Genomic DNA, 64515 nt, shown 5'->3' with positions numbered 1-64515 from the left:
CAATTAGAGGGGAAAAATGGCAAGGCATGTCATATGGTATGAAGAACGAAAGTGTGTATTACACGTAAAAACTTAGTAGCAAGCTAGACCTAATAGTTAATATTGATCTCATAGTTTTTGTTAGATTTTATTGTTTATATTTATTACTTCTGAGATTCAAAAGGAGAATCTGCTATTCACTGAATCAACATACACCATAATAGGCCTATATTAAAAATATTTTCATTTCCTACATATTTACCCACTTCTAAATTGAATATCCTTCTAGAAACTCATCGCAGTGCAGTTATCATGAAGCAGCTACAATTGAGTTGAAAGGGGGTGGGTTAGGAGGAGAATAACTAAAATACCAGATTTAAATACTGTGTATTGCGTATCAGCAACTGGACCATCTGGTTTTTAATTATTGCTGAGGAATAAAGAAAAATTAGAATGAAAACACATCCAAGTAAAGGAACTGAGAAAGAGTGATCACTGTAATTTGTCACTTCAAACAGGTGGGTTCAATGCTTTTTCCCAGACTTGAAGAATGAGGAGGACAGAAATAACTCTGATTAAGAACAAAAAACGAGAGAGATTAATTGCATGAGTAATCCAACATAAATACAGTGGATAATATCTGTCCCGAAGTGTGATTTGAGAGCAGTATTTCATTTGAACAAAATACATCCTTGAATATATGCTCTCAAATAAGTTCATCAAAGTCGATATATTAAAATTCAGAGATTTTTCAATAGCAGGTCTACTATAATAATATGGTGATTAAAGTGTGATCTAATTTGTTGCTAAGAGTCTGTGAAACAGGACTTCCCAATAACTGTTAAAGGAACTGTCATAAGTTTCTACACAACATAATATGGTTCCTTTAACAATTACAGGATGTATAGCCAACTCGGTTGCACAAAATTGTCAAATTGACCATGGTTTCAACTGCACTAAGGCAGTTTTCATCAGAATATTTTTCTTGAAATACAATATACCTTGTATTTCATAGCAGCCTTGGATACCTTGGCAGGTAGGAATCGTGAAATTTTAAATATTTTTATTGGCTGAGGTCAGCCTGCTAAAGAGATGTAGCGGCATAAGGAGGGCACATTTGGTCACAACAAACCAACCTCTGTGTCATAGCCTCACACTAGCTCCCTTTAAACAGTCCAGCCCTCCAACTCTTGTCTTAAGTTGGTCATTGGGATCGATAGCAGTCACAACAATAACACTCAATTCCGCGATTAAGATACTGCAGTGATCTATATCCTAGATGCTCCAGCACAGTCTATGAACTAGCTGAAGATGTACTCAAGATGATGCTCTTCACCTGATGAAATTCATGCTGCTTGCTGCCTAGTGTCTACTGACGGAGAAACTGACTCATCTGACAACACCACATTGCAGAGTGCTGCCAATACTGCACTTCAATGTGGAAGCCAGTTCAATGCTCAGGTGCTAAAACCTACCAGTGGCAGAGAGATCAACAGACCACACGACTGCCAACACAAAGTACAGTGGTTGGGGCATCAAAGGTCATCACAGAATTCAGAGTCAGACTGAGTACTCCGCAGGCAGTGTGAGAACCCCTTCGTGCTGGGCAGCCGCTGCCCCACCAGTGTCACTGACATCACAGCCTGAATGTTCAAATATGGAGCAGTTTCCAAAATGCTCATGCTGAGCCTCTGGGCCATCACAATTCACCTGCAGCACAAACTCAGATTGTGCACCTTCCTCATTCTACACAAAGACAGCATGCTACTGATACTACCTGCACCGTGCACGTGTGAGTAGCAGTCATTCCTTTGTCAGGTGGCACTGTTATTGCCTGGATTGGTTTATATCAATAGGTTGGTGGTCACAATGTTCTGGCTGAACGGTGTAAGTGATTAGCATTTCAGTACAACCACACAAACTAAGTGGAAGTAATGTTTTCATTCTGTGTATAAGGAAACAATTATACAATGGGTTTTCAATCAGGAACCCGATTTGAATGTTGTGCATCTGTGAGAAGACCAGGCGATGCCTTGGAGAAGAAGAAAAGTCTACCAACATGGTTCGGTACTGGACAGTGGCAGGATCGTGGCCTATCGAGACTGTACATTACTGTTCTGTGATATGGCCGCTCATGTTGGTCGATATCTCATGACTGTCATGCGAACATAAAACTGATGTGGCCATACCATAGGCGACGCCATGCAGGATTTCAATGGTCCCACATGGTTAGCTCTCAGGACGACAGTCATATTGTTCATTGTGCTGTGCAGGTACATACAGTCATGTCACACACCCTGAATCAGGAAGTGAGCTTCTATATAGCAACAAAAGTACCCACAAGGACAGTGCAACAACGTCTAGAGGAAGGAAGGAAGATTAGAGTATAATATACCATTGACAATGAGGTCATAAGCTCCGATTAGGAAACGATGGGGATGGAAATCAACCACCAAGTACTACTCCTGGCACTAGCCTGAAGCGATTTGGGGTAATCATGGAATACTGAAATCTGGATGACCAGAAGGGGATTGGAACTGTTGTCCTCCCAAATCCAAGTCCAGTATGCCAATCACTGCATCACCTCACTGAGTGAACAGGCCTGGAGCACCACTGACTCTCAGCACACTGGTCACTGTTGTGAATTTCACCGAAGGGACAACAAAGAGAGGTATGCAGACAGACAAAGTTTCATGATGTCATGAGCGAGTGAATCATGTGGGTACGGCATCTTGTATGATGGTATGGGATGCCATTTGGTACACAACACGATCACCTGTGGTTTGCTAAGCAAGTAGTTTGAATGACAGCTGTTACATATCTTGTGTGTTAAAGGCAGTGGTTGTGTCCTATCTTTGAGGTCTCCATGATGTTATCTTTCAATGAGATAACACTAGACTGCATGTTGTCCACACTGTCCTGACCTACCTCGAGACAGACGGTTTTCGACTGTTGTTCTTGTAACCGTGTTCTCCAGATCTTTCACCCACTGAAGACATCTGGTCATAGGTTGCCAATGGACTGACATGTTCAGTCATCAACCTTACAATTGATGAATTCTGAGGTAATGTTCAAGCAGCATAGAATGACATACTCACACCTGTCACCCAAGTTCGGTTCAACTCAATGCCCAGCCAAGTCAAGTCATCACTGCTGCCAGAGGTGGCGGCTGTGTGTGCTGTATTTCGCACCCTCTACACTCTATAGTTTACACTACATTTGTCCATCCTCTTCTGAAGTATTGTTGCATGGTGGGGGATCTGCATCAGATAGGATTGACGGATGACATCAGAAAATTTCAAAGAACGGCAGCTTGTTTTGTGTTATTGTGAAATAGGGGGAAAAAGTGTCACAGATATGTAACCTCCATCCAACAATACAGCAAAAATTACATGCTTGCTATCTCTCTCTCTCTCTCTCTCTCTCTCTCTCTCTCTCTCTCTCTCTCTCTAACACACACACACACACACACACACACACACACACCAACTTGTCTCCAGCCAAGCTACAATATGCACACCTCGCCCACTGCAAGTAAACTACTCTATACTTGTCTCTAAATTGAGACAGGTCCACAGGCTTCTGTGTCTTAATAAATGATACTATCAATTTTGTATGACACCCCTCCGAGGACATAAATTAAAAAAAGGCCAACACAAACGACAGTCACTTGCGACCTCATACTGCTGACACCAGATGTAATTCCTGTGATACCAGAGACTACGTTGGGTGGTGGTGATAGGTCGTTGAGCTCAGGATCTTGAGGGACCACCACTCTGGGCATGAGTTAAAGGCAGCTAGGTGTGCCAATGAAACATCATTAACAAAATAAACATTTACTATTCAAATATACACAACTGTCTTTATTCATGTTACGCTGGCAGTGACAGCAGGGCAGAGATGGCACAAGCCATGCTGAAATGCGTGGATGCCTTGGTGTGGCATGCTGCATCGGCCATGGCAGCAGAGGCAGTTGCAGAGTCAGTGTCCAGCAGTATCACGGGGTCATTGGCCAGGCTATATTGGTGTTGTCGTCTCTGCTCCCTACAGTTGCTGGCAGCTACAGAAAGAGGGTAAGCAAGGCGCACTTGATCGCACCATGGACGGTGCCTCGGCTGGAACCTACCAACTCTACTGTAAGTGCAGGACATCGCACTGAGTTATGCTGCGGCCTTCCAATAGGAGAAAGGCCTGCAATATCGAAGTCTGACTGCAGAACAGAGAGAGCAGGAGGCAATGGTATGCCCCCATGGACAATGATCTGCACCATGGAGGCCACTGGCTAGATCACTGGAAACTCCACTGGAATACAGCACCTACAGCCTCTATCAGTCTTGACTCAAATGTCAGAACTGCAGTTCATGGCAGCTATGTCCCTCAATGGGACACATTGTTCCATCAAAGATGGTAGATGGTTAGACAAGCAAGAGTTAGACCAACATAGGTCCAACTTCCAGGATGTACGACTGCGAACTTACTAGAATCCAAACTGAACAGGTCCCTACTCTGGGTTCTTCAGCTGCAGACTAGCATACTTTCACTGGAACAGGAGTAATTTTTGTACACGGTGGTCCCAGGTGCTCTGCCACTCTGAGGCAGCTATGACATCACCTGGGCAGTTTTTCTTGTCTGGTCAGCTTCTCTGGTCAATCTAGCTGCAGCTGAAAGGTGTCTGAACTTCAGCTTTCCAAAGTAATGGCAGGCGTATTTTGCAGTAATATACTGTACAATTATTCTTATGTTCGAGTTATGCTTCATTACTCCACTCTGCATGATCAACACGAAACACTATCCTCCTCTGTCTATGATATCGTTCTGCCGCGTTGGTATTCTGGACACAAAGCTTATACAGTGTGCAGCAATTAACATTATCTTGTGGCTGTATTACAAGCAACATCATTTTACATGCTTACATTCCTGCCAGTTGTGTATTTATCTGCTTTGCTAACGTCTTGAGTTACCAATTCAAGACTTCAAAATTTTACTCAGCTACAATTCTGTGGCACTCTATAGGTCTCATATCAAGTCAGTAATGCATCAAGTTTTTTCGTGAACTAGATTTAATTCAAAATTAAAAAACCGCTTGACAGCATGGCACAGGGTCACATTTGCTCATGCTACAAAGGCCCAGAAAAGGACATTAGGCATGAATAGCAACTATGTAGCCTTCCTCACAGACCCTGTCCTTTTCAATTCACTGTCTCCTTAGGCTTTAGGTCAAGTAAGCGTTAAAACAGCAAGGTATAGCAGTATATATTTATCAGACTTCCCAGCTGCAAGTGATATTTAAGCTCTATGTTCACTGTCTATTTCCACATGCAAGTAACTGAAAACTGGGACACTGAACTACAGTGGTACATGTTCATCTAATTCATGTAGGAAATTTTTTTTTTTTTAATTGTTGTAAATTTTCTCTGTCAATCATGACAACAGAAGTGCTTAGATGAACTAACTAGCCAATATTGGCTATACTAAAAGTATTACAGAGATTAACTGAAGATAGGTATTTCATGGTTCTGACACCACTGCTTGGAACACACTTGGATTTTCAGAAATATCTCTGAATCATTATGTTAGTAGCATCAGAAGCAAAATTCATTAGACAAAACAATAAAATTACAAGGAAACAGAAAGACTGACCAATAGTTGCCTTCAGATGTGTCTCCCTTCATCCTCAAACAGGTGAGCCCCTCTCATAATGTCTATCCTTCCCCAATGTGTCCCTCTTTTCTCTCTGAGAAAGAAATTAATATTTTCAAAACCTAGAATAGTTTTTTTGTACTGTTATGTGGGTACTGGCAGAACTGGGAATTCACCTCATGAATGTAAGTACTGCCAGACATGCTGATGCCAGGCATTTTTTAACTGTCATATTACATCATCTGATAGGCTGCCTATTTATAATTGATTGATAGTTGCTAACATTTGTAATTATATGTAAGGGCAGTGTTGGCCTTACAGAACATAGTTGTGGTCTTCTGAAGACAAAATGTGCACTGTAATCCACAACATTTTGTCATGTGGAACATTGGCCACGCCTACATATTCTTTAACTTCAGTGTTCACAGCAGTCAATTTGTTACAGTTTATTAGAGCAAATTTTTGAGTTAAATGTTGAATGTGTCATCAGAATGTATATTGACACATACCACTCATTATTATTTTTCTTAAGTCTTGTGTTTCAGTTGCTAAAATTGTGTTTCAATATTACTCCATAAATCACAAAAAGCTGTGCACTATGCAAAGAGTTTTAAAGAGAACAATAAATTAAATTCAACAATTAAAAGGTAAAATTTCTATAACTGTGGAGAAAGAATAAGAAATATCAAGAAGGAAGACAAGAGTACACAACCGATACCTATTTTCTGTGAACCATGTTCTTCAATGTTAAAAAGCATATTCCAAATTATTTCTGAAAATTAAGGAATTGGTATAACATAAGAAAAATGAATTAAATCCATGTCTGAAGGTACGTATTTGAATTATAAAAGACATAATGGTGAAAGGATTTTATTTCATAACTGACAGTTGATTAATCAATTACAAAAGTATAAAAATATATTTCTTGCATAAAGTTCCTCATAACCATTCTCAACAGTCTTCAGCAGTCAGGTGACATCAAAAAGCTCTGAAACAATACAAAAAAGGTTATTTTAATTAAATGAAGCACATAAAAATGTGGTGGAGTAGTGAAATGAACAAGAACGCAGTAATGAAACAGAGGGCAAGAGAAAATGAGGGAGGAATAGAAATAAGGCAAACCACAGGAAGGCTGTCGTCACGCAGGCAGAAGGTGGCAATTAATGGAGAAGTATATAATAGTGTAGGACCACAGAGAACAGTATACATGAAAATCTATAGATGCATATGACTATAAACTGAAACAAAAGGAGATAGGAGGCGGTAGGAAGTAGGGCAGGATGAAACAGTCTGTCAAGGAGATTGATGATAGGTGGAAACAGGGCCTGAGATTGGTGTGGAGATAAATGAACAAGGGAGGACCGAAGGATAGCTAGTGTTGCAGAGAGGTTACAGAGGCCATAGGTCATCTATGTCAACCACACTGTGCTTTGAACCATTTTGTTGCACTGGGTGGACAATCTCAGTTGGACAGCTATTTAACATGGATGCACTAACATGGATGCACTAACATGGATGCACTAACATGGATGCACTAACATGGATGCACTAACATGGATGCACTAACATGGATGCACTAACATGGATGCACTAACATGGATGCACTAACATGGATGCACTAACATGGATGCACTAACATGGATGCACAGGTGGCAGGTATTATGTTATTTGTCTGCTTTCATTGGTATCTTTTCTTCTGATTGGATATGTTCTACCAGTGACATGATCCAAACAACATGTGGCAACTGTGGGCATGAAACAGGATTTGGACCCAGGCCTTTCAAACAGACATGACCCAGAGGCAAGATGACAGGCAAAACAATTTTGCTGATTGGTTACATGGTACAATACCACTTTGTGAGAGGTGGGATGACCTCTGAGGAAGGTATTCCACATTTCGATGCACAATGAGAGAGAATTCACTCTGGCAATGGATGAGGTTCAGTTATTTAAACCAGAGTGCTACTGGATAATGCAACAGACAACTCTTGACAACTGGTTAGTAAGTGTGGTGCTCACGATACAACTTTGAAAGGATATGGTATCAGAGATCTGGTTGGTTGGTTGGCTTAAGGTTTAAAGGGACTGAACTATGAGGTTTTCAGTCCCTCCTACCTGGAACAGGCAAGTCATTGAAACTGTACATCAAAGAAGGCCCTAGTGTGCAAAGCCAAAGGAAAGAACACGCCAGGGTCTGCTGAAGGTCAACATCGCCTAAAGAAAAGAACAAGAAAGAAGAAAAGTGGGAAAGGAAGAAAGGTGGGTGAGGTGCCCCATCCAGAGGGCAGCTGGAGGCCCTCAAAGGCAGACAATGTGATGGGGGACACACCCCCAACACTTACCAGAGGTGCCCCACCCAATGATACACAGTAAAGACTAGCGACATGGACACAGCGGCAACATGGACAGGGTGAGAGAAGTGTAGGAAAACAGAGGCATAACACCAAATCAGATGAGTAAACGAACAGGCAGGATGAGGTTTGGGGCAAGCCTCCAAAGCCCAGACAGCCATTGCCTAGTCTGGGCAGAGGAGGCAACAGGGCATCCTGCCAATGTCTAAATGGGCAGACAAGGCAGAGGCGCTCTCCCTTTGAGAGTGAGATAAAAATCTCCTTCACAAATAAACTGTAAAACCAGATCAGTCACTGAGGCATCATCTGCTAACACCAGGGGTACAGAGTCACAAAGAGTAAGAGTCCGCTGTAGGGACAGTATGTTAGGACATTCACCAAAATGTGGAACAAACAAGCAGCACAATGACCATGGGGCAGATCCTTGCGAAATACCTGCATGGAAGACCTCCACAAATTCATGGCCCCCCTTTATCACCTGTAGTTTGTTCAGCAACGACAGAGTATACCATTCTGTATTCCACATACTTAGCACTTGACAGCATAATATCAACTGAATACCAGTGGCAAAACACCAATCTCAAAAGGCAACTTGCCAGTATCCAATTTTGCCAGCCTATCAGTGAGTTCATCCCCAGAATCCCAACATGACCAACAGTCCAGACAAAGACCACCGAGTGTTGACATTGTTTGAGAGCGAAAAGGCAATCCTGGATTGTCAGGATCAAGGGATAGGAAGGGTAACATTGGTCAAGAGCTTGTAAACTGTTCAATGAGTCGCTACAGGTTAGAAAGGTCTCAGCAGAGCAGGAAAAGATATGCTGAAGAATTTGAGAGATGGTTACTAACTTCACAGTGAAACCATTGCAGCCATCCGGCAAGGAGCAGAATTCATTACATACTGCGTGAACATATGCAAAGCCAGTGCAACCAGCAACCATCAAGCCGCACGTATAGGAATGGAGGTGAATTGGCAGTGGAGGGCCTCAGGCAGAACTGAGTCTTTCAACCTTGTTATAGGTCAAGACAGAGCTGTGGACGAAGGGTGCACCAAGGAGGGGTATGTGAGCAGGCCCAGAGAAGAGGTGGTACAGCGGAAAGCTGAAGTTTTTAAAAAAGGGTCCAGCTGTGGATGGAAACTAACCCCAGACCTGGTCAGCTATTGCTGAAGGCAGATCTCTATCTGGAAAAAGGGAACAGTAGTTTGGGTGCTCTAGGGAGCAGTGGATGCATTATGTAATGCATAAAAGATCAACTGTTGTTGGCACAGAACACACTGTAGCGAAACATCTGCCTCCACTAGGAGGCTGATCACAGGGAAATTCTGAAAGGTGTAAGTTGCCAGTCATACCCCACAATGGTGTATTGCCTCTAGCATCTGTCACGTCGAAGGTGATGCTGAACCACATGTGAGACTCCCATAATCAAGATGGGACTGGACCATTGCTTTGTCGAGCTGTAACAGAGTAGAGTAGTTTGCATCCCAGTTGGTACTGCTGAGAAAGCGAAGAGCACTGAAGTATGACCAACATATTTTATTTAGTTGAAGATGGGGAAGCCATGTCAATCGAGCATCAAAGACCAGTAAAAAAAAAAAAAAAAAAAAAAAAAAAAAAAAAAAAAAAAAAAAAAAAAAAATGCAGTGTACAGCGATGACAGAAATGCATAACACATGTCTTGGCAGCCAAAAAATGGAAGCCATGAGTGACAGCCTATGGTTGCGTTTGGTGTACTGCCCCCTGCAGTCTGCGTTTAGCAATGCCCAGGGCATTGCGGACGAACAACAAGAAACGCAAAAATCATCAGCATACAAAGAGGAGAATACCATTGGTCCCACAGCTGCCACCAGACCACTGATAGCCACTAAAAAGAACGGGACATTCAAAACAGAACTGCGCAGAGCCCCATTTCCCGGCAGAGGAGAAGTGCTATGGGAGGCTATACCTGCAAAGTGTTACAAGAAAGAAATTTCTGGATAAAAATATGGAGTGGGCCATGGATGTCCCACTCGTGGACGGATGTGGTGATGCCATGTGGGCCATGTGCTTTATGCAAATCAAAGTAGACTGCTACAAGGTGTTGATGCTGGGCAAAACCTGTCTGGATAGCAGACTCCAGGTGGTCCAAATTACCTGCAGTAGAGTGGCCTCCGCAAAAACCACCCTCGGTCTAAGCCAACAGATCCTGGCATTCAAGGATCCACTACAGCCTTCGACTTGCCATACAGTCTAGTAACTTGCAGAGGCCATTGGTTAAACTGATCAGATGATAGCACTCCATCTGAAGAGGCAGTTTACACGACTGCAAAACTGGAATAATGACACTTTCACCACTGGGAAGGGAATTCCCATTGCTTTATAGATGGTTCATAAAGGCAAGTCTATGAGGTTTGTTAGCCACTGATAAATACTGAAGCATTTGGTTGCACACCTAGTCCAGTCCATGAGCCATGTCGGGGCAGGAAGCAAGGGTGTTGGTGAATTCCCACTCACTAAACAGGGCGTTATAAGCCGCCAGGTGACAGGGAACATAACATAAAGGGAGACTTTCCTGATGGTGTCTGAGGAGACAAAATGCCTGTGGATGTGGACCAATGCTGAGTCCTGGACGAAATGCCAAGCAAAATGCTCAGTCACAGAGTCTGGGCTGGTGAGGATAACACCATTCAGGGAAATTCCCAGGATGCCTGCACGATAATGGCAACCAAAAGTGCACCTGATCTTTGCCCACACCTGCAAAGATGGAGTATATGAGTCTATGGCAGTGACATATTGTTCCCAACAAATCCGTTTCTGGCGTTTAATAAGATAACAGGCCTGGACACAAGCTGTTTACAGATCAGGAGGTGGTCGAGAGATGGGTGCTGTTTGTAGTGCTGAAGGGCATGACGACTGTCTTTAATAGCCACAGCAATTTCAGGGTTTGGCCATTGAGGAGAATCTGAGGAAGAGGGACTCGCTGAGGCAGCTGCCGAAAGGATGGCACTGATCAAACATTGTATGGACTTATCAACGCTGCTGTGTGGTGAAGCAGTTGGGATGGCAGTCAAGGAAAAGGCATCCCAAACTGCATTAGTAAAGACCTACCTGGAAGGACATTCAGGTGAGTGATGCTGAAGAAAAGGTAAGACAACACACAAATCGTCAAACTCCCCATTGAATGCAGGGGAGAAATCCAGGGCTACAGATGGCTGAGAAAGTACCGCACACCACACTAAAGGATGTGGGAGCTCCAGGTTGAGGAGGCAGAGATCAAGCCCTGACAGCAGGTCTACAACAATCCTGCCCCAGTCAGTGGTCGCATTACCACCCCACAGAGCATTATGGGTGTTAAAATCTACAAGGACATGGAAGGGAGGGGGGGGGGGGGGGTGAGGGATCTGTCAAAAGAGGTAAAGAAGGTCTGGAGGCAAGTCTGGGGGAAGGTAAAGATTCTATATCATTACCACAGAGTCTAAATGGATCCAGCCACTGCTTCCTGTATGGTTTGAAGAAGACCCCAGGAAATGCAGGAAGATCTGCAGCGGATAGGCACTTGGTGCAGGGAGTGGCAACTGACCCTTAACATAGACAAATGTAATGTATTGCGAATACATAGAAAGAAGGATCCTTTATTGTATGATTATATGATAGCGGAACAAACACTGGTAGCAGTTACGTCTGTAAAATATCTGGGAGTATGCGTGCGGAACGATTTGAAGTGGAATGATCATATAAAATTAATCGTTGGTAAGGCAGGTACCAGGTTGAGATTCATTGGGAGAGTGCTTAGAAAATGTAGTCCATCAACAAAGGAGGTGGCTTACAAAACACTCGTTCGACCTATACTTGAGTATCGCTCATCAGTGTGGGATCCGTACCAGATCGGTTTGACGGAGGAGATAGAGCAGATCCAAAGAAGAGCAGCGCGTTTCGTCACCGGGTTATTTGGTAACCGTGATAGCGTTACGGAGATGTTTAATAAACTCAAGTGGCAGACTCTGCAAGAGAGGCGCTCTGCATCGCGGTGTAGCTTGCTCGCCAGGTTTCGAGAGGGTGCGTTTCTGGATGAGGTATCGAATATATTGCTTCCCCCTACTTATACGTCCCGAGGAGATCACGAATGTAAAATTAGAGAGATTAGAGCGCGCACGGAGGCTTTCAGACAGTCGTTCTTCCCGCGAACCATACGCGACTGCAACAGGAAAGGGAGGTAATGACAGTGGCACGTAAAGTGCCCTCCGCCACACACCGTTGGGTGGCTTGCGGAGTATCGATGTAGATGTAGATGTAGAACTAACACTGTCCATGCAGACCAACATACGGATGTGGAGGCCCGCAAAGGGCTGACCCAGTTTTTGCTGAAGGCTAGGAAGCCATGAAGAGTTGGTGAATGAGTATCCTGAAAATGAAATTTCTGCAATATGACAAGCTACAGAGTAGAGAAAAACCAGGAGACAATAGTAGCTATTACAGTTCCATTGGAGGATAGTAGTACAACAGCCCCAAGAAGTGAGAAAAAGGGGGGTGGGAGAGTGGAAATGTGTGATAAGACAGTAAAGGAATAGCAGAACTAAGGGAATAGTCAGGTCGAGAAAGGGGAGTGGGGGACAGGAGGGAGTTTGAGCCAGAATGGAAAGGAGTGGATATGGTGAAGGGAATGCAGCCTGGAAGAGAAGAGAGGCTGCAATAGCTTGGGCCCCATGCATGCACCACATGTACCATAAAAGAGCGGTGGGCCCTCTTGGGGTACTTGTGGTTTCTCATGCTTTCAGGTGATCAAGATCAACCACATTAATTTAGTGGTCAGTATATCCAATCAATTCTAGGCAAGAATATTATGAATAAACTGCAGTCTGTACAATTTGGTGTGTGTTTGTTAACGGATGACACCAACAGTTTTCCACTGTGTTCCACCAATACTACAATATAGATATGAAAAGAAATCTGTTAATTTACACACCTTTTATATCAGCTTAGTTATTTGTGAACTTTGGAGGGCGCTTTTCAACAAAAGCTGTCATTCCTTCTTTACGGTCAGCCTGCAATGAAAGAAATACAAGTAAGTTATTTATTTCTGAATTCAGCAATCTTTTGTGCTGTTGCAGAACTACATTTACTCTTATCTCTGATATATCCACACAAAACCAAAGAGTAATATAGTGAATTTAACAAGTCTCAGTATATAATTGTGAACAATGCAAATCTATTTTGGTCTGCTCCTTTTAAGTGTGTAGCTAATTAAGTTCATATTCTTCCATACAAATTAGGCAAATGTTTCACCCTCATGTAGTATCTGGTTCCTACTGTATCTCTCAATTATAGTTTCAACATGTATTACAGAAAAGGGGTCCATAAGTAAAAATGCTGTCACGAATTTCTTAACTTACCAAAAATGTAAAACAGATATTAACAGACACAGGGCTTTGATGTTTAATATTTCTGGTTAACTTCAGGAGCAGCAAAAGGAACATTTTTAGAATATCTCTACTTAAGTCACTAGAGATGTGTCCTTTGCCCATCTGAGTTAAATAATTTCCATCAAGATTGTTTTAGCTACAAGTTAAAATACATGAGTATCAGTTAACATGAATGAAGCCAATCACACTCACTTTCCAAGTATTGTGTGGTTGTTGATTAATGGTCTAACAGTCAAGTTTTTGTTTTACAATATTCTCAAAAACTGAAATTGGCTTATGCTGGCCTTGAGCCAACTAATTATCCTCCATCCACCTCCATGTGATTTCATGGGGACTGATTAAGAACACAATCTTCCACACCAGTCCTCAAACAATTAACTCTATTGTCAATGTGCACTCCGACTTTTCCCATGTAACTTCATTTCAAACTAGTAATGCCTTTGTGAAATGTGTTGTAGCACTCTTGACAGCCACAACTGTACCTGTTAAGGTTATGAGTGACACAAAGTTGTATAATCTTTTACTTTGTGGCTCCTATTTTCCTTACCTTCACTTTCTGTAATGTTATATCTAAAAATAAAGTCCTTTAGCTTTTTTTTTATTTCCGTTTTCCTATTACAACTTACTTCCATAGTTTATCCTTTTGACTACTATTCTTTCAAAAGACACTACAGAAGTTCGTGACATCTTTCATTCTGGAGAGCTAGTCTTTAGCTCAGAACATTAGTTTCTACTTAAAGGCTGTTCTGTAAGCTGCAGCATGATATAACATGCAGAGTATAGTTTCTGTTCAACATATTTGATACTTACAGTTGCAAATGTTGCATGGAATGTCCTTTTCTCAAAATGAAGTCCTTCCTGGAGGGTAGTTTCGTAAGCTAGAAGGAAAAGGAAACTTATTAAAGACTAATAGTCTCCTTTGTGAATTACATGACGCATAATACATGACACACACACACACACACACACACACACACACACACACACACACTAAAGCGTTCACAACCATTATCAAACTGACAAATAATAGACGATGATTGAAGTAATAGCTCAAAACAGATAGTACAATGATGAAAGGTAGTGATGAAAGATAACACTCATCACTTTTACAATGCCAGCATTACTGGTATCTAATAAAATTAATTAGTCCAGACAAATGTAATCAACTAAGTTTCTCTAATTGGCTATCTTTATTGATCTCGTCATCTTTGTCATAAAACAGTCATATACACAAAACTGCTTTGAACATATATAAAAATCTGCTGGTTTCAAAGAGTTACTCAGTGATAATCATTAAGATAGGAAGAAAATGACTATCAAAACTGTATCTGCATTCTTCTATCACAATTAATCAACTTGCAATCAGCTAATGTTATGTCATAATATAATCATGTTGGAGGAAATTATGTATGATTAATAATTAGAGCAATGTGAACTTTGCACAAGATATAAATGCAAAATGTTTTGAAAGCGTAAAAAATGGTTACGCCAACACTACCTGGATATGGTGTGTTATGTTTTTGGTCAATTTCAAAGTGCAATAATATGTGAAATTGGTATATTTCAGCATTAAACACGGAAATGTTCGTTAAGAAAGTGGCAAACATACATCTGTTGCTTCAGGTCTGGAAAGGCTGTTTTCCTCTATCTGCTGCTATATTCATTACTCTTTACTTTTTGTAATTAAGGAATAAGAGTTTCTAAAATATGAGTAACACTACAATTTTTTCTTTCTTTTTTCTTTTCTTCTATCTATTCCTTTGTAATTTAGTCACATGGGTATGGTATCACACAATTAACTGTAACAGTGTAATGTTTTGTTAATTCATGAACGTTGCCAAGTGGTTGTAGTATGCTAAAAAACAGGTAGGCATAAATTCAATTTGCAATGCCTATCTGAATGAAGAAGGCTTTTCTATTCCAACAAAAATTCTTTTACGTGTTGCTTATGTAAAGTGAAACTCAAATGGGAGGTGGACAATTTGGAAAAACACATTAAAAGCACTAATCATTGAATTTTTCAGATCATTGGAAAACCAAACTGCTGTTATTGTGCTCATTCTTGATCATTTTAAAAAATGAAGCTGCATCAGATTTAGCCTTCTTAAAGAGTAAAATTTGTAAGTGACATGTGCTAGCATTGTCAGTTTCATTACAACACTAGAAGGAATGATTTACCTATTTGTACATTTGTTGGAGGGGGGAGGGGGAGAGGGGCTTTAGAGTATCAAATTACAATTAAAAAGGAATGCTGAAGGTTGTTTTTCAACGGGCACTATAACTTATTTTGACACATTCCAACATGAGGCACAGAAAGCATCTGCAAAAAAATGTCTGATATCTGCTGCTATGAAAAATTTACAGAAGCTATGTAAACACATAACACAAGACCCAGCTAAAAAGTTTTGGGTGCCTGTCAATATTGTAGATGCAGAGAGGTACTGCTCAACGTGTAATGTAGTTAGAAGTGACAGGAGGTGGTCAATGAAGCCACACACTATTGAGACAACTTCGATGACTGTATTTAATAGATAAATATTTGTATATAAACCTATAATGCATGTTATATCTAAAAACAAAGATGATGTAACTTACCAAACAAAAGCGTTGGTATGTTGATAGACACACAAACACAAACACACACACACAAAATTCAAGCTTTCGCAACCCACGGTTGCTTCATTAGGAAAGAGGGAAAGAGGGGGAAAAGACGATGCATGTTAATTTGAAAAGAAACTAACATTATGGTGTTGTGTTAAGGAAAGAATCAGTTTTTTTAATGAACAGTGAAACAGGAAATAATAAAACTGCACACACACACACACACACACACACACACACACACACACACACACACACACACACACACACGATGAAGAAACCAGCAATACAAAACTTTGTGTCACAAAATTTTGTCCTGTGCGTATTTCTGGTAGTACATGTCTGTTAAAGATTGGAAATCCGACAACACTGTAATCACATGAATGGTAACTACATCTGTGCAGTTGGTGCAGTGGATAGCATTTTGGGTTAGCATGCAGGAAGTCTAGAGTTTGATTCTGGGTTGAGGTGAATTTGTTTTTTTTTGCTAATTTCATTATACACCAATTCTTAAGCCACACTTATCCAACATTTACATAGCGCAGTCTTTTGTAACAGTGAACATAAGAAAACCATGGTCAGACAAGTCAGAAATAGACAGTTGAAACAAATGACCTGTCATAGGACAGAGTAACTACAGAAACAATATCAATTTCAAAATGCTAAAGATGACTGCACAGTTAAATAAACCAACATCTAATCACTTATACTAGAGGCAGTACATCCGCTCAGCCAATGGCCTTGCTGCAATGGTAACACCAGTTCCCGTCATATCACTGAAGTTAAGAACTGTCAGGTTTGACTAGCACTTGGATGGGTCACCACCCAGGTCTGTCGAGTGGTGTGGGCAAGTGGGGTGCACTTGGCCCTTGTGAGACCAATTGAGTAGCTACTTCACTGAGAAGTAGCGGCACCGGTCATGAGAACTGACAATGGCCAAGAGCTGTGTGCTGACCACATGTCCCTCCGTATCCGCATCCGGTGATGTCTGAGGGCTGAGGATAACACAGCAGCTGGTCGGCACCATTGGGCCTTCAAGGCCTGTTCAGATGGTGTCTTCTTCTTCTTCTTAGTACGTCTGCTCAGATGTAACGCATTAGCAACCAGTGACAATAATAATGTCAATATTAATTACTTCATGACTTTACAAAAGAATACATTGTCCTTTAAGCAGATGCTCACAGTGACCTCTTCTTCTTCTTCTTCTTAGTACGTCTGCTCAGATGTAACGCATTAGCAACCAGTGACAATAATAATGTCAGTATTAATTACTTCATGACTTTACAAAAGAATACATTGTCCTTTAAGCAGATGCTCACAGTGACCTCCTGCAGGTCCGAAATAGTGCGACATGCTGCATGACTCAACACTGTGTGACCCACTGGGTCATACAGCTCCGTACTTTTTGCGACGTTGCTGCATCCACAGATACAAGAGCAGCATGAACATGCACTATTAATGTGGAGTAAAATACACATGCTCCTTAAAGTATACCCACAGGAAGAAATCCATGGGATTTCAGGTGAACGCAGAGGCCATCAACTGGACCTTATTATTCATGCCATTTCCCTGGAAATGTTCTGTCTAAATACCGTCACACATTAATTCCAAAGTTTAGAGATGCACCATAATGTTGGAACCATAATCTCTGCCAAACATGAAGTGGAACATCTTTCAAAGTGTCAGGCAAATAGCTTGAGAGGAATACCTTTGTGCAGTCACCCAGTCAGGCAACAAGCAGGGACCAAAACTACTACCTCCCAATATTCTGACCCAGATACTGACACCAAAATTAACTTGATATCCACGGTCATGGGTAACATGCGGGTTAATGTCACACCAATGGTGGACATTGAGCATACTGAAGATACCCTCATGAGTGAATAGTGCTTCATTTGACCATATTACAATGTTTATGAAGTTTTCGGTGGGTTCCTTTTGTTGGAACCCTTCACAGAATTGTGTCCAGAGATGGCAGTCTACAGGATCCAGTTGTTGTGCTAAAGAATTATGATAGGGGTGCAGCCCATGTCTGTGCAGCACGTCAATGACCATGCGATGTGAGTCATGCAGCTTTGTTGCTACACTATGTGTATTTTGCTGGGGTTCCTGATGTATGACCTCCAAAATAGCTTCCTCAGTAGATGGAGCATGGCAAGGCCAAATAAACACTGTCACGTGAAGGTGGAAGAAGAAAACTTGTCTCCTGAAGGCAAAGCTCAAGACAACAAACCACATTTTTATCTGGATGACATAAACCAGGATACCTAGGAGCATATTCACAAACAGCAACACCAACCCATTTATTGAACGCACCAAGTACCAGAAGCATATCCACATATTTATCGTTTGTGCGTGCTGTACAAGAAACTATGATGTGTGTATGAATGTACAGGAGGTAGTCATGGGCACATTATTCTGCTAGCAACTAGTCACTGTCTGGTGAATAGCACATATTGTATAAACATGTGCTGAGTTACAGTGGGCTGTTCCACCTTCCGCACATCACCACTATTACAGGTTTTGTTCTTCTCGATTCATCCTGACACTGCTAATTGTGAAATGTTCATTTTCAGATTACACTTTTTCACGCATGATAATGGACATGATGTTTCAATAATAATAATAATAATAATAATAATAATAACAGGCATGCACGGTGGATACAAGCAGAAACAGACACATACAAGATGATACCACAAATGCCTGAAGTGACAATTTTGCAACATGAAGTCACCCAAGCAATTAATTCTACTCACAATTGGAAAGCCCCTGGAAATGATAAAATACAATTTTGTCATATGATGACATTTTGGAGACCGTGGCTGTTTTTGAAGACAAATGTTGATCGTGTTAGGACAGCAACCAGCCACAAATTTACTTTGAGTTCCTTTATTCAAAGGAAACCGTTACCGGTTTCGAATCGTTGCGATTCATCATCAGACGGTTTACACGCTTTCTTTCTACATTTGGTGTGTTTTTTACAGATTAATTGTCGTGAAACGTCGGTTTCGAGTGATTGTTTCTATAACGTTCATCCAATCGATGTAAATGCATTCCCACTGCATCCTCGTTGTTGCACACGTAATAGTTCTCACTGTACACTTTAGATTTGTCACTGAGTTCATTCCAACCACGCACCACATGTTTTGGTACATACAAAGAGCTCTTTGTATGTACCAAAACATGTGGTGTGTGGTTGGAATGAACTCAGTGACAAATCTAAAGTGTACAGTGAGAACTATTACGTGTGCAACAACGAGGATGCAGTGGGAATGCATTTACATCGATTGGATGAACGTTATAGAAACAATCACTCGAAACCGACGTTTCACGACAATTAATCTGTAAAAAACACACCAAATGTAGAAAGAAAGCGTGTAAACCGGCTGATGATGAATCGCAACGATTCGAAACCGGTAACGGTTTCCTTTGAATAAAGGAACTCAAAGTAAATTTGTGGCTGGTTGCTGTCCTAACACGATCAACAATGATAAAATAGCAAATTTCTGGTTAAAGAAGTTCACCGCAACACATTCACATCTAACTAAATTATTTAACAGTTACATTGCAGACCCATACACATTCCCTGATACACTTACACATGGAATAACGTATCTGAAACCTAAAGATCAAGCAGACACAGCGAACCCAGCTAAATATCGCCCCATAACATGACTACCAACAATATACAAAATATTAACTTCAGTCATTAAACAGAAACTAGTGACACATACAACACAGAACAAAATTATAAATGAAGAACAAAAAGGCTGTTGCAAAGGAGCACGAGGATGTAAAGAGCAACTGATAATAGATGCAGAGGTGACATATCAAGCTAAAACTAAACAAAGGTCGCTACACTACGCATACATCGATTACCAAAAAGCTTTTGATAGTGTACCCCACTCATGGTTACTAGAAATATTGGAAATATATAAAGTAGATCCTAAATTGATACAGTTCCTAAACATAGTAATGAAAAACTGGAAAACTACACTTAATATCCAAACAAATTCAAATAATATCACATCACAGCCAATACAGATTAAGCGTGGAATATACGAAGGAGATTCATTAAGTCCTTTCTGGTTCTGCCTTGCTCTGAACCCACTATCCAACATGCTAAATAATACAAATTATGGTTACAATATTACTGGAACATACCCACACAAAATCACACATTTGCTATACATGGATGATGTAAAACTACTGGCAGCAACAAATCAACAACTCAACCAATTACTAAAGATAACAGAAGTATTTAGCAATGATATAAATATGGCTTTTGGAACAGACAAATGTAAGAAAAATAGCATAGTCAAGGGAAAACACACTAAACAAGAAGATTACATATTGGATAACCACAGCGACTGCATAGAAACGATGGAAAAAACAGATACCTATAAATATCTAGGATACAGACAAAAAAATAGGAATAGATGATAGAAATATTAAGGAAGAGCTAAAAGAAAAATATAGACAAAGACTAACAAAAATACTGAAAACAGAATTGACAGCAAGAAACAAGACAAAAGCTATAAATACCTATGCTATACCAATATTGACCTACTCATTTGGAGTAGTGAAATGGAGTAACACAGACCTAGAAGCACTCAATACACTTACACGATCACAATGCCACAAATATAGAATACATCACATACATTCAGCAACAGAAAGATTCACATTAAGCAGAAAGGAAGGAGGAAGGGGATTTATCGACATAAAAAACCTACATTATGGACAGGTAGACAATTTAAGAAAATTCTTTCTAGAACGAGCAGAAACTAGCAAAATACACAAAGCAATCACCCACATAAATACATCGGCATCGGCTACACCACTACAATTTCATAACCACCTCTACAACCCTTTAGATCACATAACATCAACAGATACAAAGAAAGTAAATTGGAAAAAGAAAACACTACATGGCAAGCACCCGTATCATCTAACACAGCCACACATCGATCAAGACGCATCCAACACATGGCTAAAAAGAGGCAATATATACAGTGAGACAGAAGGATTCATGATTGCAATACAGGATCAAACAATAAACACCAGATATTACAGCAAGCATATTATTAAAGATCCCAATACCACAACAGATAAATGCAGACTTTGCAAACAACAAATAGAAACAGTAGATCACATCACAAGCGGATGTACAATACTAGCAAATACAGAATACCCCAGAAGACATGACAACGTCGCAAAAATAATACATCAACAGCTTGCCTTACAACATAAACTTTTAAAACAACACGTTCCTACATACAAGTATACACCACAAAATGTACTGGAGAATGATGAATACAAATTATACTGGAACAGAACCATTATAACAGATAAAACAACGCCACATAACAAACCTGACATCATACTCACCAATAAAAAGAAGAAATTAACACAACTAATTGAAATATCCATACCCAATACAGCAAATATACAGAAGAAAACAGGAGAAAAAATTGAAAAATACATCCAACTGGCTGAGGAAGTCAAGGACATGTGGCATCAGGATAAAGTTGACATTATACCAATTATACTTTCAACTACAGGAGTCATACCACGCAATATCCACCAGTACATCAATGCAATACAGCTACATCCAAACTTATATATACAACTTCAGAAATCCGTAATTATTGATACATGTTCAATTACCCGAAAGTTCTTAAACGCAATGTAACATATACCGTACAGTTAAAAGGAACTGACGCTTGATCAAGGTCCGCGTCACTTTCATTCCGAACCAGACCTAAGGTCTGAGAAAGGAAAGATAATAATAATAATAATAATAATAATAATAATAATAATAGTAGTAGTAGTAGTAGTAGTAGTAGTAGTAGTAGCAGCAGCAGCAACACGTGGAGATACAGCATGTGCTTATCAGACTCTATGTTTAAAGTCGTAATTAGTGGTTCCAAGGTGATAATACATACAAACAATAATATAGTTTGGAAATTATTTGCTATACACCTCGCTAGCCCTAATGGGATGTAAGGTCCTAACGAAATGTAATGGACCTGAACTTGGCAAGAATAATAGTTGGCACTAATCGATGGGACTATTGAGGGAGGGTACACAGAAACAAATTTTGAATCTATTACATGGAGTGGTGCTCATTAGTGACAGTGGGGTAGCAAGGTTTGGTGCCACATCAGTGGTACCCATATTGTAGGTCCCTATTTTTATCAGGGAACGTTAACAGGACAGTGATATGCATCATTTCTGCAAGACACTCTACCCCTTCTCATAGACTGGATTGGAAACACATCACTGTGGTTCCAGAGTGCACCACACACTACTTACTTGTTTCCAGGAAAGGTATGCATGCAATGTTTCCAAATAGGTGGTTAGTACGGGGAGGTCCCACGAGTTGTCCAGCCCAATCCCCCGACATGATACCATCAGACTTCTTTCTTGGGAGTGCAGTGAAAGAGTGTGTGTACCATGAACCACCAACAACACCAAGGACAAGCAACAACATATTACTGCTGCGGCAATATCTGTGGAAACACTACTATGTGTGCAACACAGTAATGTACTTATGGAAATGGTGGGCACTTTGAACATCTGTGGCGGTGACATAGGTTAATCAGATGTGACGTTACTGGTTATTTGTGAGTGCATTTTCCATGCAGGATGTCTTGCACAAACTCAAGTTTCTGTGGGCTATAGTCCACTAGTAATTGTGTTTAGCACACTAGAACCACGTTTTATCACTAAATTGTATCTCTAGTTTTCGTCTCTGTACAAGAAACATTACCTGTGCCATTTAAGAAACCTAACTGTGTTGAAAGTGGTATTCACTGACCTTTATAGATTATGCAATCTTGTCCATTGTGTGAGCTGCTAAACAGAGGTGCATCCCTGGTCAACTGCATTCTTTCACATGTTGTTTCATTTCAGAAATACACGAGGTGGTGGTGGTGGTGAAAGCAGAGCTCACCATCTGCAGCATCGTCGACAGGACTGACTGCGGACCTTTGGTACAGAGCCGAGTGGAGGGTCTGAATCAGAGGCTGAGACGGTTCTGCGACCGTGTGGGCTGCAGATTCCTCGACTTGCGCCATAGGGTGGTGGGGTTTCGGGTTCCGCTGGATAGGTCAGGAGTCCACTACACGCAACAAGCGGCTACACGGGTAGCAGGGGTTGTGTGGCGTGGGCTGGGCGGTTTTTTAGGTTAGATGGCCTTGGGCAAGTACAGAAAGGGCAACAGCCTCAACGGGTGCGGGGCAAAGTCAGGACATGCGGAGACCAAGCAGCAATCGGTATTGTAATTGTCAACTGTTGAAGCTGCGTTGGTAAAGTACCGGAACTTCAAGTGCTGATAGAAAGCACCGAAGCTGAAATCGTTATAGGCACAGAAAGCTGGCTTAAGCCAGAGATAAATTCTGCCGAAATTTTTACAAAGGTACAGACGGTGTTTAGAAAGGATAGATTGCATGCAACCGGTGGTGGAGTGTTCGTCGCTGTTAGTAGTAGTTTATCCTGTAGTGAAGTAGAAGTGGATAGTTCCTGTGAATTATTATGGGTGGAGGTTACACTAAACAACCGAACGAGGTTAATAATTGGCTCCTTTTACCAACCTCCCGACTCAGCAGCATTAGTGGCAGAACAACTGAGAGAAAATTTGGAATACATTTCACATAAATTTTCTCAGCATGTTATAGTCGTAGGTGGAGATTTCAATTTACCAGATATAGACTGGGACACTCAGATGTTTAGGACGGGTGGTAGGGACAGAACATCGAGTGACATTATACCGAGTGCACTATCCGAAAATTACCTCGAGCAATTAAACAGAGAACCGACTCGTGGAGATAACATCTTGGACCTACTGATAACAAACAGACCCGAACTTTTCGACTCTGTATGTACAGAACAGGGAATCAGTGATCATAAGGCCGTTGCAGCATCCCTGAATATAGATGTTAATAGGAATATAAAAAAAGGGAGGATGGTTTATCTGTTTAGCAAGAGTAATAGAAGGCAGATTTCAGACTACCTAACAGATCAAAACGAAAATTTCTGTTCCGACACTGACAATGTTGAGTGTTTATGGAAAAAGTTCAAGGCAATCGTAAAATGCGTTTTAGACAGGTACGTGCCGAGTAAAACTGTGAGGGACGGGAAAAACCCACCGTGGTACAACAACAAAGTTAGGAAACTACTGCGAAAGCAAAGAGAGCTCCACTCCAAGTTTAAACGCAGCCAAAACCTCTCAGACAAACAGAAGCTAAACGATGTCAAAGTTAGCGTAAGGAGGGCTATGCGTGAAGCGTTCATTGAATTCGAAAGTAAAATTCTATGTACCGACTTGACAGAAAATCCTAGGAAGTTCTGGTCTTACGTTAAACCAGTAAGTGGCTCGAAACAGCATATCCAGACACTACGGGATGATGATGGCATTGAAACAGAGGATGACACGCATAAAGCTGAAATACTAAACACCTTTTTCCAAAGCTGTTTCACAGAGGAAGACCGCACTGCAGTTCCTTCTCTAAATCCTCGCACAAACATAAAAATGGCTGACATCGAAATAAGTGTCCAAGGAATAGAAAAGCAACTGGAATCACTCAATAGAGGGAAGTCCACTGGACCTGACGGGATACCAATTCGATTCTACACAGAGTACGCGAAAGAACTTGCCCCCCTTCTAACAGCCGTGTACCGCAAGTCTCTAGAGGAATGGAGGGTTCCAAATGATTGGAAAAGAGCACAGATAGTCCCAGTCTTCAAGAAGGGTCGTCGAGCAGATGCGCAAAACTATAGACGTATATCTCTTACGTCGATCTCTTGTAGAATTTTAGAACACGTTTTTTGCTCGCGTATCATGTCATTTCTGGAAACCCAGAATCTACTATGTAGGAATCAACATGGATTCCGGAAACAGCGATCGTGTGAGACCCAACTCGCCTTATTTGTTCATGAGACCCAGAAAATATTAGATACAGGCTCCCAGGTAGATGCTATTTTTCTTGACTTCCGGAAGGCGTTCGATACAGTTCCGCACTGTCGCCTGATAAAGTAAGAGCCTATGGAATATCAGACCAGCTGTGTGGCTGGATTGAAGAGTTTTTAGCAAACAGAACACAGCATGTTGTTATCAATGGAGAGACGTCTACAGACGTTAAAGTAACCTCTGGCGTGCCACAGGGGAGTGTTATGGGACCATTGCTTTTCACAATATATATAAATGACTTAGTAGATAGTGTCGGAAGTTCCATGCGGCTTTTCGCGGATGATGCTGTAGTATACAGAGAAGTTGCAGCATTAGAAAATTGTAGCGAAATGCGGGAAGATCTGCAGCGGATAGGCACTTGGTGCAGGGAGTGGCAACTGACCCTTAACATAGACAAATGTAATGTATTGCGAATACATAGAAAGAAGGATCCTTTATTGTACGATTATATGATAGCGGAACAAACACTGGTAGCAGTTACGTCTGTAAAATATCTGGGAGTATGCGTGTGGAACGATTTGAAGTGGAATGATCATATAAAATTAATTGTTGGTAAGGCGGGTACCAGGTTGAGATTCATTGGGAGAGTGCTTAGAAAATGTAGTCCATCAACAAAGGAGGTGGCTTACAAAACACTCGTTCGACCTATACTTGAGTATTGCTCATCAGTGTGGGATCCGTACCAGGTCGGGTTGACGGAGGAGATAGAGAAGATCCAAAGAAGAGCAGCGCGTTTCGTCACCGGGTTATTTGGTAACCGTGATAGCGTTACGGAGATGTTTAATAAACTCAAGTGGCAGACTCTGCAAGAGAGGCGCTCTGCATCGCGGTGTAGCTTGCTCGCCAGGTTTCGAGAGGGTGCGTTTCTGGATGAGGTATCGAATATATTGCTTCCCCCTACTTATACCTCCTGAGGAGATCACGAATGTAAAATTAGAGAGATTAGAGCGCGCACGGAGGCTTTCAGACAGTCGTTCTTCCCGCGAACCATACGCGACTGGAACAGGAAAGGGAGGTAATGACAGTGGCACATAAAGTGCCCTCCGCCACACACCGTTGGGTGGCTTGCGGAGTATCGATGTAGATGTAGATGTAAGTGTTTCAGCAGGTATTTACAATTTAGTTTTTGCATTGTGTAGCTGGAGGCAGCCCGAACACATAGGGCTCATCACATCTTTCATGCGACCCCAGTGTCAATGGAAAGCTTCAGTTTAAAACAAAATTATGTTTAAAGCAGAATTTAATGTCTACATTCAACACAGCAGTCCCGGATTAGTGCGATATTTGTCTTATTGATATATATATAACAGGGACAAAAATCCAAGAATAACCAGCAGTGACAGCACATGCCTGGCCTGCACTGACTGCTACTGCCCAGCATCTAGGGCTATCGAGTTGCTGTTTGATTGCTGTATACTCTTAATGTTGTAGTGTTGTTATTAATACATACTGATAAAATTAATATTGCGGTAGACTAATCTGGGACCATTTTAATAAATGGGCTCATAATATTCTACTTTTAAAATTGTTTTGTTTGTAATGGGAAACAAACCAATGCTTTCTGTCAACACCGAGCGTTGCATGAAAGACGTGATGAGCACTATTTTTTTGGGCTGAATCCATGTACACTATGCAAAAATGAAATCTCAAGTATCTACTGAAACATCACAGAAAATACGTCTGATGACTATATATTATCTCAGCCTTCTATTCAACAAATGCACCCCGTAAAAAACACACACACACACACACACACACACACACACACACACACACACACACACACACACACACACACACAGAGAGAGAGAGAGAGAGAGAGAGAGAGAGAGAGAGAGAGAATGAAGGTAAAGAATGGCTTCTGAAGAACAAATGGAGAGAATTAAAAGGCCCTCAAAACATCCAAGAAAAGACTACATCTGACCAAAGGGTGTAAACAGACCCCTCTCACTTCCAAGGCACAGAATAAGAGAACAGTAGAAGAGCCTTTACTCCCAGCTACCAGGATAACTAATCCCAGAGAAAGCTAAGGTAGGAAACAGGGAAACAAAGCTATACAGGTAGAACCGCTGTGTCTGCTTTTGGGTGGCAGTAATCAAACAAGAATATCCTCTTGTTAACATCACCTCAAAGCCGGAAGATACTTCAAAAGGCTCTCTCAGAAACAACTGGAGAAGAGACAAGTAAGGGCCTCAAATTCAGGATGGTTTATTTGGAGAAAGGTCCTCTAATCTTTGTATGTGAGAGGATACAAACAGTAGACTGGTTGAAGGAAACCATACCCAAAATACCTCTGTGGGAGGAGGTGAAGAGGCTCATCAAGACAGCACAGGAGCTCTTCAAGAATGCTAAAATATCAATCTAACTACTTAAGGATGTTCCTCCAGACTGTCTAAGAAAGTGTAGGTGCAGAACCAGAAAGTTTCAACAGATAACTAGAGGATAATTTACCAGAAAGTTGGTGAGAAATCTCTGAAGGAAACGCAAGAGCAGGACCTAAAATTATACTTAGAGTTCTCACAGGGTACTATTAGCAGGGTTAAGAATACCACGAGCAACAGCTCTGGGAAGCGGGCGACAAAGTATTGCAGATAAACCTGCAACTCAGTATTGCAGCCTTGAGTTGCCTCCTGGAAAGACAGGAGGTGGATATGGTCCATGTCTAGGAAACCTGTTTATATAAAGGGAATGTATCAGGCCTTGGAGGAACTGGAGATTAACTGATTTATGCTAGAAATCTAAAAAGCACACAGTACATGCATTTATGCTAAAAACGGAATTTCATTCATGCCAATGGTGAACTTACGTTCCACAGACTTAGTGACCATCAAGATAAAAAGTGAGAGCAAAAAAGAATTTGTATTGGCCTCACCTTACCTTTCTTACAAGGACAGTGCGCTTCCTTCCCAGAAATTGAAGAGTGGTATACAGTTGCTTGCAGCTGAATAAAAAACTGCTGGATGGCTATGATGACAATGCCCACAACCTGGTGGGGGGAAGCAACGACACCAACAGCAGAGGTGAGCAACCACTTGAATACATACTGGAGAACAATTTAGAGATGCTGAATATTGGTAAGAAACCCACCTTCAGGAGCAGAAAAACAAAAGAAGTAACTCACATAACTTTAGGGTCCATCTTAACGGGTAATCAAGTCAAACAACGGTGAGTTGCGATGGAGCCATGCTTATCTGATGATGTGTGTTTAAGTTCGGACTTGAAATGGGTGTTAAATACGTCATTGATTATACAAATAACAGGAAAACAGACGTACTCATATATAGGGTGTATACATGGACAAGGAAAAAAAAAAAATCCCGGATTTTTCCTGGATATCCTATTTAACAAATATACTTTTCCTGGGCGAAAACACACTTTTTCCGTGCCAAGTGACAGTAGGTTTTCTGTAGAGTAGATTTTTCCTTTGCAACTGTAAAATTTATCTCTCCTTTGAATGGTTAACGTTTTATACACTGGCGTAGAACTTCCCAGGGTGGAAGTTTTGGAAAGACTTTTGATAGAAAAAAAAAAGGAGAGAAGTTTTTGGAAAGACCTTTGATGTGCAGCAACATATACACTGCATATTTTCGTATTATGAAAGTATGAATTTGAATTGCACCAAACACAGCACATTAGTTTTCTGGAATGTTGAAATAGAGATTGCGATGTCCTTTTGTAAACCAGTCATATCCCATGCCACGTGATCTCGCCAGCCGATGATGGCAAATATTCAGAGCATAGGACACGTGTTATAGTCAGCCAATAGCAAGATCACTGTTACGTAGTGCGAACACACAAAGAGAAAAAGTTAATGGTTTACATTAATATACACAATATTGCTACAAGAAAATCTAAGCTTTCACATATAATATTGGTCTCTAACATTAATAAGTTACAAGAGAAGCTAAGCTTTCACAAATAATATTGATCTATTTTGCATGTGTTATACCCCCTTTAAGATACATCACACAAATGTGCCAGTAAATTTAAAATAATAACATAAATGTCTGGCCTTCTAGGCTCAAAATTCTTGCAAGTGGCTGGTCCTCAAAGTGTTCAGTTTTAAACACTCTGTGATTCAAGAAATTCATCCAACTTTCTCACACGTAACATAATTCATCTTGGGTAAAAAGCAATTTACTTTGGAAGTAACGCTTTTCCAATCACCATTCACAATACTATCCTGAGACTTAGAAATAGATTCGATTGAGCAGTTGCCAGAAAGCGCCAGAAAACAGGCATTATTGCGTGTGCGCAGCTGCAGTGGTGTAGGATGCCCGCTTGTTCGAAATGTATAAAGCACTAAGAGAGCTTACATTACGCCGTACAAGGAACAGGGCATCAGAGGATATTCTGAAACCATCGGGATTTCGTAAACCACCCTATAATGCATAATTAGACTTTAAGTGCACATAGGTTTTTTCCAGATTCACAATGAAGTAGGTCCCATCTAATATTAAGCTTTTCAGTGTGGTTTGTGGGATGCAAATTTTCTTGGAGTACCAGTATTGTACTACCTCATATTTGGTTCTTTATTAAGGCATAATGCCATACATGGCAGAAGATGAAAACATGCACTTGAAATTCAGCAGACGTTGCCAATACTGTGGAACGAAACACTTCGTTTCAAATAATTTGATTGCCCCAGCGGAAAGGTTAATAAAGCCAAATTTCTTTAGGAGAATGAGAAAAATAACTTCATTGTTCTGCAAGGCGATTAATACTTGACTGCTAATAATTTGGAAATAAAATAAAATCAGAAAACTGAAACTAATAATATTTTTGGCCTCCATAACTATGTGAATGTATTATAATTCACTTGATAGGTGCCGGCCGCAGAAATCCATTTTGTTCTCATTTGACGTGGGAGCTGTAAACGACGAGGAAACAGCGAAATCACTTAACGCAAACAGGGGTCAGGTGGAGACTAACCCAATCCCCACTACAACTCAGAGAACTCTGCACATGCGCAAATCTGACACCTAGGGCGTGTGAGAAAAAATTTTCTCATTAGCATCTGGCTGCTTGCTGCTTACTCCCGATATAACTTAACAGCCACACTTCAAGTAGCGGGAAGCGGGAGAAGGCACTGCTCATATGCGAGCCAACTGCGCATGCGCATGAGCCTGCTGGCAACTGGTCAAATAGAACCTAATGTAAAGAGTTGTGACATCACGGTCATAGAAAACAGTTTATCGTTACGAAGCATTACAAAGTCTTTGCCCTAAGGTCTTTGACATATTTTTGCGGCTTGCAGACGCTTGTGTGTGCACGGCATTTTGTTGTTGTAAATGGCGCATTTCCTTTGCCACTGAAGTTTTTATTTTTTTTTCTCTTTAGTTTATATTTTATTTCTGCAGTATCATTCTCCAGTAGCAGGATACAGTAGCATTCTTTGCTAGAGAATCAATTCTTACCAGTCAAAATTACGAAAATTTAACTGAAAGCTAAAACAATGAAATATTCCTGGAATTCTGAAAAATTTCCAGGTTTTTTCCCAGTTTGCCCCCGGGTGAAAAAATTTCCGAGTTTTTCCCGGTTGTCCCGGTTCGTATACACCCTGATATAGGAAAGACCTAAACTCATGCTAACCTGGAGTTATCAATAGTAAATCCAGTAGATTTAAAGGAAACGGCAGATGAAGTGATGGTTGTCATCTTGGGCTTGCACTTAGGAAAACTGTGCAATTACCAAGAAGTGCACAAACAGGAATGCACCTTGATGGAACAATAATTTGAATTGCCAAGGAAGCAGGTAAGAATTCTGTTCAACTTTGCAAGAAGGAAAGGACAATGGGTAAAATATCAGGAAGCCCATGCCAAATATATACAAGCACAGCATATGAGACACTGAACGTGCTCTTCAAGACTCACTTCCCTCAATGCACTATTGCGGGTAATACAGACCAAGATTGTTGCAGTGATGTACTGGTTTACAAATAACCAACGAGAGAACTGTGAACCTGCCACAGAATGTTTTGACTTCAAGAAAATCCAGTCAGTGGTGGGAATGTTTCAAATCACAAGATCCAGATGGAATTCTGCCAGCCCTACCTTAACAAGCAGTACAGAGATCAATCATACTCCTAAGCTGAATGTTTAGAGACAGGCTAGCAGCAGGAGTCATACCTAATGCTTGGAGGATGTTGAAGTTTGTTTTCAATCTGAAGGCATGGAGAACTGACTAAAGAGATATTCACTATCACATTGGGAACAGAGGATACTCTGCTTAGGCATTATAAGGTGTGTAGCACCTACATTCATTCAGACAGCTGAACAGCTCTAAAATCTATCAGCCTCTGAATGAGATCAAAGATCATTGCAGAATGCCATGAAACTCTCTTGAGGCTAAGGGAAAGCAACAGAGTAGACATGCCGTGGGACCCTGACCACTCAGAAATAAGTGGTAATGAAGAAGCTGATAGGCTGACCAGGGCAGAGCAAATGACTTCATTTGTTGTACTGGCACCTGTCTCAACCAACATTAAGGTAACGGTAAAATCTAAACTATGAAGCTGGATTATGAGGCAGCACAAAGAATGTTGGACTAAAATCCAAAGACAATGATGCCAAAACCATGTTTTAAGAGAAGCTCAGCAATCCTGGGCTTGAACAGGAGGCAGATTAAACTCTTAGTAAGACCGATAACTGCCCTTGGAAACTTCAGGTAACGACTGTGCATGATGGGTAGAGAGAAAGAAACCCCCAAATGCAAACTATGTGGTAGGGTGGATGAAACTGCACTACATTCAATTTTCCAATGCAAAGCACTAGATACCAAAAGGCACAAAATATTTGGGTTGTTAAGTCCTAAAGAGATTGTGTCTAACAAAGACCTAGCAAAAGGTCTTCTACTATTACTCAAGGGTACTAGCCGCCTTTGCTAGAATGGATAAGCAAGATATCAGTTTCTTTGTGGGAAATGGGGGCAAAGCCAAGTGTTTTTTGTCTCCCTGATTAAATCAAATAAATTAATTTATGCCAATTAAAGTTTCTGATACCTCTACCTAGCTGTCAACCATGGTTTCACATAGCAGTAGTGTCACCAACATATTTATCAAATGGTTATGCTTAACAGAATTCACTATGCTATTTACATCTTCTGTGTACGCACAGTACAATGAAATGATTGTGCATGATTCTACAGCCTTGTATCTGTCCTCTAGCCATTCATACTTAACCTGTTTGCACTTTGTTACCCTAATTTTTTTAGGCAATATTATGAAAAGGATAGACTGCTTCTCAATATATAGCAGAAATGTTGAGTCGCAGACAGGCACAACAAAAAGACTACTAAACACACAAGCTTTTGCCCCCCCTCCCCTTCTCACACTCACTCACTCACTCACTCACAAACTGCTGTCTCTGCCTGCCTGGGCTAGACTCATTTTTTAGACATTTGTATTCCCTTTTGTCTACTTTATTGAAGCATTTTTGTATTTCTGCTTCCATTAAATTCAATTCTCCTGCTTTATCCAAGGACTTCCTCTGCTGCCTATATTCAGTTTTTTGATAATTTTATGTTTGTAATTTAGGACCAAAACTATGGTGGTAGGCATTTTGCCCACTGTCCTATTGTGAGCTTTTAGGGATTGGCACAGTTCCCTTGGTGATGCTTAACATCCATAGAAGCTGGCTCCCTGTACACAGGATTTGACAATCTGGCAATTTCTGGTCATTCTGCCAGTGTACTGATGCACATCCAGTCACTATAAATGAAGCAATGTTTTCCAACTTCACAGATGACAACAGTAGCAATCTCATGACAAATAAAAACTGGTTGTTGTAACAGTTTTAATACTACTGGTACAGCATACTAACACAATATGACAGGCACATACAGAGGTGGTAAGACATATTTCTATGATTACAGTAAAGCAATTAAGTCAGTGCTAAGTATGCTTCCCACAATCCACAAAAAGAAATACCAAAAAATTGATAAGTATCTTCCTACATCTCAAAGAAAAATTACTTTGGTGGCAAGCATACTTCCAACTGGCCTCAAATGAAAGTTGTTTGTTGGTATGTATACTTCCCATGGCCCCTGAAAGGTGGGAAAAAATATTTCATGGTAATTAAAAGCTATATTTTGCGACAAACTACAGCTGGTGCTGCAAACTGCCACTAAATGCCAAGACCATATAATATGGTACAACATATGTCTAAGCATATAGTAAAGAAATATAACTGGTGATACTAGGCAACTTCCCCCTTCATTCCTTTTCCATAGTCCATGTTCTACTATTTTTTCCTTATCTCCCTTTTCCTACTACCTATTTTAGGGCCTCAATTAAAAACTTCCATTTCCCTAAACTGTCAGAATAATTTCTTTCATTTCATCATAAATTGTTTAATCTCTATCATTTAGGCATATAAACTTAACCAAATAAGGTGGGTGATGGCTCTGTGTCAACCTTGACTACGATGTGTTCACTGTGTTGCCCATAGTAGCTTACCCACATTCCAATTTTTCTTGTTTGTTTATTATTACTGGTACTCCTGCATTACCCTCATTTAATTTTATGTTTTAAACTCCATACTCACCTGACCTGTAATCCTGTTCCTCCTGCATTTCACTGTTTACCACTAAATCTATCTTCAACCTGTGTGTTTCCCTTTCTAATTTCTAACCTACCTACACTATTATGGCATCTATTGTTCTATGCTACTATCTGTAGAACATCAGTCTTGTTTTTCCTGATGACAACATCCTCCTGAGCAGCCCCTTCCCAGAGATCCAAATGGACAACTATTTTACCTCTGTAATATTTTACCCAAGAGGATGCCACCATCATTAAGCCATACAGTCCAGCAGCATGCCCTCAGGAAAAATATGGTAGTAGTTTCCCTTTCCTTTAGCTGTTCACAACACCAACATACGAAGGTCATGTTGGCTGTGAGTTACAAAACTAGATCAACCAACCATCCAGGCTGTTGCCATGGTAATGACTGAAAATAATGTCATCCCTCTTCAGAAACCGCTGGTTTTCTAGCCTCTCCACAGATACACCTCCATTACTGTTGGAACCTATGGTATGGCTACCTGTAGCATTGAGGCATGCAAGCTACCCCAACTCTGCATGGTCCATGGTTCATGGAGGGTATCTATAGTTAATAAGAATATATTTTATTTGCTGAATATTTTTGTCTCTCCTTGGTCTAAGTGAGGAATACTCCTGCATAATATTTCAGGCAATAATTCTACTTCTGCATTTCTCAATGTAGTCCTGAAAAATCAAATGTTGCATTGCATTTGCACCATTGCTGTACAAAAGTGCCGACTCTAGCTGTGGTTTTCCACTAAATGTAAACAGATAACTAGTAGAACTCAAAGAACTATTTATTTACTGTACCTCTGTTGACAGCCTCTTTGCACAGAGCCACTATCAATGGTGAGTGAGATGATATTTTCTCTGCTAACTTAATGGCTTCAGGTAGCAACTGATCAGTAGGAAACACTTTGCTGACCAACCCTAAAAGAGAAAGGTTTTGAAAGTCATTCATTTGTGAACCAAACATAGAACTCTGTTAGACTGAATGACATCGTGAAGAATTCAGTCACTGGCAGTCCATAATCAAATGTTAAGTGTCGCATCAATTGGTCATGAGTTAGCACTACAAGATAAGCAGCTGCCATTTCATATGGCCATGTTGCAACCACAATCAAGTCCAATCTGAAAGCAGGGTCATCAACGAAGTAAAACATTAGAAACTAAAAGCACTTTTATTACGGGTATCAACATACAGCCAGAACAGAACTTCCTCATGGTTAGAGTGTGCTGCTATTTACACAAACACTAAATACTCAAGAATATGGAGGGGAAAAAAAACATCAATAAACTTCTAGAAAGGGCAAATGTCTGCTGGTCATTTGATCTGAACTGGCAACCTGCAGCACAGCAGCCAGTGATGCTAACCACTACTCCACCTTGCATACAGCACATCTCTTGGCAATATAACTGAGGAAGTAGTAGTTCTTTCAAGACAGAGATATGTAAGCATAATTAAAAAGTGTAATGACAGTTTATTGTTAATACAGTGTACAGATTTAGTGTCTAATAACAGTTGCAATTTTGCTGATTTACACAGTCACCCTCGAGTGATTCTTATTTTTGATCATTTATAACCTACAGACAGTTAAACAATAAAAATATTAAGAATATTCTTCTGCAATATGGCATAGTTTGCCTTCACTAAACAATATTTCATGCTCCAGCCTATAAATATTCACAGTGGTCATGTTTCGAATTTGAACAGTTCAGCCACACATGGAGCATACTCTCCTCCTGCATGTCAATACTAGACAACACACACTAGTGCTGCGACATCTGCAACAATCTGACGCCTGTGGTTCACTGTCATCGATCAGCCTCCATACAATCACAACTTGGTCACATCTGCTTTTTCCAATACTTTCAAGCGCCTCACCTTGATACTGATGAAGCGGTGCAAGCAGAGGTGAAGTTTTGGCTGCATCAACGAAGTCAAACATTCTACAGTGTCAGTATCTCTCATTGGGAGACATGTTTTTGTTAACAGGTAACTATCATGAGAAATAAATATGTAGACATGAAGAATAAAAGTGTAGAAAGTTAATAACATTTGTTTTATGTAAAAAGGTTTACGAGGTTTAACATAAATTTAGAGGCATTACTTTTCAGCACACACTCAAATATCCAAACTGGTGGAGTTTGAGCATGGGGTTAGATGGGCATGTACAGGTCACATTTTTACATTTTTCTTGTATATCCCAAGAACTGTAGCTTCTAGAAAAAAAGTTTCTCAGTAAAAAAAGTTAACATTATAATTCCTACAAAAAAGGTTCTATTCATTTTTTCTCAAAGACTAATTGTTTCCACATAAAAAGAGTTGGAAAAGCCACATGTAATTAAAAATAGCATTCTAATGATATAAAATTAACATTTATTGTTAAATGTAGTTTGTTAATAGCAAATGTTAAAAGTGTGTACCACATCTAAGAGCAATCAAACCATATTAAGAAATAAATTGTGTTCTTGGGATATAAAAGGGTGGAAAGGTGAGATTGCAGGTTATAAGATTGAGCGAAGATAGGCTGCTGGCTAGTGGTCATGCAGTTTCTCCTCCATAAGCCTGCAAAACAAAGAGCGACCAGGCCATTCCGCATTCTCTCTACACGACTATGCCACCGAAAGCAACTACTGGGTGTTTCATGAAGTTATACAACCCTTCTGTAGCTTGCCTTGTGAATCATTCTACACTGTGTTAATGCACTGCACATCTGCAGACTGCATCACCAGTTATACATAAGGTGAGCTGCATAAGGGACAGTTTAATGTTGTGAAACATCCTGTAGTTGCTTTTTGTGTTGTAGTACAGTGGAGAGAATGGGAAATCACCTGCTTGATCTTAATTTTGCAGACTTTGGCAGGAGCGAACTCCATGGTCACAATCTGGTGAACTACCTTCCTAAAGATGCTTCCCTCCAGGCTCCCATCCCCAACACTGTTACACCCCCAGAACACATTTTATCCCTCAATACAGTTGTACTGCACGTACATGTGGTATGAACATTTATTCTTAACCCACAGTATTAAAGAAAATACATTAATTTTATACCATTGCAACACTATTTTTAGGAATCTGCGATTTTCCGATCTCATGCAATATTGAAACTATTAGATCTACAGAAAAAAAGGATTAGAACCTTTTTTTAATAGGTAATTTTATCTAGTTTATATTTTGAAATGGGAAATATTTTCACTAGAAGCCACAGTTTTCGAGACAGCCAAGAGAAACTAAAAACGTGACCTTGAAACCCTGCACCCTTAGGATTTTGATGTGTAATTAATTACACTTCCCCCTACCACTATACAATAATTTGTAACTACACGAATTTTTTCCCCTAATTTTCCTTTGTTGACTGGGTTGTACGGCTCTAACAACATTCACATTCAACTCTACTACCTCGTACCACTGTTTCAAACAGTGGAAAATCCAAACTGAAGTAACAACGAAGTGGAAATGGTAGATTGCTGCTCATCACATAGAGGAGGCCTTGAGTCACACACAGGCACAACTGAAAAAAAAAAAAAAAAAAAGAGTGCTACATAATGAGCTGTTGGACCACATCCTCCATCACATGTAGGAAACCCCACACATCCACCCAAGCACAACTCAAACATACATGAACACTATTGTATCTGGGCACTAAGGCCCGACTGCAACTGCTTTTGGGTTAAACAGTAATCTTTGCTTTGGTGGGTAGTTGGGGGTAAGAATAGATATGAGACAGGAAATGGGGGGGGGGGGGGGGGGAGTTTGTTAGGGGTGCAGGAAGATGCTAGTCCTGCACGCAGAGATATGGTGGGGACAAGATACGGCAGCTAAGGACACAATCAGGACACTGTGCTTGGGAGGAGGGGGAAAAGAGGGATGTACAGAATTGGAAGGTACTGTATAGATGTATTGGCTGAATAGAAGGTAAGTGTAGTACTGGAGTGGGAGCAGGGGAAGGTATAAGCAGGGGCGGTACAGTGGTTAGCAGAGAATGAGCCCACAAGGGTTAGGAGAACAAAGGCTATATTGCAACGGAAGTTTCCATCTGCAAAATTCAGTAAAGCTGGTGCTAGTGTGAAGAACCACACAGTAGTGGGCTGTGAGGCAAAGTTGGAGCCTGTGTTTTTTGCAGCAACACCAGCTTTTCTGAACTGTGCAGTTGGGAACACTCCCCGCAACATATCCTTTGTTCCCATAACTTTGCTGGCCTCAACCTCCACTAGTTCTAAACTCCACCTGCCTATCCCCTTCCCTGCTCGCACTTCAGAATTACAAATGCCTTCTATGTCACCAACAGATTTCCGTAGTCCTTTCCCATTCTCTACTTCTCTCTTCTTCCCTTTCCCCTTTACCTGCTACCAGCACAGCCTCCGTATGCTGCACCTAGCAGCCCTATCCTGTCCCCACCACATCGCTGTATGCTTCCACAAGCAGCACTAGCATATTTCCCCACCTCTTCACTGCTCCCATCTCCGGCACTTGGCTCCCATCCCTCAACGTGCCTTTATATCCCTAATATCCACCACCAGCAAGGATAGTTGCTTATCTCAGAGACAGTCACGGTTCAGCCTTAGCACGAGGAGATGACAGTGGCCATGTGTGTGAGAGTTGTGCGTTTTGTGCTAATGTGCGGGAGTTTTCTAATCCGATGAAGGACTATGTCTGATAGCTAATTATAATCAGTACCCTTTTTGTTATGCCTGACTGATGCAACACCACCTATATAAGGTGGGTAGCAATCTACCCATTCCTATATATAAAAATGGGATAATATTTACACCATTCTTCCAAATATTATCTAAATAGAATTCCTTCACAGGGTTTGTGCTAATCTACCTCATTTTAGTTGATAACATAATCTAATTGACATACTTTTTCATTACTCTCTCAAGTGTTTGAAAAGAGTTTTTAAACTTTTTAATTAAAAAGGTTTTACTATTTTTAGGAAAATTTAAGCAGTTTCAATATTAGGGTTTTATACAAACAATGGAGTCTTTAAAGTGAAATAACTCAAAATTATTGCATATTTAATATGCCCAAACACATTTTTATTATACAGAAAACTTACTTTAAATCAGTATTGGTCAGTGTTTTGGAAAACATTTACTATGGGAGTCAAAATTTTTAGATCATATGGCACTATGAATTTTTAGACAAAGTTCTTCTGTAAACTAAAAATTCATTTATAAAACTAACTATCAGATAAACAATTACTGTCTGAATAATACAAATTTAGGAAACATAGACAGTTTACCAAGCCACTGATCTAAAGTAAAATGCAACTATGTTGCAGCTTAGGAAAAGAAAAAAAAAAATAGTATTTATTTACTGTAGGAGTGATACCAGGGAGAATGACGAAAGCAATATTAATGTCCTAATGATGAGGTCATTTGAGATGAAGCACAAGCTCGGTTGAGAGGAAGAAAATTAGCCATTTCCCTTTTGAAGACACCATCCCACTATTTATTACAAGCTGTTTCGGGAAATCATGAAAAACCTAAATCTGCATGGTCAGACGTGATTTCAGACAGTGTCTTCCCTAAGATGGAGCAATACCAGAGCAAATGAAGATACTCCACATTGTTATGTTTCAAACACAAGGGATATTTTTTGTAGTGTCCACATACTATCTTCCTCCTCAATCTATCATATGGAAAAATACGTTAGCTACAAGAAGAAAACCATGAAGTTTGAACATAGGCACACTGGTTGGTTGGTTGATTCTTTTTTATGGTGGGGTGGAGGTGGGGGTCAAAGGGTAAGGGACCAAACAACAAGGTCATCAGTCTCTAGATCCAAGAGAGGTTTGTCCAAAAGTAGAGACATCCACCAAGAATGTTCGCTGATCGAGTTGGGAGACTCCTAATTGTAAAAGTGAGAAGGCTAAAAATTTAATGGACACCTTTGGTACTGTCAATAATAAAAGCAAGACGAAGGAACTATAGAAATCATTAAGTGGGCATCCCTGGGGCTGTGTATGCTACAGGAAACATCTGTCCCACCCGTGATCCATTACAGTCAAGAGTGCCCACTATTCAACAGACTGCAGCACCTAGAATAGAAAATAGGGTGCTGCAGAAAGGAGGCAAATAAAACCTAAAAGTGATTAAAATAGAGTAAAAGGGGGATGAAAGAGTAGCCTGGCCCCAGAAAAGGGCTGGAGAATCCCCGACACCTAACACACAGTGGGAGATTCATCATCCCCAATCACCCTGCCTCTGCTCCAGAGGTAGATTAAAACTTTAGAACAGAAAATAAGAACCACTTTCACTAAGAAAACTGAGAACCATGTCAGCCATACATGAATCATCTGGCACTGTTAGAGCCAATGAGTCAACAAGTCCACATTTAGCATGGAGAGTCAAAAGGAGGGGCCATTCTACCAAGATACAAGTTACTGCCTGTAAAGTCTCCACAGCCACAATGTGGGCATGGCTGGTTACACAAAATAAAACTGTGGGTTAACCTGGTATGAGCAATGTGGAAATGACATAGGACTTTGGATTTCTTCTGGAAGAAGCATAGGAAGAAGCACCATGCTGCAGCAGCCTCCTTGATTGTGCTGAGTTTATTAGATGGGGCAGTAGCCCACTAGATATTGTTCCATTTCCAAGCGAGCAGAGCCCATTTGCACCTGCAAATCCTCATCTGGGTTCAGCAATGTACACAGGGAGCGAGTAAGTTCTCCTCTAGCCCGACGTTTGGCCAATTCTCTCCCCGGGATACCCACGAGTTGGGACCCACAGAGAGAGAACTGTGCAAGCAGCATGATGAACATCAGTGAGAAGGTCATGAATATCAGAGATCAAAGGGTGGCAAGAATAGCACCACTCAATAGTTTCGATGCTGGTAACTGAGTCGTATTTATTAAAACATGCTCAAGGGAGGCCAGATTATTAAAATGGAGGGCTCTGCTGTAAGCACACTACTTGTTCCTGGTAGTGAATGGCATTCCATACCAACATGAGATATATATAGGCATATCCTGTCTGATCCAGTTTTAGAACCATTGTGTAAAAATGGTAGCTCTCTGGAACTGTATGTAACAGACACCGAAAGAACATGGACGTGATAGACTTTAGCCCCTTGGAAGAGATCAGTCCTAATCCATGGCCTGGGCAACATCCAAGAGGCAATGCTTTAGAGAATATGTGAAGCAGAGCCCAGGGAGAAGAGCTGGAGCTCTTGGCAGGGAGAAGAGCTGGAGCTCTTGGTAGGGAGAAGAGCTGGAGTTTTCCAACTGGTATTCCAAACCAAGGGCAGGTATCAGGACAACGACCTTCTTCGTGTGTAAAGAGAATGGAACACATGGACTCATCAGGGAATTATTGCATAGGAGACCAAGAGCTGGTAGTGCTGAATCTGAAAGGGAAGATCCCCTGGCTTTGGCAAGAAGACTGTATGTAGGACTAGTCCAAAAGACACCAACGGACAGACACTTGCCAAATGGTGGACTGGGTCTAACAGTTTCAAAGCTGATGGGGCCACAAAGTCATAAACCTGGCAACCATAATCCAGTCAGGATATAACAAGGACCCAGTAAATAGTGATGAGAGTAGCATGATCCACACCCCAAGATGTGTGGCCAAGACAGCAGAGAGTGTTTTGCTTCTGAATGCAGCTAGCCTTCAAGTGACGAATACAGGGCGGCCAAGTCAGCTTTTTAATAAAAAGGAGGCCCAAGAAATGGGACTGTGCTATAATGTCCAGGTGCTGGGTATCTAAGTAGAGCTTTGTGTCAGGACAGACTGTGGTACAAGGGAAAAATGCATGGCCTATGTTTTTGTAGTAGAGAACTGAAAACTAGAGGAAAGAGCTGTACAGAGGCCCGCACAATGGCCACTTGGAGCAGGCTTTCAGCAGAGGCTACAAAGGGGGAGCAGTACCAAGTGCAAAAATTGTCAATATACAATGCAGGGGTGGCCAGCTACCCACTATAGGTCACTAGGCCATGGATTGTGATGAGAGAGTGACATTCAATACATAACCCTATGGGATGCCATTCTCTTGGACTCATTTGCAGCAAAGTCAAATGCCAACTCTAATCCATAACAACTGGTGGGAGAAAAACTGATGAATTAAAATCTGCAGGGGACCCTGAAAGCCCCAGTCATGGAGGATAAGTAAAATGTGATAATACCAAGCTGTGTCATGTGCCTTATGCAGGTCAAAAACACGGCAATAATATGTTGGCATAAAAAAAATATAGAATGTCATATGCTGCTTTCAACTAAAGCAGATGGTTCGTTGTGGCTTGTCCATCCTAGAAACCACACTGATAAGAGGGACAAAAGGGCCTAAGATTTGAGAACCCAACATACTCTCCAAGCAACCATTCTTTCAAGCAGCTTACAGAGTATGTAGGCCAGGCTAATCAGCAGGTAACTGTCAAGAGACATTGGGTTCTTACCTCACTTAAGGATTGGAAAACATATGCTATCTAAACATTGTGAGGAGAAGGCAACTTTGAGCCAAATACACGTGAAGATCCTATGGAGATGTTGCCTTTGTGGAATATTCTGGTGCCGGATCATCTGATTGTGAATTGAATCAGGGCCTGGGGCAGTGTCATGGGATGAGGCAAGAGCCTGAGGTAGTTCCCAGTCAGTGAAGGGTTCATTATAGGATTCATCTTGATGGGGAGTGAAACATAAGGGGACGTCTTCAACTTGTTGCTTCTGCAGAAGAAAGGTAGCCAGATAGGAAGAGAACAGCAGTGCTGACACAAAGTGGGTCATGTGATGTTCTGCAACAACCAATAAATTGGTACGAAGACCAACTTGTAGGACACAACCTGGCATAGTTGTTGACTACTGGAGGTCCACTACACTACAGAGTTTGGCACTCACCTGAGATGAAGATGTATACGTCCCTAGGGATGATACCTAGAACTCCCATCATTCTTTCACATTGCATTTGATTAGACAGAGGGCCTTAGAATGTAGTCAGTTAAGCGTGATAAGGTCGATATATGAAGGATGTCATTTGTATTGTTGCAAGGCTCTTTGGCAGTCCTGAATAGCTACTGCAATGTCTTTGGTCCACCATGGCACTGGCCAATGGTTGGAGGGAAGCCTGTAGAAAGAGGAATAGCAGTTCAGCAATGTGGGTTACTGTGTCCAAGATGTTTTGCACAACCTATCAATACAATTCGACAGAGGTGGTGAATGTAACAGGGGAGGCATACAAAGGCCAGTTGGCTCTGTGAAGTAGTCAGTCAGTCTGACAATGACAAGGAAACCACAGGATCGCTGGAAAGTGGTCCCTGTCACAAAGGTGGTTGTTTAGTGACTATTGTAGAGAAGTGTTGTTTGACTAATTTGGTCAACTCAACATAAAGGGTGGTTGCTGAAGTTGTTTGCACCTACATCACTATTGCTTCCAACGAGGTACAAAGGGGAATCGATTCAGTGATGGCAAGTACGAACTGAAGAACAGACCCCTCCAGACACCCTATAGGTACCATCAAGGTTCTGACAGAATGCTCAATACCCATGAAGCACTGGAGAATAGTCATCAGTGAAGTGTGTTTCTTGGAAAGCAATGCAAACTGCAGAAGAAGAAATAAAGTGTAGTCCCAGCAGGCGACAGTACATCCATTACAATTCCATTGAATGATCACGTGACTTGTTCCAGGTTACGCAAAGGGACCTGAAGAACAGGTCATGCCACAGAATCATTGTTTATCATGTATGGGAATGAAACCACATCCACAAACATTGGTTCATAATATGACTGCAGGGGAGGGGGGATCTGACACTTAAGCAGCACACCAGAGGAGCATTATTCTTCTCCTCCTCCTCCTCCTCCTCCTCCTCCTCCTCTTCCTCCTTTGTAACCTTTGTTGAGCAATGTTTGTTCAAGGAGCTATCCGCATTGTGCAAGAGGACAGATTAAAGAGCAGACAGCCATGGGACACACAGGCCGTGGCTCCTTCAGCCGAAGTTCGGTGTCAGATCTCTAATCTGGGGGTTTCCAAGGAGAGGGATGCTGAGAGGGAGCCTTGTCACCAGTAGACACCAAAGGAGGAGAAAGCTTCTCCAGCTGGGCATGGGGGAAAAAATGTGGAAAGGCTCCAAAGAATATACCATGGGAGAGATTTGGTTTGGCGAAGGTAGAGGTTGTGTGTGCGTGTGCGTGTGTGTGTGTGGGGGGGGGGGGGGGGGGGCACCAATGGTGGTGATGTTAACATAATTCACCGTCATGTCCACAGAATGTAGGGGTTCATATTTCTTCCATGCCTCAGTATATGACAGGTGCTAAATAGATTTGTATTTCTGGATCTTCTGTTCTTTCTTGAAAACTGGGCAAACTGTCAAATGTTCTGCATAGCTGACACACAAGGATGTTCACAAAAGCTATCTTTTAAGTAATGCTTATCCAAGGTTGCTGGATTTTGGGTCCATCATGCAGCAGGATGACACATGCTAGAGCATAAACATCTGAAGCACCCAACAGGCAGTGGAACATATGGTTTCACATCAAACCTGTGCAGCATGACCTTAACTTTCTCTGAGGGGTCATTTTCTTTGAAGGCTAAGATATAGGCACCTGTATCCGTATGATTATCTTCAGACTTTTTATCTCCACAACTGATAAAATGCACGGCTTGCTGCTGGAGATTAGTTTGGAGCTCCTCATCTCTTTGGAGCATAAAATCTCTGTGGGAGATGATTCCTTGGACCATGTTACGAGTTCTGTGTCACCTAGATAATCGCATGCCCAAAGAGCTGTAGATTGGGCACCAGAGGAAGTTTTAATTAACAACAACCCATTTCACATTTTCCCCCCGAGAGACTCCACTCCCCAAAATTTGTCTTCAATGTACTGCACAATAAATAATGGTTTTGTTGCTGTATAAGTCTCCTCACCAATTTGAGTAAATACCAGATATTGGGTCAAGCTTTTAGCTCCTAGACATCTGGCTTGTCCCTCCCTCTTCCCACAGTGCAGCCAGGGGAGGTGACATCGTGGGTCACATCTCTCTGTATTATAATAATCTTTCCCACCTGAAGAGACTGCTGGGGCTTTGCAGCCACCAGCAGGAGTTAGTTTAATGCATTTCATGTGGAAATCTTCTACCATGGTACCACCCATGCCCTGAGTCCCCTGCCCCAGCCATATGGCCACATACTCCTTGGCTTGCATGGATAATTACCAGCTCAGGCACTGAGAGTGTGATCCCAGCGTGGTTAGGAGGTACCACAGTGCAGGTACTTGAGGACACCCCCCCCCCTTCCCACACACACACACACACACACACACACACACACACACACACACACACACACACACACAACAGAATGGCTACTATACTAGATTTTGGGTGCAAAGAGAGAAAGGCACAAAATGAGGAATATATGCCATGCTGGGTGAGCTTCCTTGCACGATCTGCACTTCTGTAAAATTCAGAAAAGGAATTCCAAGTCGAGCCCAAGGAAATAAAATAGTTAAAAATTAAAAGTTGCAGAATGCCAGAAGGGAAGAAAATGAGTGTCCAAAATCACAAACCAGATCCAATCACAATTGGTGAGTAAAAATAAATAGTAGAATGAAAAATACAAATAAAATAATTCTGCAACATACAGAAAATAAAAATAAAAATTGTATGGTACTTCTGTGTAAACTATGATCAAAATTTGGAATTGGCTTCTTTCAAAAATCTTGTATTGTTGATTTAACTGAGATGGAAAAGTAATCACATCCACTTTTTTTTCTTTTCTTTTCTTCCAAATTTCGTTCACTGGGGAATAACTGACGTCTATTCTGAATGCATCATTTGGTATAACAGGAGGTCATGTACCTTTGACATAAGTGCTCATTAGAAGGATACTGAGTCACAGAAGGGGCTGTTCCGTACACACAAGCATATAGTGGACATGTTCCAATGAAAAAGAAGAAACTAGATGATGATGATGATGATAGAAAATTCTACAATACATAACTAATGAGCAGGAACCACTGTTAACAGTATCTTCCAGTGGCCAGTGAATGGTGGGCAACATAAGGATGAAGCATATGCACCATAGTCTGCTTTGCTGTATTTTGCTTGTGGCTGTATTCTGGGTACATTATGAATAAACCTGTATGCTAACATATTCTTTTGTCAATAATGGATATGAATAATATGAATGTGGGTAACAATTCTACCACTGCAACAGAACAATAGCTGTCTCCAACATCACCAGGTTCGAAAAGCGGTTATCTCCAGTACATTCAAACTCCATTACTGACTACAGTTGAAAAATCCACAGCCAAAAAATACAGGGTTCTTTTATATTTGCAGATTAAACGACTGTTGCCAAGGTCAACATTTTTATGTAGTTTAATAGATTGATATATGGGTTGTTCTATGTTTAAAGATAAAGCTTTGGCGATTGAGGTCACATGCAGATTTATTTTGAAGAATTCTAAAGGGTAGATCAGGCAAATTATACTCGCACTTGAACATACTCGAGATTTCCTGATACACTGTAGCACTTGATACAGTATCTACCATGCTCAAACAGTCCCATGACATTTGACTCTCAAGGTGCTAGCGCAAGGGTTACACAAGAAAGTATGAACTAACCACCACTACAGTTTATTGCTTTGCTTAAAACTTGATTATTTTGTGAAACATGAACAGCATTAAATTATAGCATCTTATAAACTCTTGCTTTAAGTGAACAGGTTTGCAATAAAAGTTCTCATACCTATATGGATACTGTATACAAACATGTCTGGGGCTTTCAAGTAAAGGTAATACTGAAAGTAGAAAACATTGTCCTCCAAAAACCAGCACTTGATTCTGAATGCAATTCAGTATTTTATTTGGTTATGAGAAACTGTAATGATTTACCAATTGGGTTGCAAATGAAAATTCGGTCACTGTTTATATATTAGAATACTGGGTAAAAACATTACCACCTTATGATCAGCTTTAGAATGAGATGGTGACATTCAGATGAAGCAGAAAGAAAATTAATCCAAATTAAATAAAACACATAAAACTGACTAACTGCTGTCACAAGAGCAAATTATAGTAGCAAGACAGGTTGTGGCATAGTACTAACAGACGTCAGTAGATCACGGGATGAGCGAAAGTTTGAGAATTGTACAGAATCATCATTGCGATATTTTTTTTATGTATTAGTTGCTGCTGTTACATATGACCTGCACTATAGAAGATATTGCAGTCTTTGTTTCACAATTGCTCAAGCACAGCACTATGGAAGGGCGGTAGGTGCAGGGAGTGTAGTAATGAGTGGGCAGTAAATACTGTTGTGCTGCCAACCACGAGAATCTATACCATGTAATTTGGATTTTTACGAACATCTACCACGTCGGAATCGACTTTTAAAATCGTACAAATACATAACAACAGTATACATTTCTGCAGGAGATGGTAGAAGTCCATGTACTTAATGTGTTTCCTGCGTCAATGTTGCTGACACTGTAAGCTATCGTGGGAACAAAAGGGGGTATGTCAGCTGCTGGTTCTATGAAGCCAAAGAGAGAGCACCAGGCTGATGATAAAAAAAGAACTGTGTTCTCAGGTTCCACTGTAACCACAACCTCAGAAATCACAACATATTCTGAAAGAAGAGCCAAATATTTGGGACAATGAACATATTTCTTACAACTGTGCTACTACAATGATGTCAGTGATTATAAATAGTGATAACCCAGATAACAGATTTAGTAAAGAAAAAAAAGGTAATGAAGATAAAAATTACTGTAAACTATTTCTTTTTGTTTATTTTATTTCACATCTTATTATCAAAATGTATGCAATCAATAAATGGCCTCAGTTTAAAATAGGTATAATGCTTATGTTTTGGGCAGGTACTTTATATCAATAAAACGATTTGTAATTTTGATTAGTTAGAATATGTTAAACAAAAATTTTTCTCAAGGAGTTTCTTAACGGGGGAGGAGGAGGGGAGGGGGGGGGGGAGGAAAAGTGCAGTTGTCTTGTATTCCAGGTTGTCTTACACTTGGGTAAATACAGTATGTTGTAATCTTATGTACTGTTTCACCACGGGACCAATTGCTATATGGCAACTCTATGACACTATGCTTAAACTGTTTTGTCTCCTGAAAGATTTACTTCCTGGAATATGATCCCTTTTCCAATTCGCCAATCTACTAAACTCATTCATTCAGGATAATGTACTTCAGCCATGTTTCTGTCTATTGCACTACTTTAAAATTATATACTGACCCATTTTTTCAGCCTCTTGGGCAGTGACTTGGTTCCCAGTAAGACATATTTCCATTGCCTTTGATTTTCCAACCATTCGTGGAAGTCTTTGAGTACCACCAGCACCAGGAATAGTTCCAATAGCTATTTCAGGCTGCCCAAATTTTGCTTTCTCACCAGCATATATGATGTCACACATCATGGCAAGTTCACAGCCACCTCCCAACTAAAATATAAAAGTATCTTTCAATTGTAAAATTCAATTCAATTTACTTGATTGGTACATGTAATTAAGTCTAATTTATTTGCCAGAGAATTCTCTCCATAATGGAAAATTGAATCTCAAATATTAAAATGAAATTTCTGAATAAAACATACAAAATATTGTGATAAAAGAACTTTTATGATGTTTACACTAACATTTAAAAAAGTTCATCTATTGTGGAGCACAAGTGGATCTTAAATTTAACCAGTCAGCAATCATGTCTGCTATAACCTTGGCTCTTCTGATGCAATATACTACTCTCTTTCCCAATTGAAACACAAAATGCTTTTTATTTACAAAGCCGAAGATTGCACCAGCTCTTATAATGATATTTAGTGATTTCATTCCCAACAAATTATTAGGGCCTGGGCTAATAAGCTAGTTTGTGTGTTGTGAACAGAGTGTCACTATACAAAACATGTAAAAAATGTACTATGACTATTTCTAAAGAGAAAGACTTTTTCATGCATACCATAATATTCATGTAGCAAAAAAAAAAAAAAAAAAAAAGAAAATCAGACAACAGAACCTATTTGTAATCTGAAAGGGATCTACTAGTATTTACAGTTTTCCCCTGCAGCACCTCTATCTTTGCCACTGAGTCTCACTAAAATGCAGAACTTTTCAGTGGTTAAGTAGCAATAAGCCTTTACATCTCTAACAGCCAATAATTCATACTAAATACGGAGTTAAAAAAGATAAAAGAATGAATACGTGTATGTTATTTTCTCATGCACATTGTTTTTGTTGATGCTTTACTACCACCATTTTCTGCACTTTTCTTGCTCTTCCCCTTTTATATAACAGTGCCAGTAATTGTAACCCAAGAACAGACACTATTTTTTCTTCTTCTCAGTCATGTAACTTCATATAATGCAGAAAGGTACCACATTTTTTTCTTCCATGGTAGCATACACCAACAGAACAAGAACAATGTAAACTTCTCCTCATACATTAAGTACCCTATATTGGAGACAGTGGCTGAATAACTAATGACCATGACAACTTTTTGGCATTGTAGGGCTGCCCTCCACAAAAATATCTACCAAAAACTGAAAATACTATGAAAGGATAAGATTGCTACTCACGATGTGGGGACAACACCAAGTCACAAACAGGCACAACAAAAAGACTTCTACACATTTATGCTTTTCGCCAAAAGCCCCACACACACACACACACACACACACACACACACACACACACACACACACACACACAAAATTACTGTCTCTAGCTGCTGTGCCCTGGACTGCAGACAGCAATTGCCCCCGATGGAAACAGCTGTTTGGCATGGGTGGTGATAAGGATGGGGAGCTGGGTGGGGAAGGAGAGGGATAGTAGGGTATTGGTGAGGGAAGTGTTGTGTGCTTATGACAGTGGGCAGGGACAGATAGGACAGCTAAGTGCAGTCGGGAAGTTGGAGAGGGGGGGGGGGTTAAGGAGTGAAAAAGGGAGAGAAATACAGAAGGTGAAGAATACTAGTGGGTGTATTAGCAGAATAGAAGGCTGTGTAATGCTGGAATAGGAATAGGGAAGGGGACAGGAAGGTGAAGGATAGATAATAGTGAAGATTGGGCAAGTGGGGTTACAGAGACGTAGAATGTGTTGTAGGGTGAGTTCCCACCTGCGCAATTCAAAAACATTAATGTTAGTAGGAAGGCTCCAAATGGTGCAGGTTGTAAAGGAGTCACTGAAGTGAAGCACACTGTATTGTGCAGCACGTTCAGCAATGAAAGTAACCTGACACTTGTGCCCTGCTACAACCATCAACCTTTCATTTGCCTGTTACATTTCCAGGGGATGTTTGTGCTTTGATGGCCCTTGGCTGTTAAGATTTGCTTTAGGTCATACAACTGTTGCACAATGGTAAAGTAAGCTATTACAGAATACAAATAGATAGAATTTATTCTCATTTCTTGTTACATGAAGGGCTTCTCAATTTCATGAACAATGTTACATGCATGTAGTGCAACCAGTCACAATGTCTGAAGAGCATCAATTGCAGAAAATACACATTATCTACATAATAACATAATTTTTTTTTAAAAAAAGCCTGCTAATGGCTAACAGTTATTAACAAGCTAGCATTTCTAACAGTCCTTGTGCATGTATCTGTACTGTTAAGTGCTAGTCTATTCTTACGTAGACACTATTTGACAAGTTACATGTCTCCATTTACTGAAATGTCATCACCTTTTTCTTGGTGCTAGACATGTGATTACACTCAAATGTTGTAAGACAGTTATTTTCAACTAATTCTCATTGCCCTTGGTAGGAATAAAATAAATCTTATGGGATAAATACTACAACATACGCAACATAAGCAGGCATATACGACCACTTTCAGCTTAACAGCTTCTACTTTGCTTCAGGAGCAGTACCATGAAGTGGCACATGAGCCATGTTACATAAGCCTGTATCACATTTTAATGGGCTACTCAAGTCAACTTACACTTGCAAGGAAAAATTACCTCTTTTCATATTTGTATGCTTGTGTCTTATCTAAGGTTAGAATTTATGTTTATTCAAACAACACATGAAGATGATCATATCTTTACAATAAAACCGTTCTCCAATTATTAAAATGTTCTTTCTTTAATGTACAATTTCTGTTAGTATGCACATGATTAGTGAGCCATTAGACATCAGGTGGCATGAACAATATTCAGCTAGTGAAACATGCAGAAAGGGAAACAGAATTGCAGCATAAACAAATAAATGAAAAAGAAGATACACTTACTGCATATCCATGCACTGCGGCAATCACAGGTTTTTTACAGTGAGACACCCTAGTCCAGTGAGCCAAGAAGTTGCCCTTCACTGTATCGGAATATGTGTAATCCTTCATTTCCTTAATATCAGCACCTATACAATACAAAAGTAAATCAGAAAAATTTACAATGTCTTATGATTCAAGCAATATTAAATCTTTTGATGATTAACAATCACACAGCAAAAATGTGCAAGGATGGGTTGATAAACCTGGTAAATTTCTACAGAACAGTTGGATTTTTGCTAAGCAACACGTCTGTTAGTAAGGATGAATGTTTTTTCTTAAACTTCATAACAAATGCAATGTACACTTATTTGTTAAATTGTAGGTTTCACATTTTTTTATAAGAATGATAGATGAGCAGCTTCCAGTGCTAAAACATTGTTATTTGAGAAAGTGAGCTCCACCCCAAATTCAAACTGAGTTGACCGAAGTTCAAGGGGTACTTTGCACCAGAATACCTTTTTTGACTACGAGTAGATTGACATGTTCTGGATGCATGGTGGACAAGGGTCATTTGAACCTACAATGGCAGTCACCGGCTTTTGTGCTGTGTGACTTCATATGCAACCACATGTGTTGTGCTCTTCACAGTCTGAAGACTGGTTTGATGCTGTTCTCCATGCACCTCTGTCCTGCACAAACCCCTTCATCTCTGAGCAACACACTTTTTACCCCCACACTTCTCTCCAACACTAAGTTGGTGATGCCTTCAAGTCTCAGAATGTGTCCCAACAATTGATCCCTTCTTCTAGTCAGGTAGTGCCACAAATTACTTTTCACCCCAATTATATTCAGTACTCTCTTCAATAGTCACGGGATTGACACATCTAATTTTCAGTATTCTTCTGTAGCACCACATTTCAAAAGCTTTTATTTTCTTCTGATCTAAACTGTTTTATCATCCATGTTTCACTTCCATACATAGCTACACATACAAATACTTTCAGAAAATATTTCCTCACACTTAGATCTATGTCCAATGTTAACAAATTTCTGTTCTTTAGAAATGCTTTTCTTGCCATTGCCAGTCTACATTTTATATCCTCTCTACTTCGGCATTGTCCACTATTTTACTGCCAGAATGACAAAACTCCTCTGCTACTTTAGATGTCTCACTTCCTAATTTAATTCCCTCAGCTTCACCTGATTTAATTTGACTACATTCCATTATCCTTGTTTTGCTTTTGTTGATTTTCATCTTTTAGTCTCTTTCCAAGACACTGTCCATTCCATTCATCTGCTCTTCGCAGTCCTTTGCTGTCTGTGACAGAATTACATCATCGACAAATATCAAAGTTTTTATTTCTTCTTCCTCAACCTTAATTCCTTTTCCAAATTTTTCTTTGGTTTCTTTTAATGCCTGCTTAATATACAGACTGAATAAATCAGGGATACGCTACAACCCTGTCTCATTCCCGTCCGTATCACGGCTTCCTTTTCATACCCCTCGATTCTTGTAACTGCCATCTGGTTCCTATACAAGTCTAGAACAGTCTTTCGTTCCCTGTATTTTACCCCAGCTACCCTCATAATTTCAAAGAGAGTATTCTAGTCAAAGTTGTCAAATGCTTTCTTTAAATTAATGTTATAAATGTAGGTTAGCTTTGCTTATCTTCTAAGATATGTTGCAAAATCAGTACTGCCTTGCGTGTTCCTACATTTCTACAGAATCCAAACTGATCTTTCCTGACAACTTCTACCAGTTTTTTTCCATTCCTCTGTAAGGAATTTGTGTTAGTATTTTGCAACTATGACTTATTATACTGACAGTTTGGTAATATTCACATTTGTCACCACCACCTTTCTTTGGAATTGGAATGATTATAATCTTCTTGAAGTCTGAGGGTATATCAACTGTCTCATACATCTTGCACACCATATGGAAGAGTTTTGTCATTGTAGACTCTCCCAAAGCTATCAGAAGGTCTGATGAAATGTCATCTACTCCTGGGGCCTCATTTTGACTTAGGTCTTTCAGTGTTCTTTCAAAGTCTTCTCACAGTATCATGTCTCTGATGTCATCTTGATTATGTCCTCTTCCATTTCTGTAATATTGCCTGAAAGTTCATCTACCTTTTATAAGCCCTGTATATACTCCTTCCACCTTTCAGCTTGTTGTTCTTTGCTTAGGACTGGTTTTCAACTGAGCTCTTGATATTCATGTCACTGCTTCTCTTTTCTCTAAAGGCCTCTTTAATTTTCCTGTAGGCAGTATGTATCTTTCCCCTAGGATAAGTTTCTAAGTCCTTACATTTGAGCTAAAGTCATTCCTGCTAAGCCATTTTCCTCTTCCCCTCAATCTCATTTTGGGACATTTGTATTCCCTTTCACTAGCTTCATTTGTTGCATTTTTATATAGTCTTGTTTAATCAATTAATTTCAATATCTCCCGTGTTATCCCAGGATTTTTTCAAGGCCTTATCTTTTAACCTATTTGATCCTCTGCTGCATTCACTGTTTGATCTATTAAAGCTATCCGTTCATCTTCCACTGTATTTCTTTTTCTTGTTGTGGTCAACTGTTGCCCAATTTCCCTCAAACTCTCAACAACCTTTGCTTTTTTTCAACTTATCCAGGTCCCATCTCCTATATTTCCTAACTTTTTGCAACTTCTTTGGTTTTAATTCACAGTTCATAACCAATTAATTGTGGTCTGAGTTCACATCTGGGAAATGTCTTTCAATTTAAACATGTTTCTGAAATCGCTGTCTTAACATTGTATAGTCAATCTGAAATCTACTGCCTACCAGGTCACTTCCATTTATATAACCTTAAGAACTATAACAAAATATATATATATTAAAAACAAAGATTCTGTGACTTACGAAACAGGAAAGCGCTGGTAGATAGACACAATAAAAACACACACAAACACACACACAAAATTTCAAGCTTTTGCAACCCACGGTTGCTTCATCAGGAAAGAGGGAAGGAGAGGGAAAGACGAAAGGATATGGGTTTTAAGGGAGACGGTAAGGAGTCATTCCAATCCCGGGAGCGGAAAGACTTACCTTAGGGGGAAAACAGGACAGGTACACACACACACACACACACACACACACACACACACACACACACACACACACACACACACACACACCCACACACACACACGTATGCAATCAATAGCATGAAAAATAAAAAATTATGGCATTGGTTGCCTCACAATACGTCAACTACATCCTGAGAAATTGCGAAGCAATTTTTACGCTTTAAATAAATGAAGTGCACATCCTGAGAATCAAGTGTGCATCTCATGCTGCCAGTAATAGTGATGTCATTGACATACTACGTCAGTGCATTAATGTATGGTGTGGTATTGTATGACAACACATCACTGGCCCATATTTCATTGATAGCACTCCTAAAGGGGGATAGTTTAGGCCCTTCTTGAGCTTTACCTTATTTGAACTGGTCCATCTCTTATTGTGTGTCAAATAATGTGGTATCAGAATGATGCATGTCCTGCTTATAATGTTTATTGTTGCGAAATGACAACTACAGGTACAATTAGTGGTAACACACTTGGTTTCACGTTTCTAAACATCATCAATTCTGAAATATGTGGCCTGTAAAGGATAGCAATGTCGTCACAGTTTCTGACATAATGAATCGCATGTAGTACTGTGCTCAGATCAGGGGTTTCCTGCACTGGCACCTGTATCCTGCCGTAAACATACCAATACCACCACAGCACACACACTACCTTCAGTGTTACAAGTGCAACAGCTGCTGCATAACGCCGCACAAGGCGGGTGACCTTGAAACGAGTTCCACTCGCTGCCACCAGAGCTCGGAGGATTGCGCTTCAGTTTTAACTAAGTGCGATCCGCTGCTAAAAAGCATTTTCGGCTGCGGCTACGCCCTTCTGGTCGACGCTGATTGACTGGGGCGCTCTTATCAGTAGGCACATCCGCTGGCGGCCCAGTCTCGCTCGTGAGGCAACAGCATGTTCACTCGACTCGAGGCAGCTGCACGATACACACAGCCATGCCGTACCGCAGCAGCAGTAGAAGATATAGAAGAAGGAGTAGGCTACCAGTTTATAAGAATGTAGACACTTTTGATCTTACACCTAAGCCAACAGCACAATGAAAATAAAATCTATTAAAAAATTTATTTGCTAATCTATCTGGATTACACTCTTTGCATACTAACTTACCTGCTGCAAATGCTTTCTCACTTCCAGTAATGATAACAGCACCAATATTGTCATCTTTCTCAAATGCATCAAGAGCACTTCCAACTTCATGCATCAAATCATTGCACAGGGCATTCAAAGCTTTGGGTCGGTTTAATTTTATGATACCAACATTTTTTTTCTCTCCAGCTGTCTCAGTCAGAATGTGTGTGTATGCACCACCTGGAATGATATATGAATAATATACAAAGCATGGAAATCACAACATACTTATGAAAAAAACCATGTACATACTTCTCCTTATAAAAATGAAAACTTTGAAGTACCTAAATTCAGAATAACAACATTAGATAATAGAAAATTCTCCACTGTTAATTTTAAAGCACATTACGCAATAAAAATGCAAGACTGGGGGCAGGACACACAGTAATTTTTGAGTACTATCTTCAGAGTCATGTTGTCTATCAGCTTTACTTCTCAATAGTGTTTAATAAATTGTTTTATTACACTACTAAAAAAGGTCTTTAATAGCCAATACTGAAGAATTTCAGTTCACTGTATCTTTACAGCTTGCTTCTTCACTGGTGGCATACACTGAGCAAGCCACTAATAACCAAGATGTGAAGATAACTATTTTAAAACATTAAGATTCTGCTTCAACACTCAACAAGAGAATAATTCAGCACCTGTGTCATTCTTAATTGCAAAAGTGGACTAAAGATATGTATTGGGCCCCCTCCCCCCCTCTGATACCTTGGTTGTAGTGACAGACTAATCTGTAGTAGGCTACAGCCTGTGGTCTAGGTTAGGCTGGATGGTGCTATTTAGTTGTGAGTTGGCAGTCAATGAATATGAAAGAAAATCTGGTTGTGGTAACAAACTGGATGGTAAAGAACCCAATGTTTATGTCTGTGACATATTTAAAAATGCATTGGGGGTCCAATATGTGTAACTTTCAACCAAAAAGAAGTTTTTCTTTAGTGTTTTCCGGGAATCTAAATTCAGTTATCACACAAACAATGTTCCCATCCCGAGTCAAGTGTACAAACTTATTTTGCACACAACTTCAGTCTTACCACACTAATAGACACTCATATCAAGTTTTGTCCACTTGTTTCTTAATCCTGGTGGTATCAAAACAAACTCCCTCATCATCATGCACCATCCTTTAATGTTCACGTGACTAATTTAATTTTGGTTCTTTTTTTCCAAAGTAAGAAGGAAATAAGCACAATCTATCAAGTTTAACTTTTAACAGTTACAAAAACTAAGACTAATTGTATTTACATTCTGACTACGAAAATAAAAACCTACAAAGAGCCCCCCCCCCCCCCCCCCCCCCCCCACACACACACACACACACACACACACAAAGATTTGTTTTTGCAGGTGTTCTGACTTCAGCAAAAACAAAATTTTATCTTCGCTCCTATTACCCATAAAATTATGTTTTGTACACAGCAGACCCCCCCCCCCCTCAAAAAACAAATATACTTGTTAGGAAACAAATACAAATGAGCCTATATCTCAAGATGATTATAACAACAAAAATGAAATCTTGTAACCTCAAGTGAAGAACAGAGTGTTCAAAGTTCAAATAAAATTATTCTACACATGGTTTTAATGAGCACTAACTTCCGATCTGGAATTAGTCACTCTCACTACAGAGCAATGTAGGTGAACTGCAAGAAAACTACACCGAAATTGCTAGACCAAGAACTTTACAACTTTAACAATTTTATATACATTTTATTACTGCCATTCCACATCATTGGGTGGGAGATTGTTTCAGAGAAAATGCATTATGTACGTTTTTCATAAATAACATGCTCCACATAGATGGAATAGTTGTGTACAATTATTTTTGAGTTTAACACATTTATATTACGTGGAACTACGCACACAGCACAGTAATATTAATTGCTTTCTCCAGCATAATTGCCATCTCTATAAAGATTTTACCTGAATCGCGAATCGATTAATATAGAAAAATCCATTCAGACTAGGTATGTATAGCACTGTTAAGGGTTAAATGGTGCAAGTTTCGTTCCACGTCACTACTTTCATACATCCTACACACGATCCGTGGGAAATTAACAGGTGTGTAAAATAGCATATTCCGAATAGGCAGCAACATTGAAACGACAGTATTTCTGCCATAACAGCAAACAACACAACACCGACCAATCGAATTACATTATTTAGTTGCTAAATGCCACAAGGCTTTAAGCTAAGGCGGCTGAATCGTCATGTGAAACACTACAGTACATACTTGTCGCATATTTTTTCGAAGCAACGTATGACCACCTGGAGATCCCAGACACTCGCCCAGTTAATACACGCGTAATGTTGAAAGTTAGTGCCATTTTTGATCCAGACCAGCACAAATATTTATTTGCCAAGATCGCTTCTGACCAAGTGGTACTACGGCACAGCCGGCTATTTGTTTAATGCAGCACGTCGATATGCCGCTTGCTCGAAGTCCAAGGCCATTACCAACCCACTTGTAAAGATAAATAGAAGAAATTCCATCGCGCAGGACATTTCAATCATGTGAAATATCAAGCCATTGCAGATTAAAAACATACCAAATATATTTTCGTCTTGCCCGTTTACTGGTAATATGTTAACACTTCTGTTTACAACTACTTTACAAGATGTTTACAAGGCTAATTGACCTTTGCGATATGCCTTTTAACACTTGCATTCCATCTCCTAAAAGGATATAACAAAAATACTCTTATCATTACTTCAGCTGTATAAATGTGGATACAGTAATGTACGGATTAACGAAAGTGAATTAACACGGCAGAATTTCGCGAGGCCATTTTCTTTCTGAGTGTTTCAGTTGAGCCCTGCCACATTTGTTCTCGTCAGTCACGGATGTGAAGTGTCGACATCGTGATTGCTGTTCACACATTCAGCTATACATATGAGAAATATTCACTAAGTGTCCAGAAGAGTATACTCTTAACACTTTTTTTGAGACATCAGTCTTCTGATCGGTTTGAAGCGGTCCGCCACGAATTGCTTTCTATACTAACCTCATAATCGCAGAGTAACACTTGCAACCTAAGTCCTAAATTATTTGTTGAATGTATTCCAGTTTCTGTTTTCCTCTACCGTTTTTACCGTCTACAGCACTCCCTAATACCTTGAAAGATTTTCCGTGATGTTTTAACATATGACCTACCATATTGTTCCTTCTTCTTGTCAGCGTTTTCCATATTTTCCTTTCCTCGCCGATTCTGCAGAGAACCCTCCTCATTCCATACCTTAGCAGTCCACACATTTTTTGGCATTTTTCTGTAGTATACCACATTTGTTCCGGTTTTCCCACAGGCCGCGTTCTAATCGTACATTTTCAGAAATTTCTTCTTCACACTAAGCCCTATGTTTCAACTTGTTGACTTCTCTTGGCCAGGAAAGCCCATTTTGCCAGTGCTAGTTTGGTTTGATGTCCTCATTGCTCGCCCTAGATCGCAGAATTCCTTAATTTCTTCCACTTCCTAATGTTAAGTTCCTCACTGTTTTCATTTCTGCCACTTCTCATTACTCTCATCTTTCTTCAATTTACACTCAATCCATACTCTGTACTCATTAAAAGTTTATTCCACACATCATATCCTGTAATTCTTCTTCGCTTTCACTGACGACAGCAATGTTATCAGCGAATCTTAGGGTTGATAACCTTTCAGTATGAAGTTTAATCCCAGCATTGAATCTTACTTTTATTTCTGTCACTACTTCTTCAACATACAGATTGAACAGCGGGGACGAAAGACTACAGCTTTTTTAATCCAAGCACTTCGTTCTTGGTTTTCTACTTTTATTATTCCCTCTTGGCTCTTGTAAATACTGTTCATTACTCATCTTTCCCTACAGCTTACCTCCATTTTTCACAGAATTTCAAACACTGTGCACCAGTTGACATTGCCAAACGCATTTTCCAGGATGACAGATCCCACGAACACCGAACACAATACTGTTTTTTTTTTTTTTTTTTTTTTTTTTTTTTTTTTTTTTTTTTTTTTTTTTTTTTTTTAATGATGCTGTAATATGAATGAGAAAAACAGAAATCCAGGCTAGATGCCGATTTCATAGCCCACAAGAAGTCATTTTCAAGTGAACAAGCTAGCAAAATAACACTTGAAAATGTTATGCTGAAACTGATAGTAGCAATGACTTTATAGCTAGAAGCAGATAAATGACGTCCATTTAGGTGTATATTGTGGCTCATGTATTACACGTCAAAAATGTTTCATTTGTGGTAGTATTAGGTCTGTTACCAACTTGCATAAAAATCAGGGAGTTCTAACAATTTGTGCTAAGTTCTTGATTAATGGTAAGTCATCAGGTGTCTGGTTAAACATTATGCACTGGAATTTATCGAAATACAAATCATATTGTAGTTTGAAGGCGCTTCATTTATTATTTTATATGACTGAATATAAAACTGGGTCTTGAAAACTATGCTTCAACACCTACAGGTTATCCCATTTGGGGTAAGGCAGGGCTCACATCTATAACTTACAAAGTACAGTAAGCTGAAGGTAACACATTATAAGGAAATGCCAAAAGCCACATAAAGCTAATAAATTACAGTGTAAAACATGTTTTATGCAGAAAGAATAGTAAAAATGGGGAAACTCATAACTAGATAACTAGAGGCTGTATATGCACTGAAGTGCCAAAGAAACTGGTATAGGTAAGCATATTCAAATAGAAAGATATGTAAACAGGCAGGATATGGCGCTGCAGCCGGAAACCCTTATATAAGATGACACGTGTGTGGCGCAGTACTTAGATCAGTTGCTGCTGCTACAATGGCAGGCTATCAAGACGTAAGTGAATTTGAACATGCTGTTATAGTTGGCACATGAGCGATGGAACACAGCATCTCCGAGGTAAGGATGAAGTGGGGATTTTCCCATACGACCATTTCATGAGTGTACCATGAATATCAGGAATCAGGTAAGACACCAAATCTCTGCCATCACTGCAGCCTAAAAAAGATCCTGCAAAAATGGGACCAACGACGACTGAAGAGAATTGTTCTGTGTGACAGAAGTGCAGCCCTTCCACAAATTGCTGCAGATTTCAATGTTGGGCAATCAACAGGTGTCAGCATGCAGACCATTCAATGATACATCATCAATTATGCATAACCTAGGCCTGCCAACACCGACATTGGACTGTTGATGACTGGAAACAAATTGCCTGGTCGATTGAGTCTCATTTCAAATCGTATTGAGCGGATGTAAGTGTACGGGTATGGAGACAACCTCATGAATCCATGGCCGCTGCATGTCAGCAGGGGATTGTTCAAGCTGCTGGAGGCTCTGTAATTGTGTATGGAGTGTACAGTTGGAGTGATATGGGACCTATGGTAAGTCTAGATACAACTCTGACAGGTGACATGTATGTAAGCATGCTTTTTAACCACCTGTATCTTTTTTTGTCCATTGTGCATTCCAACAGACTTGGGCAATTCAGGCAAAACAATGCAACACTCCACAGGTCTAGAATCGCTACAGAGTGGCTCCAGGAATACTCTTCTGAGTTTAAACACTTGCGCTGCCCACCAAACTACCCAGACATGAAAATGATTGAGCGTATCTGGGATGCCTAGCAATGTCCTGTTCAGAAGAGATCTCCACTCCCTTGTACTCTTACAGATTGATGGACAGCCCTGGAGGATCCAACGCATCAATTCCTTCCAACATTACTTCAGAAATTAGTCTAGTCCATGCTATTTCATGCTGCAGCACTCCTGCATGCTCACAGGGGCCCTCCACAATATTAGGCAGGTGTACCAGTTTTTCTGGCTCTTCAGTGTGTAATTTTTATTTACCCAAAATAAGTAATATAATATTGCAAATGTAGTAAACATAACAGAGCAGAAAATAAATTTAAGTAGTTGCTCAATGTACATTTCAAGCATTTAAAGACTTGCGAGTGGATGCATAGACATTTTCACTGAAATATTCCAAAACTCTTGCATATCATCCTAAGCTAAAGTTGCCCATTAGGTGATCTAAATATAAATATATCACAAGAGTCCAGTGACAATATGGAACTCCTTAATAAAATGAGGTGTGGCTTAAACAAGGCAATGTCAAATCCAACATGTACAACTTGCAAAATACACCACATATTCACAAACCTATGTGATTTTCAGTACAAAAGTAAAGTTACAGAAACTGCTCTGCCAGATCACGGTGCAATATATACATAAATTATTTCATCACAAAAGAATATGTACAAAAAATGGGAAAACCCAAGTGTAAATAACCAAAGCCTAACAGTCGTTGGCTTAAACTGAGGAATGAAGTATGAGAAGTTGGGAAGGGCTGGAAAAGATTTTTCGCTGGATCATAAAGTAACATATTTGATAAACATCTTTTCTTATTTACTTGATATAACATGCCCAATAACAAATACTAATAGCAAAGTCAACAATAAGATAGAAAATGATTAAGAAAAGATATTTTGGTGTCTAGAAACAATCCAAAACCCTCAGTGAGATGTATAAAACTGGGAATGATGAAAACTTTAAAGTGCATTACAGAAGATTTTTAAAAAAATGCCAATGTACTGCAAGCAGCTAAATAATAAGAGACAAAACTACATAAGTAGCGCTGACAATAAAGGTGAAGGCTTGTTGGATTATTATAAATGCAAATTGTTTGCAATCTGACTTACAGGACATGGCAAAATACAGCTCATTATCAGAAAAATAACAATGACAGAAGAGAATACTGTCATGAAGCTCTTCAGTGATCTTTCTGCCACAGGAGACACAATACTAAGAGCAAAAAACATCTTTAAGATACAGTAACACAAGGGAAACATTTATTAGTCCTCATGAAAGCACTATGGCGCTATTTTCAGTGAAGAACAAGAAACACTGCAAATAATAAAACACCCAAAAAAACAAAATCATCTGGAATTGATAGACTATCATCTTCCTTTCATGTGTCTTTTATCTGGCCAATGCTAAGTCAGGAGTGATATGAGACTTCTCCAATTTCATGGATAACTATCCATTATTGTGATGAGGTCACCAATCCCATAGGCACTTGGAAGCACTGTCCGGAATCTGTGTACCCTTTCCATATGCATCCAGTGTAGTTGCATAATCAAACATACACATCATTTTTCAAAGTGTAAGCACATGGCAGGACATGGGAACCAACCTGGTACGTACCTGGGTAGCTGTGGAAAACCAACTAAAAACCAAATCCAGACTAACCAACACATTGGCTCCAATCATTAATCTATGAGCCTTGCCCCCAGTGTCCTTGAAACAGGTAATTTAATGCACTCGGCTATGCGGATGGGATTGATGGAATATCATGTATAGAAATTAAATATAACATGCAGGAACTCAAGAAAGCTCATATACAACTAATCAACACACTATTCTCTGAAGGAATATTTCCAAACTGCTTGAAGACAGCACTGATGAAACCAATACATACAAAGGGAAATTAATATGAACCAATTAATTATAGACCCTTAGCTCTTCTAGCAGTCACATTAAAACTACACTCCTGGAAATGGAAAAAAGAACACATTGACACCGGTGTGTCAGGCCCACCATACTTGCTCCGGACAGTGCGAGAGGGCTGTACAAGCAATAATCACACGCACGGCACAGCGGACACACCAGGAACGGCGGTGTTGGCCGTCGAATGGCGCTAGCTGCGCAGCATTTGTGCACCGCCGCCGTCAGTGTCAGCCAGTTTGCCGTGGCATACGGAGCTCCATCGCAGTCTTTAACACTGGTAGCATGCCGCGACAGCGTGGACGTGAACCGTATGTGCAGTTGACGGACTTTGAGCGAGGGCGTATAGTGGGCATGCGGGAGGCCGGGTGGACATACCGCCGAATTAATCAACACGTGGGGCGTGAGGTCTCCACAGTACATCGATGTTGTCGCCAGTGGTCGGCGGAAGGTGCATGCGCCCGTCGACCTGGGACCGGATCGCAGCGACGCACGGATGCATGCCAAGACCGTAGGATCCTACGCAGTGCCGTAGGGGACCGCACCGCCACTTCCCAGCAAATTAGGGACACTGTTGCTCCTGGGGTATCGGCGAGGACCATTCGCAACCGTCTCCATGAAGCTGGGCTACGGTCCCGCACACCGTTAGGCCGTCTTGCACTCACGCCCCAACATCGTGCAGCCCGCCTCCAGTGGTGTCGCGACAGGCGTGAATGGAGGGACGAATGGAGACGTGTCTTCTTCAGCGATGAGAGTCGCTTCTGCCTTGGTGCCAATGATGGTCGTATGCGTGTTTGGCGCCGTGCAGGTGAGCGCCACAATCAGGACTGCATACGACCGAGGCACACAGGGCCAACACCCGGCATCATGGTGTGGGGAGCGATCTCCTACACTGGCCGTACACCACTGGTGATTGTCGAGGGGACACTGAATAGTGCACGGTACATCCAAACCGTCATCGAACCCATCGTTCTACCATTCCTAGACCGGCAAGGGAACTTGCTGTTCCAACAGGACAATGCACGTCCGCATGTATCCCGTGCCACCCAACGTGCTCTAGAAGGTGTAAGTCAACTACCCTGGCCAGCAAGATCTCCAGATCTGTCCCCCATTGAGCATGTTTGGGACTGGATGAAGCGTCGTCTCACGCGGTCTGCACGTCCAGCACGAACGCTGGTCCAACTGAGGCGCGAGGTGGAAATGGCATGGCAAGCCGTTCCACAGGACTACATCCAGCATCTCTACGATCGTCTCCATGGGAGAATAGCAGCCTGCATTGCTGCGAAAGGTGAATATACACTGTACTAGTGCCGACATTGTGCATGCTCTGTTGCCTGTGTCTATGTGCCTGTGGTTCTGTCAGTGTGATCATGTGATGTATCTGACCCCAGGAATGTGTGAATAAAGTTTCCCCTTCCTGGGACAATGAATTCACGGTGTTCTTATTTCAATTTCCAGGAGTGTATTTGGATGCATTGATGCACAGAGACTCATTACATTTATGTTGAAATATAAATTAATAATAAGAACCATAGATGCAACCACAGATCTCATCTCATAGATGCAACCTAGACTCTAGAAATAAATGTGTAGGAACACTTCTGCATCTAACAAAGGGATTTATCTGTGTAGATCACAAATCTGTAGTTGAAATATGAGAAGTATATGAGATAAAAGGGAACACAGGAGATCGAATCGTACCATATCTGACAAATGGGAATCAATATACAGAAATTAGAAAAATGACAAAAGAGAAGAAAAGATCTCAGCAAGAATTCTAAATTTCTCTGTCACGCAGGGATACACTTTGGTCCATTGCTTTCATTGTTATATGCATATCACATCACAAACAGTATTGATTATGGCAATATAGTTAGTTATGCAAATGACACAGCTCTTCTGTTTTCGTATAAAGATACAGACGACTTGAGGTGTTGGTGGCTAACTAATGCCATATCCAAAGCCTTGTCACAGAAGTGGTTGCATACTCAATTCAGCTTTCCATAAAGTGGCTAATAGCAATGCACATTGTCCCATTTAATGATTCCTTAACACCACAATGAAAACTGTATGTCAAATAGCCTTGTTAAAGGCAAATATGGCTTGCTAACATGTGAAACTAATGACATAGCACCTGCTACAACAACACCTC

General features: G+C 40.4%; 1 protein-coding gene across 2 annotated transcripts; it reads right to left on the bottom strand.

Annotated features, from left to right (window-relative positions):
• Positions 1 to 6475: 6475 nt before the first annotated feature.
• Positions 6476 to 57463, bottom strand: LOC126457813 (probable enoyl-CoA hydratase, mitochondrial). 2 transcript variants are annotated; one of them, XM_050094431.1, is made up of 8 exons: positions 57442 to 57463; positions 54875 to 55075; positions 50677 to 50801; positions 47690 to 47894; positions 34299 to 34418; positions 14179 to 14246; positions 12912 to 12990; positions 6476 to 6607 (listed from the first exon to the last, which is right to left on the bottom strand). In XM_050094431.1, the coding sequence occupies exons 2-7, from the start codon at positions 54966 to 54968 to the stop codon at positions 12925 to 12927; spliced, it is 678 nt and encodes a 225-aa protein (XP_049950388.1). In that variant the 5' UTR covers positions 54969 to 55075; positions 57442 to 57463; the 3' UTR covers positions 6476 to 6607; positions 12912 to 12924. The 2 variants fall into 2 exon arrangements, with proteins under 2 accessions (XP_049950388.1, XP_049950387.1); XM_050094430.1 differs by lacking the exon at positions 57442 to 57463 and adding an exon at positions 57126 to 57331.
• Between the last annotated feature and the right edge of the window lie 7052 nt (positions 57464 to 64515).

The sequence above is a fragment of the Schistocerca serialis genome, chromosome 2 (genome assembly GCF_023864345.2).
Source record: "Schistocerca serialis cubense isolate TAMUIC-IGC-003099 chromosome 2, iqSchSeri2.2, whole genome shotgun sequence".
NCBI classification, from domain to species: Eukaryota; Metazoa; Arthropoda; class Insecta; order Orthoptera; family Acrididae; genus Schistocerca; species Schistocerca serialis.
The sequence above is the reverse complement of the archived record's forward strand: the minus strand, read 5'-3'. Positions and strand labels throughout refer to the sequence as shown.

Bases quoted from the DNA above. Each gene is read 5' to 3' on its own strand.
- LOC126457813 (XM_050094430.1), bottom strand. From the start codon at position 57,219: ATGGCACTAACTTTCAACATTACGCGTGTATTAACTGGGCGAGTGTCT. The intron at 50,802-54,874 runs GTAAGTTAGTAT...TGTATTGTATAG, and splicing joins TGAGAAAGCATTTGCAGCAG to GTGCTGATATTAAGGAAATG. The intron at 47,895-50,676 runs GTAAGTGTATCT...TTTATATTTTAG, and splicing joins CCGCAGTGCATGGATATGCA to TTGGGAGGTGGCTGTGAACT.